The 72089-nt window shown below is 35.2% G+C and overlaps 3 protein-coding genes across 3 annotated transcripts; 2 read left to right on the forward strand and 1 right to left on the reverse strand.

Moving 5' to 3' along the window:
- Window positions 1-24189: 24189 nt before the first annotated feature.
- On the reverse strand, window positions 24190-25369 carry LOC127086232 (bifunctional UDP-glucose 4-epimerase and UDP-xylose 4-epimerase 1-like). Its single transcript, XM_051026948.1, has one exon. The coding sequence runs from the start codon at window positions 25341-25343 to the stop codon at window positions 24291-24293; it is 1053 nt and encodes a 350-aa protein (XP_050882905.1). The 5' UTR covers window positions 25344-25369; the 3' UTR covers window positions 24190-24290.
- Window positions 25370-39936: 14567 nt separating this feature from the next.
- On the forward strand, window positions 39937-40653 carry LOC127081956 (uncharacterized). Its single transcript, XM_051022184.1, has one exon. The coding sequence runs from the start codon at window positions 39937-39939 to the stop codon at window positions 40651-40653; it is 717 nt and encodes a 238-aa protein (XP_050878141.1).
- Window positions 40654-65847: 25194 nt separating this feature from the next.
- Window positions 65848-66558, forward strand: LOC127081957 (uncharacterized). The gene has a single exon (XM_051022185.1). It carries the CDS (start codon window positions 65848-65850, stop codon window positions 66556-66558), a length of 711 nt encoding a protein of 236 aa, XP_050878142.1.
- The last annotated feature ends 5531 nt before the right edge of the window (window positions 66559-72089 follow it).

The following is a 72089-nucleotide window of genomic DNA, read 5'->3' on the forward strand; positions in this document are numbered from 1 at the left end:
TAATAACGATCAATACAGACGAGCATTGAAAAAAGAAACGATCATCACAGACGAGTGTAAATCTCAATACGGATGAGTATTCGAAGAAAGGAACGATTAACACGGACGAGTGTCGGGGGTCAATACGGACGAGTATTGAAACAAATGTGATCAACACGGACGAGTATTGAAAAAGAAAGGGATAACACAGACGAGTGTAAATCTCAATGTGGGCGATTATTCGAGGAAAGGAACGATTTACACGGATGAGTGTCGGGAAAGGATTAACATGTATGGATGTTGGAGATCAATACGGACGAGTATTGAAGAAAGATGAACCCTCTTGGGCGATTCTCGGGGGTCGATACAGACGAGTATTAAAAGGAGAAAGGATCGACACTGACGAGTGTTTGAAAAAGAGAACCAACACAGATGAGTGTTGAAGATCAATACGGACGAGTATCGAAGGAAACAATAACAACACGGAAGAGCGTTGAAGATCAATACAGACGAGTATTAAAAGGACAACACAAACGAGTGTTGAAGAAAGAGGTATCAACATGGACGAGTGTTGAAATGAAATGATCATCACACGAGTATTGACAAGCAACATGGACGAGTACTGAAAAAGAAATGATTAACACAGACGAGTGTAAATCTCAACACGAACGGGTATTGGAAGAAGCAAGGATCAACACGGACGAGTGTCAAGAATGGCGGCTTCCCTGGAGATCAACACGGACAAGTGTCGAGAAGAAAAGGGATCAACCCAGGCAAAAGGCAGTGGACCATTTACGAAAGGTGAGTGGTTGGTTGAATATTCCCAAGGTATTTGCTAAGGAGAGACTTCGAGAAACCTGCGGGGATACCAATCCAAGGTTCTAGGACGATGTTCTCAACTGGGGAGAAGAACGTCTCAGCGGAGGATTCTTCTATGTTGTCGAGAAATACTTTTATGCAGTTATGCATGTGTACTTTACAAGGCGTAATGCCCCATTTTGATGGAATATGCTACACGTTTCACGATGCAATGTTATGTAATGCATGATTGTTTATGCAGAAATGCAATAGTCTAGATGTGTCTGGGTTGAGAGTGATTGGATTTTGTGAGGGGGTTGACTTCCCAACATTCCAGTCTCCATGGATACCACGAAGATGATATCACAAGATCTGGACCTTCCCGAATATCCGGGATGGACTTGAGCCATCAGGCTAACTGCCATCCTCTGTGAGGAATTATCCGAATCAGGGTGAGACCCGCGGGTCGACAAAGGTTCTTCGCGTATCAGGACATCGCGTCTTGAACACAGTGAATATCCTTCGAATCCTTTTACACGGAAAAGCAAATTCCTGTTTTCTTTGAATAATTTATTTTTATTTCCCCATATTTTCAAAGCATTATTTTTTTAACAAATTTTATTCATCTTTGCAAACGAACAGAAAAATGTAAAAGACCGGGCATACCTGAATGACAATGCTTTTATTGATGATGAACCTGCAAAATGGGTGATTTACAACAGGAAGCAATTCCTTAAATAGGTAATTGCAAAAAAATGGAAAATACAATGGCAATGACTTGAGCGTCTATTGATTCCTCATCCTACTATAGCCCATATGTCCTCAGTGGTCCTTTTCCTTCGCATCTGAACACGGTGATTGGGTTGATTCTTCTTTTCCAGAATTCTTATGCTCGGGACGACGGGGTATGAAGGTCTTCCCCAAACTACAGTCACTTGCCTTTAAACAATCCCTAATTTTTGCCTAGGTTACCCTTTCGGGTTTTCAACCTACCGGGATGCCCCTTTTTTTCCTAATTTGCCCCTAGGGATCAACTTAGCGGGTTTATTCATTCTTTCCATTTTATCCCTAATTTTTGCATGGACTTTTCTTTTTGTGGTCCATCGGGATACCCTTTTTTGCCTAACTTGCCCCTAGGGGTCAACTTAGTGGGTTTATTAGGCGAAGTACTTTCTTAATGCGTCTGCATTCATGGGGGATGGGAGATCGTCACCATCCATAGTTGATAAGATTAAGGCTCCTTCGGAGAAGACCTTTCTCACTATGTATGGACCTTTGTAGTTGGGTGTCCATTTTCCACGCGGATTTGGATGGATTGGCAGAATCTTTCATATTACCAAGTCTTCAACCTCAAGATTTCGAGGATGAACTTTTCTATCAAAAGCCCTCTTCAACCGCCTCTAATATAGCTGACTGTGGCATATGGATGCCATGCGCTTCTCATCGATGACTTTAAGTTGATCATATCTTGCTTGTACCCATTCGGCTTCGTCCAACTTGACATCTGTTAATATCCTCAATGAAGGAATCTTTACTTTGATAGGCAGTACTGCATCCATGTCGTACACTAAAGAGAACGAAGTTGCCCCAGTAGTAGTATGTATTGGCGTACGATATCCATGTAAGGAAAATGGAAGCATTTCATGCCAGTCCTTGTATGTCTGCACCATCTTCTGAACGATCTTTTTGATGTTCTTATTGGCTGCCTCGACTGCCTCATTCATCTTCGGGCGACACGACGATGAATTTTGTTGCTCGATCTTTAAATCTTTACACAATTCTTTCATCATCTTGCTATTGAGATTAGACACATTGTCTGTGATGATCTTATTTGGGATTCTGTCATACCCCAAAATTTGCCCGTTAATATTACAAGGCATTTTTCAAGGCACTCCAACTTATTTTTCAAGACATTGATCTCAAGGGAACAAAGACCCAGCACACAGGTGGCCAAATCCAGAAAATGGCTTAAACTGGCTTGCTCGCTAGGCGAGCAAGATCCTTCGCCTAGCGAACCCTTCGCTACACCACTCGCCTAGCGAAGCTGGCGAACACCAGAAATTTTGGGCTTCATTCTGAGCCCATTAGGTCACAAAATTCATTATAAATACCACAACTTCAGTCAGAGCCAAAGGGAGGAAAGAGGAGAAAAAGGGGAACACAAACACCCACAGAGAGCAAACCCTGGAGGCTAACCCAGAGAATTCAGAGCAACCCTAAAGGAAACCCTGAAGGAAACTCATCTGCACAAAGGTTACCTCCGCCCAACTCAATCCGGTACCAACCCTAAGAGTGATCTGCCAATTCAACGTTGCAATTCAATTGCAAACAGGTTTGCACTACCATTACCGCTTTATGCTCTTAATTTACATGTGGCATTATGATTGAATTTATAAAAATATCTTAAGTTTTGCATGTGGATTTAAGTATGCATGGATGTCTTGAATGTTTAACCATGTAATTTCTGTAATGGATGCCATAGGGTTTGGAGCTCGCTGAAATCGTACTGTTCTTAAATTCAAAACCCGCAGCCGTTCGCTAGCACATCGCTAAGCGAACCTGTAGCGAGTGTTCGCTAAGCCCTCGCTAGGTGAGGCAGCAGCGAACGTGACAGTCGCTGACTTTTCTGTTCTGATCTTTGCTCATCTGACATGTTTTATCATAGCCATGCATTGTTTACCTGACCCTATTACTGTTGTGATTCCTTTTGTTTGGTGCAATTCTCGATTGCATCCTGATTTGGTATTCTGACCTGTTTGCTGAATTTTGTAAGGGTTCACATACTCCCGGAAAAGGTAGCTGGCTAGGTATTCCACTTTATTTGTGGGATACCCTTGTGGAGATTCATCCTAATTACTTAATTGATTTTAATGTGGAGATTCATCCTAATTACCTAATTGATTATAATGTGGAGATTCATCCTAATTACCTAATTGATTATAAAATATTGCCTTTGAACATGTGATCTTGGACCTCTCTTTGTTGCCTTACGATTACGGTATTACGGTCATGTCCCGCGAATGTGGGGATACACTTAGCAAAGACCCTTCGATTAAATCATCATGTCCCTATAAGATAAATCATAGTCCCTCGGATGTTGCCTGCGAATATATGATTTTTGTCCCTCGATGACCCGTCGTTGTAGCCTACGGTTAAATGATGATCGTCCCTTCGAATGCTAAGGTATCCTTACAAATGTTGCCTTCAATGACCAATCGATGACCCTACGATGTCCCTTTTACATCCAAAGGATAAAACTACTTACTTCTCAATAGTAAGGACAGTTTTACCCTCATGAGGATAGGAAATGCCCATAAAGACCTTGGGTAGGTATAACTCTTAAATGCTGAATCACGACTCAAAATACTTTTTCACACCTCACACTTTGCAAAACATCTATTAGAAAATCACCACTTGGCATACATTCGTACTAGAATCATTGCCAAGTTATATTTTTCTAAACAGCTTTCAAAATTAAACGAGATAAATACTTTGTATACATTCGTACAAGAATCATTACAAAGTTAAACTCTCTTTTCAAAACATTTTCTAAGCAATTCACAAACACTTTTTCAGACAAGAAAAATAACATAAGTGATCAAGCAATTAAGAGCCCATGGATAACCATGGATACAAAGGGTGCTAACACCTTCCCTTTGTATAATGTACCTCCCGAACCCAAAATCTAATTAAGGTCTTTCCTGTTCTTTTCCACCTTTCCTTATCGGATAAAAGAAAAGTCGGTGGCGACTCTTGCTATCCGCGACATTTGCTTTCCAAAGCAAAAACACACAAAGTCAGTTCACCGTATGACAGATTCCATATCGACATATGATTTCCTTCTTCAGGAAGAGAGCCACCACTTGCTTTGTGAAATTTGCGTACAAGACTTCCTTCACCTATTTAGTGAAGTAGTCGATGGCCACAAGGATGAAGCGATACCCGTTTGAGGAAGTTTGCTCAATGTGCCCGATTACGTCGATGCCTCACATGGCGAACGACCATGACGATGTCAAGACATTGAGCGGAACCGGTGGTACGTGGATCTTGTCTGCGTAAATCGGGTATTTATGGCATGTATGGACGTGACGATGGCAGTCAATCTCCATATTCATCCAATAATAACTAACTCTCAAGATCTTTTTAACCATGGTATGCCCACTAACGTGTGTCCTGAAGCACCCTTCGTGTATTTCCATTATGATGCGGTCTGCTTCGTGTTTATCCACGGATCTGAGCAGGACCGAGTCGTAATTTCTCTTGTACAACACATCTCCTCCTTAGAAGAACATAGCTGAGAGTTTCCGAAGGTACTTCGTATCCGTAATGGATGCATCCTATGGATACTCTTGCTTTTCCATATAATTTTTGATATCGTGGAACCAGAGGTAACCGTCCGATTCTTCTTCAGCCTCCAAATAGTATGTTGGCTCATCCAAGTAGTCAATGTGGAAAGAAGGTGCTTCATTCTTCATTTTACCTTAAACATAGAAGCCAAGGTAGCTAGAGCATCTACCAATTGATTTTCTGCTCGGGGAAAATGATGAAATGTAACCTCATTAAAATATGGGATTAGCTTCGAGACATGTTCTTTGTAAGGGATCAACTTGGATCACGAACTTCCCAATCTCCTCTGGCTTGGCTGATTACCAACGCAGAATCTCCGTAGACCTCCAAGATCTTGATCTTTAAGTCAATAGTCGCTTCCAAACCAAATATGCATGCTTCGTACTCTGCCATATTATTGGTGCAATCGAAATATAATCTTGTAGTGAAAGGGAGATGAAATCTGGTTGGGGAGGTGATGATTGCCCCAATTCCATTTCCTTGAGCATTAGATGCACCATCGAACATGACCATCCATCGCGATCCTGGTTCAGGTCCCCTTTCTGGTTCTAGAACACCCCAACCTCTGACAAACATGATGTCTTCGTCCAGAAAGTCAAAGTGCATAGGTTGATAGTCTTCCACGGGTTGATGAGCCAAGTAGTCAGACAAAGCACCACCTTTGATGGCTTTCTGCGTGACGTATTGGATGTCGTATTCTATTAACGTCATTTTCCATCGAGAAAACCTTCCTGTGAGGGTAGGTTTCTCGAACATATACTTGATGGGGTCCATTTTGGAAATCAAGAGAGTCGTATGCATCATCATATATTGTCTCAAGCGTTTGGTGGCCCAGGCCAATCCATAACATGCTTTCTCGAGTAATGAGTACCTGCTTTCGCAGTCTATAAACTTTTTACTCAGGTAGTATATCGCATGCTCTTTTCTACCTGTCTCATCATGTTGTCCGAGAACACACCCCATAGATCCCTCAAGAACTGTGAGGTACATGATAAGAGGTCTTCCTGGAACAGGTGGCATCAAGATCGGTGGTTCTTGTAAGTATTCTTTTATATTTTCAAATGCATTCTGACATTTATCATTCCACTCGATTGTTTGATCTTTACGGAGTAATTTGAGTATCGGCTCACATGTGACTGTGAGGTGAGATATGAATCTAGCTATGTAGTTTAATCGCCCCAGGAACCCACGAACCTCCTTCTCATTTCTCGGAACTACCATTATCTGTATCATTTTGAATTTGTCGGGATCAACTTCAATGCCTCGTTGGCTTACGATAAAACCTAGTAACTTTCCAGATCTTACCCCAAATGTGCACTTATTGGGATTTAGCCTTAGCCTGAACTTCCTTAACCATGCAAACAATTTCTCGAGATGAACCAAATGCTCTTCCTCGGTTTGGGATTTTGCGATCATGTCATCAACATATACTTCAATCTCTTTATGAATCATATCATGAAAGAGAGTGACCATCGCACGTTGATATGTCGCACCAGCGTTCTTCAAGCCGAACGACATCACCTTATAGCAGAAAGTGCCCCAAGGGGTGATGAACGTGGTTTTCTCCATGTCTTCGGAAGCCATTTTTATTTGATTGTATCCGGAGAACCCATCCGTGAAGGAGAATACCTAGAATTGGGTTGTATTATCTACCAACTGATCAATGTGAGGTAGAGGGAAATCATCTTTAGGGCTTGCCCTATTCAGGTCTCGGTAATTAACACATACGTACTTTACCATCTTTCTTTGGCACAGGTACAATGTTTTCTACCCACTGCGGATAATTTTCCACTGTAAGAAAACCTGGATCCAATTGCTTCTGGACTTCTTCTTTAATTTTGATGGCCATGTCGGGACGAGTCCTTCTCAATTTCTACTTCACCGAAGAGCAATCTTCTTCTTTGAGAGGTAATCGATGCACCACAATATATGTATCTAGTCCTGGCATATCTTGATATGACCAGGCAAATACATCCATATACTCTCGCAAGAGTTCGATCAACTTTCTTTTCACCTCGTCATTCAGGGTTGCGCCTATCTCGACTTCTTTCTTATCCTCCTCTGGCTCGAGCTTCACAATCTCCATTGCCTCTTGGTGCGGTTGGATGACTCTTGATTCCTACTGTAATAACCTGGATAACTCCTCAGGGAGTTCATAATCTTCCTCGTCGTCTTCATCAGCTTGGTAAATTGGATTATCAAAGTCATATTGCACTATAGCAGTTTGATTATCAATGGAACTCAACACGGATCTGCATGATTCATGCTTTATTTTAGGGCGGTGGGATGGAAAAGATGATAAATGAAAAACATTGCCATACACTTTATGGGGGCCCTACAAGTTTATTTTATTTATTTATAAACTTTGTTTGAAAGTATGGGGGCCCTACAAGTTTACTCTATGCCATGGGCAGGGCGTAGAGCTCTCAAAGCAAAATAAGGAAAATTACTCTTCAATGAAGGTGAATTTCGGTATATCCACGGCAGTCCAGTGGTTGAATGTTTGTCCTTCGGCCTCTAGTACACGATGCATGCTTCCTCTGGCAGACCGCTTTCTTCCTCCATCATACAGATTGAATTGTCTCCAAGATGCCACGCACTAGTAAAAGTATCGGGTATCGCGGGAATCGGCCATTTATTTGCATTAGAGGCACTCTGCTTTTGAGTTATTTGGTGAGAACGGAATCCCAACCCAGATATGTCTTTGTTCACTGACAAATCAAGTACTTTGCCTCAGCCTGTGGGGTGTCCAACCTGAATTATAGTTTTTGCGTCTTTCCAGGAAGCCATAGAAAGTTTTGTGCCTGGAGAAGCTTTCACAGGTGGCGTCATTTCCACGTTTACTACTTCGAAGGCTTGGAAAAGAGTCTCATGAATTTATCCTCCAACCTCGACGTACCTGAACGATGCTAAATGACTCACCACTATATCTTCTTCTCCTTCCACCACTACCAGTTTATTGCCAATCATGAACTTCAGTCTCTGGTGGAGGGTTGAGGTTACGACGCCAGCCGAGTGTATCCATGGGCGTCCTAAGAGATAGTTGTAGGAGGGGTAAATGTCCATCACGTAGAATGTGATGAAGAATATGTGAGGCCCTATCTTCATAGGGAGATCAACCTCTCATATCATTATTCTCCTAGATCCATCAAATGCTCTCACGATGAGCGAGCTGGGTTTCATCAACAACCCTTCAATGGTTAGCTTTAAAAGCGAGTTCTTAGGTAGGACATTTAATGAAGACCCGATATCCACCAATACCCTGGATAAGATTGTGTTCATGCATTTAATCGAAATGTGGAGCACTTTGTTATGGTTTCTACCTTCGGGTGGCAATTTGTAATCGTTGAAACCCAGGCAACTGCTCGCAGATATATTGGCCACCACCGCTTCAAACTGATTCACCGAGATATCTTGAGGGACATGTGCGGCCCTTAAGAACTTCATCAAATTTTCTCTGTGTGCTTCTAAACTCATTAAAAGTGCAAGCATAGATATCTTCGACGGTGTTTGATTGAGTTGATCCACCATTTTGTAGTCACTTTTCTTGATAAGACGAAGAAATTCTTCCACTTCATCAGTAGGAGTTGCTTTCTGAGTCGTATTCTGCCCTTAGCCATCATCATTCACCACTTGTTTTCCAGGGTTTCTACTTGCAACTCATTGATTACCATTGTCTGCGGGAGGTACTGGTATGAATACTCTACCACTGCGGGTTATGCCCCCAGCTCCAGTAACATTCACACTAGGCTCTTCAGGCTTGATATGCCCTTCCTTTATCTCTTGCCCATACATATATACTTTCGAGTCGTAGTTCAATGACAATGCCTTTGTGTTATTAAAAGCAAATGGAGAAGGTACCGTAATCACAGGTGGTGTGATCGAGTATGCTATAGCAGGCGCTGGAATTAGATCATAAGGGATCTCAATCGATACTTGTGCTGGTTCATACAAAATTTCGATTAAGGCCACCTCATTAGCATCATACATCTGTTCTATTATCATTACTCCCTAGTCGATCAACTTTTGAACACCAGCTTTCATCTTCTCACAGTCTTGGGGATTCATCAAACAATCTTTGCACTCTACGTCACACCCGAGATGTACTTCATTCATCAATAATTGCTCCTTGACAACAACCAATGGAGTTCTCATTTCCTCTATACAGTGCATCACCTTCTTCTCTTCCTCGATCACACTCACAGAAGGACCGCTGTGTGGCGGCATAGGATTGTTATTGGTGTTAGGGCCATTAGGTGCGAACGAAATGGCTTTGGCATCAATTAGATCCTTCACCTTGTGCTTGAATGATCTACAACTTTCAATCGTGTGGTCGGGTGCTCCCATATGGAATTCATAGTATGCATTGGCTTCGTACCTAGGAGGTAGTATAGTTGGAGGCTTTAACTCCCTCAATTGTACCAGCGACCCTTTAAGCAGGTATGGCAGCATACGAGAGTAAGTGGTTGAGAGAGGATCGAACTTCCTTTTTGGCTTCCTTAGCCTCTGTTGTCCTGGTTGATAATATTATTGTTGTGGAGGATCATATTGTTGTCGATATTGATTTAGTTGTTGGCCCACATTCTGATCGGTGGGTATGGCGAAGGGTGGTTGATAAGGATTAGGCGTCATGGCAGCGACCTGCCGATACGGACCAGGTGCTACAACAGCCACCTGTTGATAGGGTGCCCGATGCTCCCTGCCTCTGCCTCTATTGACCTTCGTGTTGTTGGTCTCCCCCTCTTTCTTCCTAGAAAAACCGACATACGGTTTCTTTGCCTCATTAGACGGACCAACATCATTCTGAATCTTTCCACTCTTTAGACCATTCTCTATTCTTTCACCAGAGATTACCAAATCAGAGAATCCCATGGACGTACTCCCTACCAACTTATCATAATAGGGCCCCTGGAGTGTTCCCATGAAAATATCAATCAATTCCTTCTCCAAGAGTGGGGGTTGAACCCTAGCTGCCAACTCTCTCCAACGCTGGGCATATTCCTTGAAAGATTCATCTAACTTTTATGTTAAGCTCTGAAGCTGGGTCCGATTTGGAGCCATATCTGTATTATACTAGTAATGTTTCAGGAATGCCTCTGCTAGGTCTTTCCAAGTCCAGATGGTCGTACTCTCCAGCTGCATGTACCAATCCAAAGAAGCCCTACTCGGGATGTCTTGGAAGAAGTGCATGTGTAGTTTCTCGTCACTAGAGTATGCAGCCATCTTCCTGCAGTATGCTCGGATGTGCGTTCTAGGATAATTGACCCCTTTATATTTTTCAAAGTTAGACACTTAGAACTTGGCGGGTATCTGAACGCCTGGCACCAGGCATATCTCAGCAGCATCCACTCCAAAAGCGATGGGTCCCTCCATAACTTTCATTTTCTCTTCTATGGGATTGTAGAATGCATCATTATGATCGTCCATTTCAAAGCCGAGAGGAACGACGGGGTTCTGATTGGCCGGACCTCCACCTTCAAGTGGAGGTGCACCTCCTAGCGGACCCACAGGGATCTGAACGGGAGGGTTCCCAAGTGGTGGTACATGATTGGTAGCAGCGGTAGCCCTTTGATTGGCTAGACAGAGTTCCTCATGACTCCTAGAAATAGCTTCTTGGCCTCTGGCCACAACCTGAATGGTCTCCATCAGTTACCACATCTAGGCACACATACCAGACATCTCTTCCCTCAGGGCACTCTGGTTTTATTCGAGCTGGTCCATGAGTGTTTTATGCTTGCTTCGGGTGTTGTACCGGTGTTGAGAAGTCAGCTTGCTATTTCTGGATGCAAAATCGTCGAGTGGTAAGTTCCTTGTTTTTCTTTTGTGTTATGCAGAATGATGCATGCTTTGGTTTTATTATTATTTTTATCTTTTGACAAAGCTCTTAGTTGTCGTGTTATTTATTGCGAAAAACAATTCAGACAGTTAGCATTGCAATAAAAAATAATGACACACACAAGGTGGAATCACAAAACCTCATTCATTCATTCATATTTTTTTCACAACAGGTACAAGAAATTCCAAGAGACAACCCTATTTGTATTGAATAAGAAACAAGCTACAAATTGACTTGAAAGGTAACCCCTTGAGCATTGCAGAGAACTTCGACATCTGTGATCAGCTCGGCCATGGTGTTCTTGCAAAATTTCACAAAGTTGTAAACTTGGTGAGGAGTGTTATCAGGACACATGATCTGGTCGGCCTCCTTCATCCTATCAGGGAAGTCTTGGAGGGCATAGTTGGTCAGAATTGCCATGTTAGCATACTTGTCTCTCCATTCGGTGTATAGCCCTTGCAGGTTTCTGATGATGGCATCCCTTTCGATTATAGCTCCTTCGGTCTTTAGATAAGCATCCTCCCAGTATAGGCAATTGTTCCTCAATTCTTGGTACTCTTTATCGATAATTCCAACTTTCATCCTTCGGATCTTCTCATGAGCTCTTTCCAACTGTAACTTTTCGTGAAGGTAGGCTCAGTGTATTCTTTCTTTTTCAAGCTTCTCGCGGGAAGCATGATCTTGGTATTCTTTGATGGTCTTTCTCAGTTCACTGATCTGAGCTTCATAGTCTTCCTTGGCACTCTTCTTATTCATGTTGGTAAGTTCCAAAGTTCTTTTGAAGTCTCGAACAACACGCCAAGCTCGGTCCAGTTTGTTACTTCGTCCATCAAGTTCTAAATTTGCTCCCAGAAGAGCACCACGAACCCACTCTTTCTTCCCTCGCTCTCTTCCTGCTGGTTTCGTACAAGATTTTTACCTTTTTGCCTTCGTCTTCTAGGTCATCACCCCTTTGCTTCTCTTTGATGAGTTGGAGTCGCAAACGGGTGTTTTCCAGCTCGAGTTCATTTATCTTGCTAGTGAGTTTGTCGACATCCTCTTGTAAGATTGGCTCGGGTTTGGGTACTTGAGGGAGAGATGAGGATTCAAGCTAAAAAGGCATATTGACTACTAAGGCTCTTTCTTTTGCCCACTGCACATACGGTTCTTTGGTGATGACATTCTTCTTGCCAAGTTTTGGACTGCTTCTGACAAACTTGGTCCAGGCTTTTCTCACTTTCCTCACAACAGGGTTAAGTGGGTCAACATTGTTGATGACAAAAGGGACCAAGTCTTCATCTCTAGGAGGACTGTTCATTGCATGTCCAAACTGCCTCATGCACAACACAGGATTGTAGTTGATACACCCATGAGTGCCTACCAAGGGTACATTTGGAAATCCTCCACATATGAGGATGATGTTTTGGGTTTCCTATTCCCTATTGTACCACTGGATAGTACCGGAAGAGAGTGACGCAAATTTCTGGCACCAAGGTAGATCTTTGGATACAAAAGGACCGACTAGTGGCATATGAGTCTTCATCTATATATGCAATAGTGGAGCACAACACAAGAGAGTTCCACCTTTCTTCTTATGGCGAGTGTGGAAAGTTTGATAGAAGTCTTCCAAGAGGAATGGCACTAGGTTGCCAGATAAGAAAATTTCCACAGCGGCACGATCTATGAAGTTGTCGATATTCGGGAGTAGGACGATCCCATGGATCAACAATGCTAGGATTGCAATACAAGATTCCCATTTATTTTCTTTAGAAAATTTCCATGCATGACCTTCCAAAAAATTTCTAGTGAATCCCTTGTCAACCCCTTTCGGAGCCCAACTGGTTGCTAGCTCACCTACGTCAATCCCCAATACGGATGCTAACTTGGGCATAGCGAAGTCTTCTTCGATCTTGGGGAACGAATTATAATCCTTGATGGAGAGATTCAGAATCCTTTCAAACTCTTCCAAAGTGGGAGCCATCTGGAAGTTCGGGAAGGTGAAGCAACGCATCGGAATGTCATAGTATTGAGCCAAGGTAATAAGGGCCACGTAGTCCACACTCTCATTTACCAGGTCCAGAATATTTCCATAGGCTGCATGACACTTGTATTTGATAGGGGCTATCTTGGAACTCAGGGCTTTCAAGCTATCCAATTGGGGTTCTTTGTACCTGAAGGAGAATGTGCTTTTTCTGAGAAGAGGATTCATGATTGCTTTGCAAAAGTCTTCGTAGTTTCCTGCAATAAACACCAGATACTAAGAGCTTTATTTTTATTGTTTATGCGCATGATGCATGAATGTATGAATGAATGGGTGATTCGGTTCATAAGCACAACTTTCACAAGTCAAACATCAAAGTAGACGTAGTATCACAGGCTTAAGATATAGATGGAGGATAACACTGATTGCTTTCCACAATGGGGATCTCATCTTTCGTCGTCTAGGGTTATAGATAGGAACCCCAGAGTCATCGATTCATTAAATGAACCTCTTATGGGTGAGATCTTTGTACCGACCCATGCGAGAAAAGCTTCTCGGGAACCCGTACTACGCAACCAACGGCATTGGGTTCTAGACAAGTGTCTCAAAGTCATGGACTTCCTTGACTGTTTGTCGCTTACGGAAAAAGCTTGCCAGTTGACAACTCCATCGAGAAAATCTACTTTGAGTGAGATCTTCGTACCGACCCTCGCGAGAAAATCTTCTCGGGGACCCGCACTACTTGACCATCAATATTAATTGGTCAAACGTTCAATGTTATACAAAGGTCCTTAGAGTCATTGATCCTAATGAAGACATCGATCGCTTATGCCAAAATCTTTACGATCGTCAACATCTCCAAAAGAATCTACTCTAAGCGAGGTTCTAGTATCGACCCTTACGAGAAAAGCTTCTCGGTGGCCCATACTACTGAACCTCTCATACCTTAAGTTCCACTCTAGACTCGGCTAGAAAGTCTTTCCCATAAGGTTTCTTGCAATCAAAGTGCCATTCATTCGGTATCATAGGATCATGGAACCAAGTAACAGATATTAAAAAACTTAAAGCGAAAGGCAATGAATAAGGAAAATAATGAAAAGGATAAATATCGAGACACGCGGGGAAGCAACCTAGGTTAGGCTTGACTTGCTTAGGGAGGTGTCCCCAACAGAGTCGCCAGTTGTCGCTACGCGAAAAAATACAGAGTCGCCATCGGTTTTTATTTATTCCAAAGGAAAGGGAAATATCGAGAAAACCCCAAAGAATGGTCATCGCAACCACGAACAGATTCGGAAGTCGGTTATGCAAGGGAGGGTATTAGCACCCCTCACATCCATGGTACTCCATGGGAACCATCTAGGATGTTTGTGCTTGAATGGATGTTGTTTATCGAAATGTTTGCTTACCAAAGGTTTGTGGATTGGAGGTAGATTTTAATTTAGTGTGCTCGCCAAGGATTGGGTCCTTGTGCCTACGTATACCCACTTGTTGAAGTGAGGAATCAGAGCCCTGTAGTTCGTGGGTATAAAAGGTTTGTTTGTTTTTTTGTTTTTATTACCTTGAAGAAGGGTTTTCGATGGTGTCGCCCTAAGGCTCACACAAAAGGTTTGATTGTGTTGAGTTGTTTTTAGGTTTCGAGAAATGTGTTATTGATTTTGGATTGCACTAAAGGCTATGGATAAAGGTGAATACCTTATACTACCAAGCCAAACGCCTTGTGTTCGAAGCATTCAGAACGAGTGTAGGAAAGCTCCATTCTCATCCCTTCTTTACCACTTAAGGCTCGTGACGCACAATCCAAATCGTATTTATTGTGTTTTTGAGTTTTATTTGAGAAAAGATCGCTTGACGTTGGATCAAAGGTTTACTTATTGAAAAGAGTGTATGTAAAGGGTAGGAGATAAGATGAGGTTGAGGAGAGAAGGGAGAAGAGATGCAAAAAATGGAACGGATGGGGAATACTTGATGTTGAATCGAGTATTCGCGTTGCAATGGTGTGAGTTTTATGCGAAAAATGACTTGACGTTGAATCAAGCCTTTTTTGTTTCTCTTGGAAATGCTTTGTTTATCATTTTGCATTTTATCTTGGTTATTAGCATGCATGGCGAACTAACTAGAAAGCAATAAATCTAAGCTATTACATGACTATGGGATGGGGGAACATTTAACCCATGATGGGGGGATGGATCCACATAGTACAACATGAAGGCATGAAAGGGAAATACAATTTACAACTCATGTGCCATGGCTAAACCATACAAGTGGCATGTCACTTCGCACACTACAAACTAATGAGTGAAAATAAAAGAACTTGGACGGTGTTGAGGTTTCTTATTCACATGTCGCCACAAAACAACAACGGTTAGTATGCATCAAATAAGAAGGAATTGAAATGATAATTCAAATGAATGGGAGGGTATGGTGATAGCATGGTGCGATATGATAATCATGATGAACAAACGTATATCAAACCAAAAGGAAATGAAACTTCAGTTCAACCACTAACCACAAATAAAACGTCACCAAGTCAAAGTGAGATTACTCATGTACATGGAAATTAGCATGGAAAACCAAGTGAAATTCTAAACATAGCATGGTTGATCACATGAAAAATGAATTCTAAAAAAATTAAGCAATGAGTCTGCATACACATGAGTAAGCCTAATTTCTAACTAGTTACCTAATTCTTAAATGAACGTGAATTAAGCTATTTACCACTACAATTATGTGAATCCTAAGTGTAAAAAAATAGGAATTAAAGACTATTCCATACAAAAACTGCATCACGATTAACACCAAAAACAGAATTAAATATAGACTTGATTAAATCAATTATGAGATTATCACGATTAAGATGAACCATGTTAGGCCAGGGGTATGAAAACAACATTGTAAGTAGGAATGCAGCACAATAACGAAGATGAAAAAAATGCTATCCGCATGCATGTTAACGTTACATGTGGTAATGAATGATATGGGGTGAACACACCTTGGAATAGTCAAACAATCCAAGCATGGAGGCAAAACATAATCACCTCCGGAATTCCGGCACCACCGCGTCGGAGGCGGCCGAGTTGGCCGGATTCAAGAAGAAAATCAATTCTTGCTCCTCTCAAACCTTTATGTCCTAATTACAGCTCAACAATTGGAAATTAATAAATTCACGTCAAGAATCCGAAATTGAACGGAAATGGCGATTAAGGAAAATCGAACCGCCAACCATTGGGGTTTTCGATTCCCCACTACACAAGCTACATGGTGATATCGATAGTTCGACAAGAGTAAAAATTCACCGACCTGCAAGACTGAGGTTTGTCTTTGAGTTTGTTGAAACTCGGAAGTGATGAAGATGAAAAGGAGAAAAACAAAAATATGCTACTTTAATCTTCTCCTTCAACTACAAACTCGTCCTCCTCAAGAATCAATTCTGAAAAAGTTCTGAATCGGATCATTGTTGTCGATGTTGATCCCATGAATGTATGGATGATTGTTGAGTGTGAGAGGTTTAGCTTAATTGATAATAAGCTTCAATGTGAAGCTTTCTCCAATGGTGGTTAGAGCTTTGGTGTAGGGTGAAGAATTGGAGAAGATGAAGTGAGAAAAGTTGAAGGTAATGTTTATAGAAAAAGTGAGGTAATAGTGAAAATGAAGTGAATGGTTGGAGCTTATAAATGATGGTGAAGATGGGAGTTTATAGGGATTAGGATTGAGACCTCTAAGGCTTGGAGTTAGTTAAAAGAGGTTTGGAGTTAGTTGGGATGAACTCAGTGTGTTTAGGTAGTTAACTCACTGGATTGTAGGTTAGTTAATGTGTTCATTTAATGAAATGTGTTCAAGTGACTGGTTATTTTAGGTGGAAATTTGAATCAAGTTAAGCTTTAATGTTGGCTAATGACCTGCTATTGTAGGTTAATAGTGGTTGTGTTGTCTTATGTGATTTTGGCTTTGGTTATGATTGTGCAAGTTGAAGTGTTGGTGGATTTTACTGCACTTGTTTTACTGCAGGTTTGATGTGTTCACAATGCAAAGTACCACATATAGAAGTGTCGTCGGATGCTCACGATCTTCCCGGTGTATATGCATGGGTCTACTCGTCTTGGATTGCAAGCCTCAATGATGGAGGATCATGTTTCATCCCAAAAGTCCTCTTCTCATAACAGTGGTGTAAAATCCTGCAGAACAAGCCATGAGTCGACTCAAACAGGGCATGAGTCGACTCACACAGTGATTTTCCAGGGTTAAGTCGACCGGGGAGTTGATCTATCTGGACCCGCGGCGAAATGATTGAAAGAAGAAATGGAGATGAGTTGATGCAAGTGACGGGTGAGTCGACTCAATCATGAATTTCCAACATTAAGTCGACCTGTAGGTAAACCTGTTCCGACCCGAGGGAACCAGGTCCAAAGAAAGGAGGAGCATGATTCGACGTAAAGGATGAGTGAGTCGACTCACTCAAGTTGCCCATAATTGCGTTGACCGGTGGGTCGACCTGTTTAGACCCAGGGGTTTTGCGCTGAGTCGTGAGTCGACTCATAGGGCTAAAAACCTCCAAAACTGAGTTTTTGGAATGTTACACCTTTTTTCATATTTTTTGTTCTAGGGATAAAAGGAACGTATTTGACCAATTGAATGAAAATGACCTGACTCAATATATGAACACGACCACAATTTAAACCCGAGATTTGCAATTGACGCCTGGAAGCGGGGAACATGACCTTACGAACCAAGCAATGGTGGTATGACCATGATTAAGTGAATGAATGAAGATGGAAGTTATGAGACCAAGGATTTGGATTATGACCAAGAGACTCGAGCATCCAAAGGGACACAAAGGACGGACCAAGTACCGGATGCTAAGTGCGACACATCACCTGAGATTGCCTGAGATTAGGGTTTTGGAGGCCTTAGTGCCTCACAGCAAGTCCAAACCAAGCATCTCCAGTTGTTGTACAGATAAACCAAAGCCCTGTAAGTCCAACACTTGGAACCCAGGTTAATGAATGATACTTATGCATGAGTTATTTAATGTATGCAATTGAACTCTAGTTAGATGGTTAGATGGAGATGTAAAGAAAAAAAAGGGAGGACAAATTTTGGGGTATGACAAGAATATTATGAACAATGAGGACAATGGGAATTTAGATTTAATTATTAAATGATGACGGTGGTAATCAAATTAGATGTTTAATTTGATTGATGGTGATTTTAAATAAAACAAGTATGAATAAGGATGGACAAAAACTTTATTAATATGCTTTTTTTTTGTGTCAGAAGATACAATTTATTCGGGTTGAAATATTTATTCTCTATAACTTTGTGCGACTTAGTTGTTTAGTTGAAATATTTATTTACTATTATTAGTAATATTTGATATGAAGCATAAAAATAACCAATCACTTGTACATAAAGCAGAGTCAAGTTAAATAAAATTTTCCATAAAATGTTTTGATTATTAGTCTGATCTTCAAATGGAATAAGGAGTTAATATTTGTTAGTCTTGCTTACATAGTAGAGTAATTACTGCTACTCTTTTGACATTAGTTATATTCCTCATTTTGAATGTAACTTGTAGAGTAGATATTACTGCATAATGATATTGTCATACCCCAAAATTTGCCTGTTAATTTTTATGATAAATTGATTCATGCATGACATTCATTTCACATTTGCATTCATTCATTAGCATACATTCTCATATAAATTATAAATTTTAATTTATTTGATTATGTGATACAGATATAAAAAATAATAATAATTTTGGTTATCTGTATGATATAAATAAATTTTATATGTATATAAATAAAATAGTTTTAATTTAATGATAAATAAAAATAGATTTGAATTTTAATTGTATAATTAAAATTTTAAATTAATTTTATTTGTTAAAGCTCATTAAATTATAATAACTATTTTTTATAATTTAGTGACTCGTGTTCCATTTATTCATTATTTATAAATAGTATTTATTTAATAATTCACGTTTTTTACTTAATAAAATTTATTTATAAGAGTAACATTTTTTTAAAAAGCCCATAAATTATAAAATAATTTTGGTTGAACCCTAATATTTAGCAAGGTTAAACCCTAATCCACATCATTATAGGGTGAGATCCTAAAATATAGGAAGGAATCCAAATATTTAGCAAGGTTAAACCCTAACCCACACCATTATAAATACTTCATATGGCTGCAGCGAGAAAAAAGAGACGAAAAAAGAGGAGAGATACAGCAGAAGAAGATACACAAGGAAAGACAGAAGCAAGAAGTTTCACGGGCAGGGAAAAGAGAAGCAACCATAAAGCACTCATAGCCTGAATAAGAACAACACACATACAGTGAGCAAGCTAGAAAAATCAAATCCCCGGTAAGTGTTCATTATGAAATTTGCATCCAGCATGATTACCTTGCAATACTCCTTAATTCATGCATGAATAATATTGGTTTAATATATATATATATATATATTGAGATGATGTATTCATGGTTTGGTGGATGTTGATATTGCTTTATTCAAGTATGCGTCTGTTCTTGATATGTCATAGCATATTGGAGAAATTTTGTTTGCATGATTAAAGAATTATATCTGCCATTTAATTATTATCATATGAGTGTTGTTTCTAGCATGATTATGTTTATTTCACATGCTGTTATTACATAATAATGATGCTGATGATATAATGGTGATAATATAAATCATTGGTTGTCTTTAACATGTATGTGTAAGGTTTGTTTTATCATTATCACTTGCAGTAAAGAGAACTAATACATGAGTAAAATCATATAAGCCTCTTGATTTGTGCATGGCTATTTTTTATTGCATGATGATTACATATGATCTTATTTTATGTGTGTAGTTTGATATAAGATGAAGTTACAGGTTTGTTGTATTCACATGAAAGAAACAGCATGAGAAAAAATAAAGTAGCTTGCCGTAAGAGAGAAAGTTGTAACATGTATGGTGGTGTTGTGTCAAAAACGGAAAAATCCATGTAGAATTAATATATATTTTAATGAAGGCCAATAAATAACGAATGGACCAACATGGCTCGTTGGTAGCTCCCCCTCACCGCTATTTTTTAATATATATTTTAATATATATTTTTTTAGCTTTTTCAGTTTTTTTACTATGTTTACTCCCTTTCCACTATAATTAATTCACCACTATTTTTCTATTATTAAAATAAAACTCATTAATTAATTTTCTAATTAATATATTATATTAGTTATTTAAACTAGGATATAATTTAATCTAGTTTATTAATTAAATTTTCATATATCACTTAATTAATTAAAATGGGCTATTTTGAATAATAAAAATCTAATTATATTTTTTTTCTTTTTTCTTTTAAAATTTCTATCAATTTAGTCTAAGTTTTTCCATAAATTCATAAAAAAAAAAGTCTCTATTATTATAGACTAAAAATATTTTTTTATTTCTTTCTTTTTAGTTTAATTAGGTTTTATTATTTTGTATGCCATTTTAATCTTGTACTCGTTAATTAAGATTTAGGTATTTTATATCCCCTTTTAAATTATGTACCCCATCCCGAAGCCATGTAATAGCGTAGTCTTATTTTTCGCACTTTAATTTTGCCATAATGTGAATATAACTGTCTAGATGTATGCTAATAGGATTGCATGGAAAGATAAATAATCGAACTTAGATAAATTAATTCAAGATAATATATCCGAATCCAATCATTTCCACACTTGCACCTCTAGGGTAACCCTCTCTTTGTTGCCTTACGATATTACGGTCATGTCCCGCGAATGTGGGGATACCCTTAGCAAAGACCCTTTCGATTAAATCATCATCATCCCTAAACAGATAAGTCATAGTCCCTTCGATCAAAAGGTCAATGTCCCTACAAGATAAATCATAGTCCCTCGAACGTTGCCTTCGAATATATGACATTGTCCCTCGATGACCCTTCGTTGTAGCCTACAATTAAATGATGATCATTCCTTCGAATGCTAAGGTATCCTTACAAATGTTGCCTTCAATGACCAATCAACGACCCCACAATGTCCCTTTACATCCAAAGGATAAGACTACTTACTTTTCAATAGTAAGGACAATTTTACCCTCCTAAGGATAGGAAATACCTATAAAGACCTCGGTTAGGTATAACTCTTAAATGCTTGCTCACAACTTAAAATACTTTTCACACCTCACACTTTTCAAAACATCTTTTAGAAAATCACCACTTGGTATACATTCGCACCAGAATCATCGCCGAGTTATATTTTTCTAAACATCTTTCAAAATCAAACGAGATAAACACTTTGTATACATTCGTACAAGAATCATTACAAAGTTAAACTTTCCTTTCAAAATATTTTATAAACACACCATATTTCTCAAACACTTTCTCAAACAAGGAAAGCATAAGTGAGTTAAGCAATTAAGAGCCCATGGATAACCATGGATACAAAGGATGCTAACACCTTCCCTTTGTATAATGTACCTCCCGAACTCAAAATCTAATCAAGGTCTTTCCTGTTCTTTTCCGCCTTTCCTTATTGGATAAATGAAAAGTCGGTGGCGACTCTTGCTATCCGCAACATTACTTTTCAAAGCAAAAACACAAAGTCAGTTCACCGTATCACAGAAACTATCTATAATATAACTAAGTACCATGTGTTTCTCAAATAATTAAAATTGACAAGCAAATAAAATAACTGAAATTATGTTGCTACTTCTTTTGATTCACTATTACTAAATTTATATATAAACATCATGTGTTTCTCCGATAATATATGGTTTTGAAATGGATTTGATTTTGGTTCTCTTCCTTTGTGTGGTTACAGGGAGGAAACACTTTCTGATGAAAAAAAAGGAAGAAGAAACATCATGTGCTGCTCGACATTTGAGCCAAGTAAAATGGAAGAAGAAGTTGTATCATTTGTAACAGATCGTCGAGTTGACTCATATCAATATTGTGAATTGGTTCATTATTGGTTTTCTAAAGAAGCACAAGTAAGTCAAATTGAAAAGATATTATATGATATTATAAAAGTATTTGAACTTGACTTCTTCTTTCGACTAACATTATGTTGTACCGATTGTAGAAATTAAGTAAAATTAATAGTCATAATCGTGCTAAATATGAAGATATTTGTTGTATGGTATTCAAGTACAATATTTCTTTTGTATTTGATACTCATACACGTGTATGTGCAGTCAGGGGCGGCCCTGTGGGGGTGCGAGGAGTGTTACCGCACAGGGCCTCCGACTTTTTAGGACCCCGAATTTGATAGATAGGATCAATATAAATATAAGACTAATGAATATATATATATATATATATATATATATATATATATATATATATATATATATATATATATATATATATATATATATATATATATATATATATATTATATATATATATATATATATATATATATATATATATATATATATATATATATATATATATATATATATATATATATATATATATATATATATATATATATATATATATCTAATTCCATTTTAATATATGATTGTAGTGTAGCCTAGTGGTGGCCATATTATTTTGATAGTAATACAACTTGGGTTCAATTCCTTGTTCTTACATTTTATGTATATTTTTACTTTTATAAAAAAATGCCACCACATTGTTTTTAAATTTAATTTAATGTTGCAATTAATTTAATAAATATTTTATTTTATTAATATATTGAAGTATATCCTATCCAGCAACCTATAATCTAAATAAATTATATTTAAATTTATTTAAAATTTAATATCGCAATTAATCTAATTAATTTTTTTTCTTTTATTAATATATTTTATAGATCTATGAAAAATTTTGAGATGTAATTTTGAAAATATTTATATTTTTGTATCATTGTGAATCACTACATTAATAAATTTGAAATAGTAGTTGTGAGACTTTGAAAATTTATAATTTTATATTGTTGATTGTTTATTAAATAAAACACTTCATTATTAATATTGTGGAAATTGTTCAATTTTTTTTTCTTTTATTAAATGGTATGAACTTTTTTTTATAAATCGAAGATGGTAAGAGAAGAAAGACGCGAATAACTAAACTTCGATAAATCAAATTTCTACATAGTATTTTTTATCATCTTTGTCTTTATATATTTAATTTTATTTACAATTAAATAAAATATTTTTTTTTTAATTTGTTGTGTTTTCATCTATTAAATAACTAATTTTAAAATAGAACAGGACCTCCAAATTGATTGGGACGACCCTGGAGACGAGTAATAAGATGTGCATATGGTAAATCACATTCTCAATCTTTCTGAAGCAGCAAATGCTTGCATGACAAGATAGCCATATTGAAGTTCTAGGTCATTAAATTGAACATGATTTAAATTCTTTGGAGGAAGGATATATCATAAACTCTTCTAAAAGTGAGCACTATCAAAACTATTAGAAAACCTTAATACTCTAAAGCTGAGAAGAAGATAAAATGCTAGCTATAAAAATAAAGACTTTTTCATTTCTTTAATACCTTCAAATGTACCAAAGACAATACATATGTAAGACTAATAGGGATAAATAAATTAAAATACTCAAACATCTAAATTAATAGCAACACCATTAACCCATGAAAACAATTTACTACCCCTTTCTTTTCGATTACAATATAAAACATGAACAGACTCAGAAGCAAAATCATTAAGTTCTTGAAAAGTTAAAATTAGAGAGTCTAAAGTTTTCGCTCAACAAACTTTCGTCTGTTCCGTTGCTGGAAACAAAGATGAGAAGATGACAAATGTTAGTGTCTTTTTTCTCTTTCCTTTTACTTTTTTTTTCTTTCTGAATTCTCAAACTTTTCTATGAAGAAAAGCTATTATTACTTGCACTGTTGCTTTGTTTTAGCCTTGCCTCATTTCAATTTTATGTTACTATTGTCTTTGCTACATTCCTTTCAACCATCAAAATCATAACTTTATTTTATGATATCTTGTTGACTCATTTGTTTGTAAACCCTATGAAGTTTCAATATTCATAGTCATTTAAACAGTTTGTGTTTATTAGGAAATTGAATGTTGGTTTTTAAATCGCGGAATTTGATATATCGCTGTGAATCACATTCAAAGACTACTGTTAAGGTTTCAATTATGGTTACATTGCAGAGACGTTAGAAACCTTTGATGTCGCGGCTTAGATTGTAGTTTAACAACATTTTGTAAAACCCTATTACGTTTCAGAATTTTGAGCCATTTAAGCAATTTAGTTTTATTAGTTATTGAATGTTGGTTTCAATTAGCGGTTAAAATTAGTGTTTGACATATACATGCTTCAAGTACTCTTTAACAATGGGAGGCCTATTTGTATACAAAATATCGGTAGATGAGTAGTGTATTTGTCTAGCTGATTTAAGGCTTCCCTGAGTAACCCCACGGGTTGTTCTTTGCCCAATTCCACTGATCCCTGCACATCTCCTCCACACCATATTTGACCTTCCAACCGAGTTCTCTCTCTGCTTTCTCTGTAGATGCATAAACCTCTATAGCATCTCCTGGCCTTCTTGGACACAATTTCAATGTGATTTTCTTACCAGAAGCTTTATTAAATGCATCTACCATTTCAAGCACAGATATACCACGACCGGTTCCCAAATTGTAAGCCGTACAACCTATGTCTTCCATTGCGAAAAGCTTTCTCAGGGCGGCAATGTGACCATTTGCCAAGTCCATCACGTGGATATAGTCCCGTACCGCAGAGCCATCCCTTGTAGGATAATCATGACCGTATACATTGAGCTCGGGTAATCTTCCAACCGCTACTTGATGTATATAAGGCATGAGGTTATTTGGGATGCCTCTAGGATCTTCACCCAGTTTACCACTTTCATGTGCCCCAACTGGATTAAAGTATCTCAGTAAAATGATTCTCCATTCCCGCTCAGCTTTCGAAATATCTCGTGCAATGTCTTCAAGAAAAAGCTTTGTCCGTCCATAAGGGTTCGTTGCTTGTAACTCAAAATCCTCCACACATGGCATCTTTTTAGGTTGCCCATAAACAGTGGCAGACGATGAGAAAACCATGTTTTTGCAATTGTGCGTAGCCATTACTTCATAGAGATTGATGGTGCCAACAAGATTATTATCAAAATAACGACGAGGATTTGCAACACTTTCACCAACTGCTTTTAACCCGGCAAAATGAATCACAGCATCGAATTTAGTTTTTGAGAAAAGCTTCTCCAAATCATCTTTATTCCTGAGATCTCCCAGTGTGAATTCAAGATTCTGTGAAAGGTTTGGACCAACAATTTCACGAACACGGTCCACTGCTTCCATAGCAGAATTATCAAAATTATCAATGATGGAAACATGAAACCCATCTTTGAGGAGCTGAACCACGGTGTGAGCGCCAATGAAACCGGCCCCGCCGGTTACAAGTATCTTTTGTGATGTAGATGCCATATCTTGGAATCAGAGAGAGTCTTGGGTTTTTGATGTTTTGAAAAAGCTGATAGATTTTGAATTTTATATTCGGTAATAAAATATTATTAATTGCTATTTTTGGGTAATGGACAGAAAGTTGGGATCTGGAATGATTTTGTTAGTTTTTAATTTTGTTTCTCTCTGTAATCCATTTTTGATTTGTTAAATTTGGCGCGCAGCTAATTCAAGATAAGATTTGTAATTCTGTTTTGTATGTTAGGTCTATTTTTAGCTTCTAGATTGGATTGCCAAGTAAGCTTCTTTTCAAGAGCACTTCACCACTAAGTTATTTTTTTTAATAGAATTAGGAAAACCTCTAATTCTAAGATGGTATCAGATACTATTGATTGGCCCATAGACCACCCACCGTTTATATCTACGTATTAATCTCAATAGTGCTGGCGTGAGGGGTGTATTGAGAAAATCTCAAATTCTACGTTGGTACGAGGAAGACAAAGAATCAGATCGTAAGCATTCATTGTCGTAAATAATTTTTTGATTGTCATTTCAAAATTTAACTCTAGTTAAACATGAGTATTTATATTAGTTCAACAACCGTCAAGATTAAAACTAAATCATTTACTTATGAGTATTACACTCGTCTGATTGAAGTTTCTATTGGAATTATTGCAGCTGAATTGATATCTGACGACGATAGACCGGTAAGTCAACTTTATTGCCCGTCACATGTAATTTTAATTTGCAGAGTTTAACAAACCTCCAACTCCAAGTACTTAAAATCTTATACAATGCAATTTGTTCTTTTGCGGTTTGCTGGCGAAGATGATGAAAGCAATGTTGATGAAGGAATGTTATGTAAGTGAATCAGCTGCATCTCTACTTTAGTTACAGTGATTCTTTCAATTGCTTACCAAAATGATATTATTGGTAGTATTGATGTCAGTGTAGAACATATACTTTATTAGCAAGGCCGTCTTTGGAATCTAAAAACAGTCTTTATCTTATTTGATTACTTGGCACTAATTCTAGTAAGGTTTCTTTGATTTGAATGCTGGTTGCATCACAATCTAACCTCTTTTATTGAAAAATATGTTTTCTGAAATTATACAATACAATCTTGACATCCATTATTGTTTATTTATATATTGTCAATGTAGAGTGTTTACATTCTTAGTTAATCATAATAATTGTTGATCATTCAAGATGTTTGATATTTATCATAATTATCTTAAAAGTTATGTTGATGAATGGTTGTAACCAATTTAACAGTTAAACATCTTTTTGCAATTGAAAATTGTTTCATAATTTGTCATTCCAATAACAAATAATTTGGTCTTGCACATGAAAATTGAAAATAAAAATCCATCCTCTTTTATGTTTTCCCTAGCTTTCTTGCACTATCACTAAAAATGGGTATGAATAAAAAACGTTTTTTTAAAATTAATTTGATATATATATATATATATATATATATATATATATATATATATATATATATATATATATATATATGTGATTGTTTGACATGTTTTTCAAACGAAAAAAATTAAGAAGCTAGATTTATTTTTGAATTTAAGTGCTTATTTATGACAATTTATTTTAGTGGAGACTTGTGAAGTTATAATTAATTCAAAAATAATAATAAAAAAGAGAAGAGAAACACAAATGATATATATTGTGGGTTGTTTTCTCCATCTGAATGGTATATCTAGTCTTTTTTTTAGAGGATTTTTTTGTTATGTATCAAGATTTTTAATTACAAACCTCACACCAAGATTATTCGCAATGAACACTTAATACTCATACTCTTTACAATGAACACTTAATATTCAAATAAGAAAGTACACCACTTTTTTATTTTATATCATCTTTCACCAAACACTGGTGAATTAAGAATCACACAAATTCTTAAAAAATGAAGAATAATCTTTTATAGACCGAAGAATCTCAAACCTAACATGAAAATATAATCCTTATCAATATTATTTTTCAGAACAATATCACTTTAAAGCTCGGGACTTTCGAGTTTCAGAATGTTTGATAAAAAATTTAATAGTTGAAAATTTGAATAACCACTTATAAATGTGTAAATTTCTTATGTAAAAGTTAAAAGTTTTTAGAAATTAAACAAGAATTTATAGACTTTAAGAAGACACCATGAATCATTATTATACTTTGAAGAGCTATGATGAACCACTGCAGAACTTGAATAATGCATTAAAAGACATTGGTTCGTGAAAAAATAAGTTGTTAGGCTGATGTAATCGATTACATGCTTTTAATGTGAGAAAAACAAATACATATCCAACATCATGTAATCGATTAAACATATATGGTAATCGATTACCATTGTGTTTTTACCTCTTTTATGTTGAAAACAAGTTACACCAACATGTAATTGATTATGTATGATAATCTATTACCATAATTGTTTTTATCTTCTCTTTTTGTATGTTGGAAACAAGTTATTTTTTGATTTTATAAGTTTTTATAAGTCTTGAAATGATATTTGAACTTAAAAGGTAATCTATCAAATGTAAAGACAAATACTTTAAAGACTTTTGACTTTAACTAATGAGTTTGTCATTTTGTGCTTTTGATATTTAAGGTCCTTTCATTTTTCTTATTTGTTGATATGGTTGTATTTATAAAAATTCAACCAAGATTATAAGAGACACCTTCTTCACAATCTCCATTTTTTTGATGATGAAAAACTACATCGTTTGATAGTTTTTGTTTAGCATTTGATACTGATGACTTCTCGATAAGTGTACCGATAATTTTGCAATAGTAAAAAGATCGAATCCACAAGGACTACCTTCAAGCAAGACAATATGTGTGCAATATATAGAAAACTAGTAAGAAGGCGTTTTTGAGTTTCAGTGCGAAAAGTAAATAAACGATTAAACAATATCATAAAAGAGGTTAGGTTGTGTTCTATAATCCCCTATTTCTCTATTGTTGATGTTTGATGTCATGTATGAATGATCTTATCACCATAACACCACAACAAATTAACAAAACCGTTATAGTAGATCCCTCACGAAATAACTCAATAACTACTACTCAGAGCTTTCTATCTCTAGTCCACCAGCATAAGCATGGTTGGACGATGTAAAAAACGTTAATTTCCTATGCCTCTACTTGGGGTCTCCTATTTCTATTCAACCAACATAAGTACAACAATTTCCTTGGGTTTAACACATAGACTAATGATCATTATTCCCTATATGCCCAAAATCGGATTAAAAGAGTATCTCACATAAAAAGCATTACGAACAAGAAGCAATTGAATGACATTATAGATAAAAAGGTTCATACAATGGTTAAATCAACATAGAATCCAATAATATAGAAATATGTGTGAGTGCGACTTCCGTTAGATATGTTTTGTATGATGTCAAAATTACGATACTTTAGAATTAATGTATATTGGACGGTATCCTCAGATTCTTTATGTGCATCATAGCATTATGAAGCATATAAGTATTTGGAAACAACTTAGAAAAGGTCTTGCACGTGAAAATTGAAAATAAAAATCCATCCTCCTTTATGTTTTCCCTAACTTTCTTGCACTATCATTAAAAATGGGTACGAATAAAAAAGTTTTTTTTAATTAATTTGATAACATATATATATATATATAATTGTTTGACATGGTTTTTAAAAAAAAAAATATAAGAAGCTAGATTTTTTTTATTTAAGTGCTTATTTAGGACAATTTACTTTAGTGGAGGCTGGTTTGTGAAGTTATAATTAATCCAAAAATAATAATAAGTAAAATGTGGAATATAAAATGTAAGGGAGAAGAGAAACACAAACGATATATATTCTGGTTTGCTTTCTTCAACTGAATGGTATATCTAGTCTCTTTTTTTTATTAGAGAAAATTTCACTATGTATGAAGATTTTTAATTACAAGCCTCATATCAAGACTCTGAACAATGAACACTTAATATCCTGCTCTTCATAATGAAAACTTAATACCCAAGCAAGAAAGTACACCATCTTCTATTTTATATCACCTTTCACCGAACACTGATGAATTAAGAATCACATTAATTCTTAAGAGATGAAGAATAATCTTTTATAGGTTGAAAAATTCCAAACCTAACATGAAAATATAATCCTTAATAATATTACTTTTCAGAATAATATCACTTTAAGACTCAAAACTTTCGGGTTTGAGAGTGTTTGATAAAATTTTCAATACTTGAAAATTTGAATAGCCACTTATAAATGTGTACATTAAACAAGGATATATATTCTCATTTGCTTTCTCCAACTAAATGGTACATCTAGTCCCTTTTTTTATTAGAGATTTCTCACTATGTATCAAGATTTTTAATTACAATCTTCACATCAAGACTCTTCACAATGAACACGTAATACTCAAACAAAAAAACACGACCACTTTTTATTTTACATCATCTTTCACGACACACTTTGATGAATTAAGAATCACACGAATTCTTAAGAGATGAAGAATAATCTTTTATAGACCGAAGAATCCAAAACCTAACATTAAAATATAATCCTTATCAATATTACTTTTCAGAACAATATCATTTTAAGGCTCAAAACTTTCAGATTTCAGAATGTTTGATAAACTTTTCAATACTTGAAAATTTGAATAACCACTTATAAATGTGTAAATTTCTTATGTAAAAGTTAATTTTTTAAAGAAATTAAACAAGGATTTATAGACTTTAAGAAGACACCATGAATCATTATAACGCTTTGAAGAGGCATCATAAACCACTGCACAACTTGAACAATGCATAAAAAGACACTGGTTCGTGAAAAAAAAAAGGTTGTCAGGTTGATGTAATCGATTACATGCTTTTAATGTGAGAAAAAAAATACATATCCAACATCATGTAATCGATTAAATATAGATGGTAATCGATTACCGTTGTGTTTTTTTACCTCTTTTACGTTGAAAACAAGTTGCACCGACATGTAATTGATTACATATATATGGTAATCAATTACCATAATATTTTTTATCTTCTCTTTTTGTATGTTGGAAATAAGTTGTTTTTTGATTTTGCAAGTTTTTATAAGCCTTGAAGTGATATTTCAACTTAAAAGGTAATCTATCAAATGTAAAGACAAATACTTTAAAGATTTTTGACTTTAACTAATGAGTTTTTCATTTTGTGCTTTTGATATTTAAGGTCTTTACCTTTTTCTTCTTTGTTGATGTCGTTATATTTATAAAAATTCAACTAAGATTATAGGAGAGATCTTCTTCACAATCTCCCCCTTTTTTATGATGACAAACTACATCATTTGATAGTTTTTATTTAACATTTGATACTTCCCCTTATCTTGTTTAGCATTTGATATCTCCCCCTTTATTTTGCAATTAAAGCTTTAGTGTCCTGAAATAAGATAAATAAATAAAAAACATGCATATCTTTTCTGCCCCTTTTAACATTATAAAAAAAACAATAATAATTCATGTGGCATCCAACAAACATAGCATAAAGACATAGAGAAAACACACATGATAGTTAATGAAACAATCATAGGACAACCATCAAATAATTCAGATAGACCATGCAAATAACGACGAAAACCACAAACATAAACAAGTCATAAAGCATGCAACTAAGACATAAGCGCTAAACGAGCAACTAAAATCATCATCATCCTCCTGAAATGCGTCTAGTTCATTTAGTCTTTGTGAGATACCATCCATATCCTGACGAAGTCCATCAAATTGTTGAGTTATAAACCTTCAAATGCTAAGTAACTCATCCATAATCATTTAGTTTGTAGGCCCACCTTCAAACGCAAAAGTAGATGCTGAGGAAGAAAATAGAGAAGAATCATATATAGACGATTTAGTTCACTCTTATGTTTGAGGTAGTAATCAACATGATCCCTTATTATATCCATTTTGTTAATAACATCGACTTCAACTCGACGATCACGAGTGTCCATCTCTATCTTTAGTCCGCCACTCGTATCGACATTATAGTACTTAAAGAGACGACTCAGGGGCGGCCCTGTGGGGGTGCGAGGAGTACTACCGCACAGGGCCTCCGACTTTTTAGGGCCCCAAATTTGATAGATTGGGTCAATATAAATATAAGACTAACGAATATATACATCTAATTTCATTTTAATATATGATTGTAGTGTAGCCTAGCGGTGGCCATATTATTTTGGTAGTAATACAACCTGGGTTCAATTCCTTGTTCTTACATTTTATGTATATTTTTACTTTTATAAAAAAATGTCACCACATTGTTTTTAAATTTAATTTAATGTTGCAATTAATTTAATAAATATTTTCTTTTATTAATATATTGAAGTATATCATATCCAGCAGCTTATAGTCTAAATAAATTATATTTAAATTTATTTAAAATTTAATATCACAATTAACCTAATTAATTTTTTTTCTTTTATTAATATATTTTATAGATCTATGAAAAATTTTGAGATGTAATTTTGAAAATATTTATATTTTTGTATCATTGTGAATCGCTACATTAATAAATTTGAAATAGTAGTTGTGAGACTTTGAAAAGTTATAATTTTACATTGTTGATTGTTTATTAAATAAAACACTTCATTATTAATATTGTGGAAATTGTTCAATTTTTTTTTCTTTTATTAAATGGTATGAACTTTTTTTTTATAAATCGAAGAAGGTAAGAGAAGAAAGACGTGAATAACTAAACTTCGATAAATCAAATTTCTACATAGTATTTTTTATCATCTTTGTCTCTATATATTTAATTTTGTTTACAATTAAATAAAATATATTTTTTTTAATTTGTTGTGTTTTCATCTATTAAATATCTAATTTTAAAATAGAACAGGGCCTCCAAATTGATTGGGACGGTCCTGTGTGCAATCTAGGTAGTGATGAGTGATCAAAATGTTATCATACAACGATACAAATATAAAATTTGACATATACTATGCATGGATGCAAACTGCTACGTGTCATGCTCATAATTGGCCAACATGCTTATGATTGGTCATGATTTCTAATTTATCGTCTTTGCCATAAGGTCTACTAGCCTTTTATAAATATGATTGAGTATGCCCTTCATTTCTCTTACAGAAAAACAAAAAATTATTGCCAAAACATTGTGAATCGCTACATTAATAAATTTGAAATAGTAGTTGTGAGCTTTTTATCAGTCAGTCATACAAGGCATGGCTTTGTATAGTCTCAATATTTATGAATTATTAATCAATCTTCTTAACAAACTTGATTCTTGCATTAAAATATTTGTGTGGAAAGAAAGCATAGACAATAAAAAGTTGATTACTAGATCTTGGAAAGTTATTTGCTCATTTTTGTCTGATGGAGATCTTGGGCTAAGAGATATTAAGAGAATAAAAAAATTGTTGTTTATATCTTTATTGGAAGTTGTTAACTACCAATAATCAATGACTTTATTAGTTTATTATTAGATACTTCATGAACAAAAAACCAATCATGCATCATATTTGTTCTTCAATAAAGTCTGACATTTAGGATTCATTTTCCTTTATGGAGGAACATAATAAATGGTTGGTAATGAGAAAAACGTTCATTTATGGAATGGCAATAAGATGAGTAAAAATTAAAATATCAACACATACCATTGCCATTGGATATTCAATTTATGCAAATTTTTAATGTCAATTCAATCATCCAAGACATCAATTGGAACATGCCTCGTGGCTTATCCATTTTGACTCGTCAAATTTTTGAAAACATTTTGAAGATTAACTTGTCATTTGATAATATTATTGTTGTTGAACTTGTTTGGACGGGATCTGCAAATGGCGCTTTATCTTTTAAAGATGTCTACAACTTTATTATGAGGAATCACCTTGAGCGTTCTTGGACAAAATTTATTTGACATCCCAACATACTTCTTGCTTTGTTATTGGTGAATTGGAAGCTAATGCATAATGTCATTACAACATATGGCAACCTAATTGGAAGAGGAATACGTGTGGTTTTGATGTGCTCTCTTTGCAATTATGATGTAGAAATTGCATAACACTTATTTCTTAGATGTAGGAACACCTTACTTTTCGGGAAATTGATAGGGCGGTTGTTTGAAATGATGTAGAAACTGCATACCACCATTCAAACTAAATTCATGGAATCATATTTTCTATCGAATATGCCAATAGGAGGAATTAGAGAAATCTTTGACTTGAAATTGGCTCAATGTTGCTCATTCATGCATTTCCTAACATGAATATTATCCCTTGATATCTTTTAGTTAAATGGAAGAATAATTTACAAATTGTACATTTCGTTAGATTCAAAATATATCACATTTTTAGAGAGAAAAATGCATATGCAGATAGATTTGACAATGTCAATTTTTTGATTGATTATGATAGTTTGTGATATTCACTTCCTATTTGTGTTTTTGAAAAAAAATTGAATTACAGGTTAGACATGTCAACTATCGTTTTTGCTAGTTTTTAGTGGGTTAGCTTTTGTGTCCCTCGTTCTTTTTATTCTTTATTTTTTATTTAATAATTTTCCTTTATTAAAAAAGTTATATAATTTTGTAACAAAACGAGTACTCTTGTATCTAACTTGTTTTTTCAAATTAAACAACTTAATATTATTAACATCTTTTTAAATTATTATATTTCATACAATTATGACAATGACTAAAAAATTAAGATAAATTTTACAAAGTTGCAATATTTTTTAATTTTATTTATTATTTTAATTAATTTGTATGGAAAATTATAGGATCTAGTTATCTTAGAAATAGAAAATATTTTTATTCTATTTAACTTTTTCTTCCTATAGCATTAGATAATAAATGAGTATTTATTATTCATACAATCACTCATTTCATTTTCAACGTTTCCAATACAACTAGCCCACCCATGTGAATTCTTAATTTTTGGACTAGTAATACCTAACTTGCATTATTATTCAATCATGGAGCAAAACCCTTGTCAATTGTACGAGAAAAATGAGAAAGAAATGAGTGAAAACATTGAAATGAGAGAGAAGAAAACACTTATGCAAATTCATATAAGAAAATTCAATGATAGTTATGCTCATTGGTCGAATGCCACTTTTCAATAAATTGTTTGAAAAAGAAAAAAGTACAACATAGTGGAATCCAATGTTGAATCACCTTTTTTTAAAGCATGCAATAAATGTTAGTAATGAAATCAGATCTAAAAATTTATGATTTTCATGTGGCCTATACTTGTTCTTTGATAGACTAATAGTTTTTTTATATATCTATGATAGTCATTAGGTGTTTTGAGTGTTGGTGTTTTTATTCTATAATACTTTTTTTTGTAATTTCACAATAACTTTTTTTATATATCTCATGTTTAAAGGGTTGTCTATTAATATATTTTTGCTTTTACTTATTACATTACTAACTCATTCTTCCCTTTATATATCCCACTCACCTTCTTCACAACAATACTCATTCCCATTCTCTTTCCCTATATTCTTGCCACCCAATTTCACCAACTTTTCTTTTTCTTTTTCTTTTCCTCATTCTCATTTATCTTTTTCATTGAAATCAATCAGATTTACATGACACCAGAAATAAGTTTTGTTTTGTTGGAGACACATAACACTACTACCTGGTTTTGTTCACATGACTTCCTCCCCTACTTACCTACACTCATTTAATCTTCCTCTCACACACTTATTGATAATACTAATGTTATCTCTATTTTAGTAATAAACTTTAGTGTCAATTCATATAAAAGATGTCAAAATATTTTACTAGAGACAAATTTTAGATCATCTCAACTATAGATATTAGAGCGACAATTCATTTGATCAAAATATTAGATTGATATAAAGTTTTTGATTGATGAAATGTATTGTAACTTTTAAGTGTAGAGTTGAAGTGGTCTAAAGTTTGTTTGTAGTAAAATGTTTTCACATTTTTTGTATAAATTGAAATTTAGAGTTTTTTTTAGAATAGAGATAATCTTGGTATTTTCAATGAGTGTGTAGGGGTGAGATTAATGGAGTGTGTGTAAAAAATGAGAGAAAGTCATGTAAACAAAATGAGGTGGTAGTGTTTCATGTAAACATATTTGAACCCTGTTGATGCTATCCTATTTGATGTGCAAGGTTGTTGGTGGATCTCAAGATGATTGCTTTGGCTTATGAAGCATAGAGAGAATGGATTGATTGGGTTTAAACTGTTTCTCTTTTTTTGTTTATCAATTAGTTGCTTATTAAATTGTATTTATATAGTGGTAGATTAACATAATGCAGATTTGTTGATCGTCGAATTATTAAAGAAAAAAGTTTTGTATAGATCTCTTAACTTAATTTAAAATTTAAAACCATTACTTTAATTTTTGTGTGTTCAAGTTTTATGTATTAAAATATGTTATCATAGAAAAGAACAATATATCGCTTCGAAATTTATGGTTTATTTAACAGTTCTATGAAGTTGGTCATTAACATCGTTTATCCACAGTTAGAATGAATCTTTTTGAACTCGTGTCATACAAATAAAGTTACTTAATCATATAAATGTATTGTTGATATTTATAAACGTATTTTGGTGTAATTGTTGATTTTGTTTATAGATTGATTGTAGAACTATTAAAGAAAAAAATCGTAGAACTATTAAAGGAAAAAAATTATATAAATTTCTTAACTTTATTTAAAGTTTAAATCCATTACTTTAGTTTTTTTGTATGTTCAATTTAGTCATTAATATTAAAAAATGTTTACATAGAAAAGAACTATAACTTTAAAATTTATGCTTTATTTAACAGCTCTACGATGTTGGTCATTGAAATCGTCTACCACTATTACAATGGTTCTTTTTGAACTCATGCCATACAAATAAAACTACTTAATCATTTAAAAATAATTATTACCAACTTTTTTTATATTATGAAAAATTAAATTAAGTTTACCGTTGTAAACAAATAATTTGTTAATTATATAATTTGAAAACTATTCTCAAAATCTAAAGTCCATTCCTTAACATGAGTAAAGAGAGACTCTTCAAAAGAGAAGATACATTTAAAATGTGCAAGCAAAATATGAGAAAATACTCAATATTTATAATCATTGTTTTGTTTCAATTGAAATATAAATAAAATTATTAAATAAATGGATTGTGAACTTTCATTAATAAGTAGACCTATCCAAAAAGTTTTTATGCTGTTGTAGTTCCAAATAGGGCAAAGAGAAATGACGTTCAATATCATCATGCTCCATACTTTATGTCCATGTGGTCCAAAAAGTTTCATACAAGAAAAAAAAGTTAGCACTTATAACTACTCTTATCGAAGCCAATATAATGTATTTTAAGTAATATAGAGCATGCATAAATTTTGGTAAATAAATATTTTAATCCTAGTATTTTATTTCAAGTCAAAACACAATGAGAGAAATGTAAAATTTGAAGAATTGCAGTAACTATCTTGATTCTTACAAGATATGTAAAATTTTGTGCATTCACATGATTCTAAAGATTAAAATATTTATTATTTTAATTTAAAAACAAACTAGTTTACAACAACTGAGTTACAATGATTAATTTATTATTAATTATTTAAAAAATAATAATATTGTTGTTTTAAGTTTACAGATTATTTGATGATTATATCATTTATCGGTAGACAATGTAATGTGATATATTTATATTTATACATAGATTATCTATAAACATTTTGATAAACATGTGATACTACTATTTTTATAATTAGGTCATCGAATGATGGGTTAAATAGTTTTTTTTAGTCTCGGTGAGTTATGGAATTTTTGATTTTGATCCCTATAATTTTTTTTTGTCTAAGTCTCTATATCTCGTTTTTGTGTTTGTTTTAGTCCATAAAAATAAAATTCACACGAACCAAAAGCAACACAAAAAATGAGATATAGAGACTCAGACAAAAAAATTACAGGAATCAAAAACAAAAACTCGTTAACTTTCTGAGACAACCAAACTATTTTAGTCATGAATTATTTTCCCTAGATAACAAAATTATATGATGACATATAGCAACAAGAAATAAATTTATATCAAAAACCTATTTACAAATTTATTTATTTATAAATTTATATAAAATGTTTAAATAGTTTAATAATGTAGAGAATTAAAAAGGGGATGTATAGAATTTTCGCACATTACATATTTGTTAACATATATAAATCTATTTTTCTATTTGAAGTCTTTCTATTTTATTTATGGATTTAATTGAAATATACTGACAGTGTAAAAGGATTTTACACCGTCAGTTAATCCTAGACGTTGAATATTAAAATAAATTTGATTTTTATTTTAAAAATCTATAAAATAATTCAAACGGGTGATGATGATGAATCGACATTGTAAATCTTTTTATACTGACAGTGAATAGTAATTAATCTTTTTATTTATTTTCAATCGTCCTAATTTATAAAGTTTTTTCTAACATTATGAATAGCAAGCATGCATTCAACTCATATGTCAAAATTATTTTCTACATTTATGCAAGAAGCCCATGTGCTTTCTGAATTTTTGTGGAGATACACCACAATGATTCCAAACTTGCATTATAAATTAATCAATTTCACGTGAGAATGAGTAAATAAAAGAGAAAGAAACATTTAAACATTAAGAGAGAGAGAGAAATTATCCAAATTGATATAAGAAAAAGTAATGATATATTGAATGTTTTTATTCTCTCACTATAAACATTCATGCCCACTATTTATATACGAGAAGCCAATAAAACCATACACAAGCAAAAGCCCTTCTTCCTTTGTTATTAATCCATAACTATTTTCTCTCTACCTTATTTTTTTTCAAGAAACTATGATTCTGCATTTACTCAAGGTAACAAATTTATTTATTTCCTATCTATTTTTTTATATGTAATTTTCTAAATTAATTTATAGTATATTTATTTGATGAAAAAAAGACATGGAGGCTTAAAGATAGGTTATACCTAGACCTATCATTCCAACTATATAAATCTAATATCCAAAAAGAAATGAATAATTGAACACACAGATTGTGAACTTTCATTTATAAATACACCTAATCAAATTTTTTTTATGCTTTTATAGTTCAAATAAGGCAAAAAGAAATGACAGATAAATATCATGTCTCACACTTTATGTTTATGTGGCCCATCTTTGAAAGGTCCAAAAATTTCATAAAAGAAAAGTTATCATGACTTCACTTTTATTGAAGCCTATATGATATTTAAAAAAATATATAAAAAACGTATGGTATTTTTTTTTAGGATATAATGGTGTTATTTAAACTCCCAAAAATTAACATTGTATTCCAACATCATTACAAACACGCCATTTATAAACTGATATTTTAAGAAAAGTTCAAAATAATAAAACAATAAAGTAATAAAAAGTCACACGGTAAATAAAATCGTATATTCACACCGATAGGAAGATTTTCTAAAAAAATAATAAAATTAGAATTTCTATATTAGAAAGTGGAAGATTATAAAATTATTTAACAAAATTAAAATAATATTTTTTATATTCATTGATTCTCAAATCTCTCATCGGAAATACATATAAAATATTGATACTAGAGAGTAAAATAAAATATTTGAGTGTTAAAAAGCTCAAATAAATAATAGTTATAATAAAAGAATTTAATTGATATATACTGAGAGTGTAAAAGGACTTTACACCGTAAGTTAATCCTATTCGTTGGATATTGAAATAAGTTTGACTTTTATTTTAAAAACCTATAAAATAATACAAACGGGTGATGATAATGAATCGACAGTGTAAATCTTTTTACACTGATAATGCATAGTAATTAATCTCATAATAAAATACCAACTAAAATAAATTTTCATTCCAAATTCTCAACAAACTCTCATTATAGTCTAAAATCGATTATCGGATTAACAAGATGGTTTGAAGAATTTTAGCCTTTTTCACCTTTCACAACACTTACTATCTACATCTAAAATAATATAAACTAGAATATGACCAATGGCATTGCGCGGATGTAATTTTTAAAAAATAATTAAAGTTATATTTAGAGTTTATAAATATATTAATTTTGTGAATGATAAGTTTATAAGATTATGGTAATTATGGTAATGTTAGCATGTTTAACAATTTTAAGGAAGTTCACTTCATAGGTAAATATTTTACAAATATCAAATAACTATTAGGTTTAGAGAGAATATGGTGAAATGTTAAACTTGATGTGTGCCTAATCGTTTAATTTGATTTTACGGTTTAGTTCATTTTGGATAATGTTTTTAAAAAACTCTTGTAGTATTAGGAGTGTCTAGATATTTTTTAGGATTGTAATATTTTCTAGAATACTCTTTGAATGTCAAGAGTTGATAACTTTCTAGAATTAGTGTGTCTAAAATTCTTCTTAGAGTACTATAAATAGAGATCTAATCGTACACTTTTGTATCAAGCAAAAATACAAAATTCTCTCTTCCATAAATAATTCTCCTATCTATCAAGTTTCTATCAAGCCTCTAATATTCCCGCACATTTTCCCTAAACACAAAAGGCTTTATTTCTAACAATGTAGCATCAGAGCTTCAAGGTCCTCAAAAAATGGCGAATGGAGGTTTCCCTTTCTAAATGTCGATGCTCACAAAGAACAACTATAAAAATTGAAGTATCAAGATGAAGACGCTACTAGAAGCTCAAGATATGTGGGATATTGTTGAGAAAGGCTTCAAGGAGCAAGATGAAGCCTTGTTAAGCCAAGGTGTAAAGGAGATATTGAAGGAGTCAAGAAAGAGAGACAAGAAAGCTATCTTCCTCATTTATCAATCGGTGGATGAAGATACATTTGAGAAGATCTCCAACGCAAAGACCTCCACAGAAGCATGGGACAAACTTCAAACTTGCAACAAAGGAGTGGAACAGGTGAAAAACATTCGTCTTCAAACTCTTAGAGGTGACTTTAAACATTTATTTATGGAAGAGCCTGAGTCAATTTCTGATTATTTTTCTCGATTATTAACTTTAGTCAATCAACTTAAAAGAAATGGTGAAGATGTTGATGAGGTGAAAGTCATGGAGAAAATGCTTTGCACTTTAAATCGAAGGTTTGGCTTCATTGTTACCAACATTGAAGAAAACAGGGATTTAAAGACCATGATTATTGAGCAACTCATGGGTTCCTTACAAGCATACGAAGAAAGACAAAAGAGAAAAATTAAACAAAAAGAGACTATGGAGAAACTACTTCAATTCAACATAAAGGAAGCAAACTATGTGAATTACAAGAGCCAAAGAGGACGAGGTCGTGGCCAAGATCGTGGGCATGGACGAGGACATAGAGGAGAAGGAAGAGGCGGTTACGAAAACTACTCTAACAATGGAGAAAGAAGTTAGAATCCACAAGAAACAAGAGGTCGTGGAAGAGGAAAGTCATGGTCGAGGTGTGACAAATCACAAATCAAGTGCTCCAATTGCAACAAGACCAGTCACTATACATCTGAGTGTAGATTCTCGAAGAAGGTTGCGGAGAAAGATAACTTTATAGAAGAAAAGAAACTTTGCTGCTCGCGTGCCAAAACTAGGTTGAAGAGAAAACAAACAAGTGGTACCTTGACACCGGTGCAAGAAACCACATGCGTGGCGATCGAAGCATGTTCGTAGAGATCAATGAAGCGACAATTGGCAATGTCTCATTTGGAGATAACTCAAAGATACTAGTGAAAGGCAAAGGTAAAATTTTTATACGTTTGAAGAATGAGAGTCATCAATTCATATCCAATGTCTACTATGTTCCTAACATGAAGAATAATATTTTGAGCTTGGGACAATTATGAGAGAAAGGTTATGACATCCACTTGAAAGAACATAGTCTTTTCTTAAGAGATTGTGGACATAACTTGATTGATAAGGTGCCGATGTCAAAGAATAGAATATTCCTCTTGAAGATTCAAAATGATGTTGCAAAGTGTCTTAAGACTTACTATACCGACTCTTCGTGGCTATGGCATCTACGATTCAGACATCTCAACTTCGACTGAATAAACCACCCAGACTAGAATAAACCACGCAAACCAACTCTGTGAAGGATGTCTAGTTGGGAAGCGATTCCGGAAAATATTTCCAAAGGAATCAACGTCAAGAGCGACAAAAACGCTAGAGCTCATACACACCGATGTCTCTGGACCAATCAATCCAAACTCTTTTGGTCAGAGTAAATACTTTCTCCTCTTTATTGATGATTATTCTAGAAAAACATGGTTTTTTTTCTTGAAGGAGAAGTCATAAGTGTTTGAAAACTTTAAGAAATTAAAAGCCTTATGGAGAAAGAAAGTGGTATTTCCATTAAGGCCATGAGATCTGAACAGGGAGGAGACTTCATTTTAAATGAGTTTCACAAATATTGTGAAGACCATGGAATCTTCCGCCCACTAATAATGCCAAGATCACCACAACATAAGGCTAAGAAGTCACGCATCCTCTATTCCTTTGGATAATACTTATCTATTATTCTATATTTTGGATGATAGACAGGTAGATGTTGTTAGGGTCATTGCTAATGAGATTAAGATGATCTCTGAAAGCGGTCATAAATTCAGAAGCAAGACTCTAGCACTTTGGCTTTCTCAGGACTGATCACGGGGTTGCGCCAAAGAGCTCGTACTCCTCTTCCATTCGTGGTCCATGAGACCATTGATGATGTTTTTGATGACAGGTACATAAAAAGGTATTATATAACAAAGGTAGTCATCTTTTTTAGTACTCAAACACCTGTTTCTCAATAATAACCTTTTGATGAGAGAGTTTCTTGTGCTTATACTTAGATATGCTTGAGGCTAATCTGAGAGCTTTTATGTTTATGCATGATTCCATGCATCAGTTGCAGTTGCAGATTAGGGAACCTCATGTTGATCATGGTCTTCCTTCTCGAGATTCTTTTCAGCAACATGCTAATTGGCCTGAGGACAGGCCATTTTATCCGGAGAGGGCAGTGGAAGAAGATGAGGAAAGCGAAGAAAGTGAAGAAGAGGAGAATTTAAGTTATGAGGATTGATGGATGGCCTTTTTGGCCTTTTAAATGTTATTTCAGTTTTCAGTTTTTATCTTTGGATTTGTTTCAGACTTATGTTATTTTTGTCTAACTTAAGTTTTTAGATTGTTGTTGAACTTATTTTGTGTTAATTTATCTTGGTCCATCCTTTCATAGAATGTGGAATTTTAGAATTTTGGTGCGACGCTTCATGTCGCCAAAATATTTTGAATGAATGTGATTTATTTAATTAAGTTGTTTAGTTTAAATTAAAGTTATTTTAATTTTTTGAAAATACCCTTTTGGAGTTTGTTCCAAAGAATTGTCTTGTTTCACTTGAAGAAGTAAATAGTGATAATTTTAAGTTTAGATGTGTCAACTTGCAAATGTGTGGTAATGATAATAGCTTGAAAAGAATGGTACAAAAGTAAGCTACGCGTTTAATGCTTTCTAAATATAGCATGAATATGAAACTTGTAATATGTACAAATAACATGCCATACATTCTTTTGCATTACATGTTTTTGATTGAATCACTTTAGATCAAAGCCTAAAAGTGAGAAACTTCCATTGTTTACCATATGCACATGAGGCCAACAATCTATTGTTTTAATTAGGTTGGTTTATGTTTAATCTTCAATTTATGTTGAAGTTATGAAAACATGAAAATGATCAAGGAAATTATTTATTTTGAGCACAACCACTTGACCAAAATTAACCTGACTTATGAGTAAGCAAAAATTCGTTAACCCCTTTGAGCCAAAATGTAAGGATCCATATCGGTGTTGAACTATTAAAGTTGTACAAAAATATTAGTTCATCATTAATTTTTTTTTGTATGGATTCTGAATAATTTTTTTTGAACCATCAACCTTCTATTGAGGAGCATTGTTACAATGATTGGTTGTATTTAAGTTGAGGAGAAGAAAGAAAAAGGGTTGGTTGCTAAGAATTTGAAAAGGAAAGAGAAATTTGAATATTTTTTTGAAAAAGAATGAGAAATGTGATAAGAATTGAAAAAGAAGTGAAAGAGTTTGAAAGTAAAAGTGGCAAATAATTTATGATAGCAATTATGATCAAGGGTGTATCATTTAACCAAAGAGAAGTTATAAATAAAGTTGTAAATTGTAAAGAATTTGAAAAGTGAATGATTTTATAGAGTTTGACAACTTCGTTTCAAAGACCTTTAGATATGATATTTCCTTGTTAGTCAAACTGTAAGACCCCAATTTTGACCCTAAGATCCCTCATGGCATCATAACATTGCATTTGCATTGCTTCAAGGACCATAAGCATCTTGGCTCCTTACCTTTGGGTGGGGTCTCTTGTGAGTGGTTTGAGATCACCAAGCATACTTGAATTGTATATTATTGCCTTTCTCATTTTTATTTACTAACCAAAAACACAAAAACATGTCACTAACATCTTTTGTTTGTAGCTTGAGCAGTCATAAGGTCTAAAGCTTCTAGGAGATCCTATGTGCATTGATTTGGCCAAGAGAAGATGAAAGCAAGCATGGTAATGGTTCCCTAAGATCTCATCCATCAAATATGCCTCCCAAGTACCTCAAATCATCATTTTGATCAAAGTAAATCAAAGGGTTTGAGGCTTGTTTCCCAAGGAAACCCTAATTCATCTGTTCATCAACTGTGCCTTGCTCATGAAGCAACCTCAACCCATGGTCAAATACAATCAAGGTAAGTTCTTTAATTTATCATTTCATGCATATTTGAACTTATTTTAGTATCCTCAATCATCAATTCATCAAGACATGAGGTTTGGACTTGAGAAGTTGATCAGTCAATTCATCTGACTATTTTGAAATACACTGAGACCTAACTTTTTATGTATTTGTCAAATGGAGATGACCCCAAGATAAAAAATGTTCTTAAGGACTATATGAACAACTTTCATGTTCATCACAAATTGATTTGAAGCTTGTAAGGTCATCATCCATTCCAAGACATTATAGGTCATTTTGACTAAAACCCTAATTTTGGGTCAACTTCCCAAGGACATAACTCCTTCATTTTTTATGATTTTGAAGTGAGACCAAATGAATTGGAAAGAGTAAGATGTCTAATTAAAATGTTATGTTTATAAAAATTTCAAAATCTCAAAAGAAATACATGTGATAATGCAAAACATTATAGGTCACTTTGGACCAAATGCATTGAAATGTGAAAAAGTCCAACTTCAAGTGCCCATAACTTCTTCATCAAAAATCCAAATGATGTAAAATTTAGGTCCAAATTGAGTGCCTTGAAAAGATCTACAACTTTGACGTTGACGATTTTGTCAGTTGGAGCTTTCATCACTGAGACAGAAGGGCTTGAACTTTGGCCAATTTTGAAAATTTCACTTATGCATGTTTTGCACCCTAGAGTTCAAGTTCAATTTTCATTAATTTCCAAGGCCCAAATGGAGTTTTGATCAACATAACATTTGTTCCTTATGCAATAAGCTTTCCAACCATTACTCATAAGGTTGCATTTCAAGTATGGACATGGCACTTTCGAAGACTTAAATGTAATAGTGCATTTTTGGAAAATCATTTCAATTGCCATGCATGAGCTAATACAGTCCAATTTGCACGTCTATTTTGCTTTCATCATGCACTAGCTTCGAATTCCAAGTGGAATTGGGCCCTCCATGCGCCTGTACAGGCCCATGCATGGAGGCCCTTTCCATTCATGCAAGCTTTGGTTCATGCATTCAGCATTGCTTCTCCTATAAATAACATGCCTTGGTTTCATAATTTCTCAACCTTAAGGCGCCCCAATTACTGCTGAACTGAAATCCTAGCCATCACTAAAGGAACTAGTCCATTTTCTCCAAATTTTTCAGATCTGAATTTTGATTTCATTGATCAATCTTTAGATCTCAAAGTTCCTAAACCTTCTCTCCTTGATCCATAGTTTCTACTGTAAGCAAAAGCATCCAAGGATTGTGGCTCAAAGCCTTGCAATTCAAAGGTTTACTTCAACTGTTAATTGCTTCGAATCAGCTTGTATATTGTTCTATTTTTATTGTTGTTGTGTGATCTGAAGTCCTCTGCATAAAGGCAACATTGCTATGCTTTTAATTTTCGAAAATCATGAAGTTCATATGAACACCACAAAATTTCTACTTCTGATTTCTCTCAATATAGAGATCTAGAATGGAATTGAGTGGTACAGGGGTGATGTACATCACCCCAGCTTTCGGTTGATGCCTAGATCGTGCCATTTGGTTACCATTTTAGTTTCTGCAAATTTTGACTTGGCCGGAAGTTGGCCAGAGAAGAAGGTGGCACTGGCTACCGTCTGGTCTCCAGATTCAATCAGGAGCGTCCATCTCTATTTCCAGATTGAATCTCATTCATTCAATGTTATGACTTCTTTAATGACTCAGTGTGACGCGTTTGACTCGCGTGTATGGTGAGCGTGTGCTTCTTGGCCGCGTGATGATCCACGTCAATTAATGAGAGATCATCCAATGGCTCACGCTTTTTCTATTTTTCTATTTTCTGATTTTATTTTCCTTTTATTATTTTAATTCCATTTCACTTCAAAAATTCATATCTCTCTCATTATTGGTCCAAAAATTATGGGACCAATTTCATTCTTCTCCTTTTAATTTCTACTTTCTAGAAATGATTTTTAATATTTTTTATTTTATCATTTGGTATTTTTTAGTAATTTTCTCTTTTCTGGTTATTTTTAATTCATTTAAAATAGTTTTTGATATTCAAAAAATACAAAAATATTTTTCTAACCTCTTTGAATAATGATAGATCTATGAAAAATATTCTCATCAATTTATTAATTGATTTGAGATTTATTTGAGATTTTAGTTCAATTAGGTTATTTTTATGCATTTTTAATTGATTTAAAATAGTTTCTGACTTTTAAAAATGCTGAAATTTTTTGTCGAACTTTGTTTGACCTTGTTGAACTTGGGATAAGTCACTTGGACTTTTCAAAGTTGATTTGAAGTGAGTTTGAAGTTTGATCTTTCTTTATTATTTTAATTCAAGTTTTATTTTAATATTAAAAAAATGCCAAAAATATTTTATTTGTTTCTTGACTTCTAATTCTCATTTTGATTCTGTTTTCTATTGTTTGACCTTGATCTTCTCTATCTTTAGTCAATGCTTGTTGATTAATACATACCATTTCCATTAATGCACTTTAATTCTTCATCTTCTTCTTCTTCTTCTTCTTTTTCTTTTTTTGATCAATGAGTTAAAGATTGGTGGTTAGCATTGATACATGGAGGTCTAATCTTTCTTGATTCAAATCTAATTCATCTTGGTCATGGATCAAGTGAATGGCTTTGCATTAAGGATAGATTGCTTCCTAAATCATGCAAAGAACCTAAATCAATACAAGATCATTTCTCATCTTCTTTTTGGCATGGTAAGTTGTTGGAGTTTGATTCACTAATCAAGACCTCTAACTTGTGTTGTTGCCTACATTATTATTGACCGGCCTCAGATAGTTGTGACTTCTACATAAGTCCAATTACGATTGCTTAACATAGCGCTAAATTTGCCTTATGGCACACTAACTATTAACACTAACCATTAACCATTAACATTTACTTCTTGCTCTTTACATTTATGCAATTTACTATTCTTGTACATATTATTCATTTGCTTTTTCCTTTGCTCATTTGAGCACATGTTTATGTTAATGCAATTTGCCTTTTGCTCACTTGAGCACATAATTGTGTATATATTATTGTGCTTGTGTTTTGTTTTGATTGTTGTGGACCAAATGCAAAGAAATGGACAAATGGACTTAGTTTCTAGGACATTCCCTATGCAAAAATTGGAGTAAAAGGACCTTAATGTTGAAGATGGATTAGAAGGACCAAACCCCTAAACTCACTCTTGTCCATTCTTGGTTTGCTTCATAAAACTCTTTGATGTGTGTGTTTTTGTGCTAGGGGATCCTATGTGAGCTCAAAGTGAAGAACCATTGCCATGTTCATCCCAAAGTGAAAAATACAAGAGACATTGGGGATCTTCTAAGAGCTTGTTTGATTATGTTGATTGCTTGAGCTTACAATTATTTTGCTTGCATATTCCAAAGGATGGGAGCTACTTGGATCATCAATATGATCCCAAGAGAGGAACTCCATTTGTGGTCTTGTTTCTTATCCCTCATCTCTTGTATGATTAGGACTTTAGCCATTCTTCTTCTTTCCTCCACTCTAACCCAAGCCAAAACTTTTGTGCAAACATTTAATACTTCTTTTCAAACATTAGAAACCTAAGCCTTATGCTTTTGATTTTCCAACTTCTTTTCATAACACTTATTTTGAATTGAATCTTTAAGTCAACTTTGACCATACTTTGTAAATACTTTTCATTGGTAAATATAACTCATCCAAATACTTTTGTGGTTTCAATGGCCACTTTCTTAATCAAAAGTTTTCATAATCTTTAGCTATTAGGTTTGAGTTATCCTTGAGGTAGATGTAATAATCACCTATATCCTTAGTGATGGACAATGAGTCTTCCATGCTTATTATAGGGTTAACCTCTCACTAGCATGTTAAAGCTATCCTCACATGGTGGATTTGTGATTTTTGGATTGAGTTTTCTCCTTTGGATAACAAAAGACCTTAAGGCTTTTGGGACCAATCAATTCACCAACTCATTTTGAGATTTTTACCCCGAACTACGAGGTTTTGATCCTAATCTTTTTTAAGATGGTACGTAGGCAATGGGTTTATCCATCCAAACACAAAATGTAAATAACTTGTATATTCTCTTCTCATCTCTTCAATCATGTTTACACAAACAAATTTTCACAAAAATACCAACCTTACAACAAGTGTGAAAAGGGCTCCCTAGGAGTACCTAGGATGTTTTGGGTGCTTAAAACCTTCCCATTGCATAACCAACCCCCTTACCCCGATCTTTGACAATTTTACTAGTTTTTGATTCGATAAAACTTTTAGGTTTTTGTTCGCTTTCTAACCATTCCTTTGGATAAATAGAAGTGTGGTGGCGACTCGACTTGTATGGTTTATCTTAGATTTAGTCAATATCTCTAATGGTAACGAATACCCTGCTACACAAACCTCATTATAACCCTGAAAAGACCTTTGTGATTTGTGCTTTTATGATTTCAATGTGCTTTGCTTGGATGAATGCATAAGTTGATCAAGATGCTAGAAATATTTTTGGGTGTGAGTCAAGTCCCTCAATTTTGATGTTTGCCCATTGATAAAGGTGTTTGTTAGGTGTGATTCATGATTGAGCATGTGTTGTCTTAGAATTTTTGACATGAGATTTGTGCTTAGAATTTATTTCATGATCATGGTGGTAAACATCACTTTGCTTATGTCCTTGAAAATTTTGAACCATGCATTTGTCTTATTTTCTCAAAGCTTGTTTGTCATACCCCAAAATTTGCCCATTAATATTTCAAGACATTTTTCAGGGCACTCCGACTCATTTTTATGACACTGATCTTAAAGGAACGAAGGCCCAGCTCACGAATGACCCAAACTGGCCTGTTCGCTACACGCTCGCCTAGTGATAACATGAAATTATATTTTAGGACTTAGTTCAATTGAATTTTATCATTATTTATTTCAGTTCACTTTATATTATTAGATATTACGCGGTATTTTCTTCCTATTTGTCTCAGGTGGCTTATTTGGAAGCACAAGTAAAAATGGAGGAAAAGAGGTGCAAAAAGGAGAGAAAACGAACCAAATAGCAAAGCCCAGCCCAAAGCGCAAGACACAAATGCTGTGCCTGTGACGGACGTCACAGAGGGCGTGACGAGCGTCACGCAAAACAGCCTTGTGACGAGCGTCACACATGGTGTGACGAACGTCACACCATCCCCCTACTTTTTGGGCGCAAGTAACGCCTCAGAGACTTGAAGAGACGTTGAGGAGTGTTGGGCCCTATATCCACGGCATGCAATTAGCCACGTTGAAGACCTTTTGGCAGCAGGCAGTTACTTAATGACACCAATATAAATAGCCACTTTGAAAACCTAAAGAGGCCTGGAAGCTTTTCCACATTTTTTTCCTTTGCCGTTTTCACTTTTGCATATTTTCTTTTCCAGCAGCTTAGGCATTGTTTTTCCTACGAGTTCTACACTATTTCCCTTGCAATTTCCTATTTCCTTTTAGCATTTAGTTAATTCTTTTCGCACCATAGTTTCTACAACGGAAACTATTGTGTACCTTTTTACCGGATCTAACCTTACGTTAGGGTCTAGTTTATTTCCTTCGTTTTAATTTGTCGTTTATTTGAAGAATCCAAGAACAAATCCTACCGGCTTGTGGTGGAGTGTTCAGGACTACTGTTTAACTTATTCCGAGTAACCCTAAAGGAAATCCTGAAGGAAAAGCCGGCGGCACCGCTCAATTCGATCCGATCGGCCAATTCAAGGTTGCAATTCAATTGCAAACAGGTTTGCGTTACTATCGCCGCTTTATGTTCCGAATTCACATGTGATACCATAATTGAATGCATAAATATATTTGAGGTTTTGCATGTGGACTTAAGTATGCCCGGATACCTTGAATTGTTGTAATGAATGCCGTTGTTTTTTCGCTCTGTTTTGATTTTTGCCCATCTGACCTGTTTTATCATAACCATGCTCTGTTTACCTGATACTATTACTGCTTTGGTGCAACTCTTGATTGCATCCTGATTTGGTATGCTAACCCGTTTGCTGAATTTTGCAAAGGTTCATATGTCCCAGAAAAAGATCGCCGTTAGGTCTTCCACTTTATTTGTGGGATACCCTTGTGGAGGCTCACCCTAAATTGCTTAATAAATTTTAATGTGTTAATTTTAATAATTAATTTTAATGTGTTAATTTTAATAATTAATTTTAATGTATTAATTTTAATGTATTATTTTTAATGTATTAATTTTAATGTGGAGATTCATCCTAATTACCTAATCGATTGTAAAATACGGCCTCTAAATATGTGATCTTGGACCTCTTTTTATTACCTTACGATATTACGGTATTACGGTCATGTCCCGCGAATGTGGGGATACCCTTAGCAAAGACCCTTCGATTAAATCATCATGTCCCTTTAAAATAAATCATAGTCCCTCGGATGTTGCCTTCGAATATATGATTTTGTCCCTCGATGACCCTTCGGTGTAGCCTACGGTTAAATGATGATCGTCCCTTCGAATGCTAAGGTATCCTTACAACTGTTGCCTTCAATGACCTATCGATGACCCTACGATGACCCTTAAACATCCAAAGGGTAAAATTACTTACTTCTCAATAGTAAGGACAGTTTTACCCTCATAAGGATAGGAAACGTTCATAACGACTTTAGGAAGGTATAACTCTCAATTACTGGATCATAACCTAAAATATTTTCAACACCTCACACCTTTCAAAACCTCTTTTGGAAAATCACCACTTGGTATACATTCATACTAGAATCATTACCGAGTTATATTTTTCTAAACCGTTTTCAAAATCAAACGAGATAAATACTTTGTATACATTCATACGAGAATCATTACAAAGTTAACTCTCTTTTCGAAACATTTTTTAGCAATTCACGAACACTTTTTTCAGACAAAAATATAAGTGATCCAGCAATTAAGAGCCCATGGATAACCATGGATACAAAGGGTGCTAATACCTTCCCTTTGTATAATGTACCTCCCGAACCCAAAATCTATTGAGGTCTTTCCTGTTCTTTTCCACCTTTCCTTATTGGATAAAAGAAAAGTCGGTGGCGACTCTTGCTATCCGCGACATTGCGATAAAAAGCAAAATACCCCAAGTCAGTTCACCGTATGACAGAACTGGCGACTCTGCTGGGGAAACTTTAAAAAGAGAGGTTACCTTAAAAACAAGATCACTTATTCCAAATTGTCTGATTTACTTTTAAGGGATTGCTTGGGTATTTTTGAGTGAAAGATCCTACACCCGGATCTAGTGTACCTTAGGTAAGTAGCAATAGATCATCGCGACTATCCGGCGTATACTGGAATGGTTAAAATGATGGCTACGGTTAATGTGACACTTTGGTTGTCCTGATGTTCCTCATGTTTACTTGAGGAAAAATTTGGCATTCGCGTGGTGTCATCAAAGCATTAACCAGACCTTTAGAACCCTAATTGACTCATCCTAGCCATTAGAAAGTAGTGAGATAACTGACTTCGGTTCCGACTGGGGTTGGTTGAGACTCGATACTACACTCTTTGAGATTGGACTTTAGGGAAGCTTCGGTCAACCACTTGGTGTTGCACTGAAGTGGACTTGAAGGAAGGTCAATGATTGGAGATCCTTTTAGAACCCGGTTACTATTCTAGGACAGGTTGAACCAACTAAACTTCAGTGGGGAGGGTACTTACCTATGGAACTCATGCAAGCCTTAAAACCTAGAAATGATGGTTGTGTGACTTGCTTGTGCTTGTTATTTATTTAACCTCATAACATCATAACATCATAACATCATGACATCATAACATTGTACTAACCATTTCAAGGACTTAGGGATTTAACTTTGCTCTGTTTTGTATGAAAAAAAAAACAAAAAAAAAACAAAAAAAAAACAAAAAAAAAAACAAAAAAAAAGTTTCCCTTTTCGGTAGTTTATGCAAAGTTAAATTCCAAAAGGCCTTGAAAACATTTCATGCATTGCATAGCATAACATAGCATAACAGGTACTCTAAAGGGATCAGTGTTCTCACGGTTTTCCTCCACACAGAAAAATGGACCTCGAACAAACTGTCAAGGATCTCCATGCTCAGAATGCTCAACTCCAGGAGATGATCTTGAACTTATCCAGGGGGCAGGAGGAACTGAAAGCTCTCTTGCTCGAGAAAAAGAAAGACAAGAAAGCTGTGAGTTACATTAACCCGGGAAGAAGGCTTAAAGGACAGGCTGCGGGAATCAAAATCAGAATTCCGAAGGATCAAGAAGAGGAAACAGAGACAGATTCAGAAGATGAGAATGCTGATCCTTTCAACCCTGAGGATGACGATGAAGATTACGAGAATGAACAGTACTCTCCAAAAGATGGCAAGTACAAGTTGCTGGAAGAACGTATGCTAGTTATGGAGGGTCAGAAGGCGCCCGGTCTGGATTTCGAAAGTTTGGGTCTGGTCTCCGATGTGACCATTCCTCGCAAATTCAAAATCCCCACTTTCACTAAGTACGATGGTGCGTCTTGTCCTCAGATGCATCTGAGAGCTTATGTGAGAAAGATTCAGCCGCATACCACTGACAAGAAGCTATGGATCCATTTCTTCCAAGAGAGTCTGTCTGGCACACAATTGGAGTGGTATTATCAGCTCGAGAGCTCTGACATCCACACATGGACTGATTTAGCAACTGCTTTCTATAAACAGTACCAGTATAATTCTGAACTAGCGCCTACTCGGCTACAGTTGCAGAATATGACTATGGGATCTAAAGAAAGCTTTAAAAAATATGCTCAAAAGTGGAGAGATTTGGCTGGCAGAGTCAAACCCCCTATGACTGACAGAGAATTGGTGGACATGTTCATGGGCACACTGACCGGCCCATTCTACAGCCATCTACTGGGAAGTTCTTCATCAGGTTTCACTGAACTTATATTAACAGGTGAACGTGTTGAAAGCGGCATCCGAAGTGGAAAGATACAGGCGGCTGCCTCTGCAAGTACTAAAAGGTCCTATCAGGGGAGGAATGAATCAAATGCTGTGTACGGTCAAAAGGGTCGTAACAAGAAAAACCGTGACCACGACATTGGAGCAGTTACGATTGCAGCACCACCATCTCAAAATTTCCAGCCCAAACAAGACCGGCCAAGAAGGCAGTTCACCAGGATCAATATGACCTTGGCACAGGCACTGCAGGGAATGCTAAAGGCAAATTTGATCACCCTCAGAGATCCTCCTACGAATCCCAACACTACTTCTTCTCGTTATAACCCCAATGCCAGGTGTGCATATCACTCCGATAGCCCCGGGCATGATACAAACGATTGCTGGTCATTGAAGAATAAGATTCAGGATATGATCGAAGCTGGAGAAATTGAGTTTGAGCCTCCGGAGACTCCTAATGTCATCACTGCTCCTATGCCTAACCATGACAAGACTGTTAATGCTATGGATGACGATTCTCACATTTCCAATGTGGCGGACTTAACATCTCCTCTCCCGATCATAAAGAGGAATTTATTGCAAGCTGGTTTATTTCCAGGTTGTGCTGAAGATTGCAATCTCTGCATACTCCGGCCCGAGGACTGTTTGAAATTGAAGAATGGTATTCAACGGCTGATGGACGATCGTACAGTTCTCTTCGAAAGGATTCCTAAGGCGGAAAACCCTATTGAAGAAATATCTGTGATTGCTAGGTCCAAAGTTCCAGTGAAGATTACCGCTACTAGGGCGCCTGTGAAGATTACTGCTGAGCCCAGGATTGCTCCCCTCATCATCACTGCACCTGGCCCGATCCCGTATTCCTCAAGCAAAGCTATTCCGTGGAATTATGGCGGTGATGTTTACGTCCATGGTGTGAAGCAAGTGGATAATGCTGCTAATACTAGTGGCATTGTTGGGACTAGTAAAATTACTCGAAGCGGAAGGATCTTCTCTCCAGAAATCTCACCTCCTGTCCTTGAAACTCGAGGAAAGGAACCAGTCAATCCTTCTCAGTCAGAGACACCGGTTGAAGTTACTACTGAGGATGGTGCCAAACAAGAAATGGAAGAAGTGCTGAAAATCATTCGCAAGAGCGATTTTGACGTGGTAGAACAACTGGGGCATACTCCGTCTAAAATTTCAATGCTATCCTTATTGTTATCTTCCGAATCTCATGCCAATGCATTGGTAAAATTCCTAAGGACCGCTCATGTACCTCAGGAGACATCCGCCGATCAGTTTGAAAACTATGTTGCCAACCTGACTGTTGACAATGGCCTAGGCTTTTCTGATACTGACCTGACACCAGCAGGAAAGAATCACAATAAAGCCCTGCATATCTCCATTGAGTGTAGGGGAATCACTTTGTCTCATGTGTTGATCGATAATGGCTCTTCCCTGAATGTGCTGCCGACAGCTGTGCTGGATAAGCTGGATTGTAAAAGCATTGAACTGAAACCTAGTGACATTGTGGTGCGTGCTTACGATGGTGCGAAGAGTGTTGTCCATGGCGAAGTAGTCCTTCCTATCAAGATAGGACCGCAAGTCTTCAACACTACCTTCCATGTAATGAACATTCGTCCTGCCTATTCCTGCTTATTGGGACGCCCTTGGATTCATGGGGCAGGTGCTGTAGCTTCATCTCTCCATCAAAAGTTGAGATATCCCACAGAGGATAAAATTGTCACCGTGTGTGGAGAAGAAGAGTACATTGTCAGTAGTGTGCATACCTTCAGATACGTCGAGATGGATGGTGAATTCACTGAGACTCCTTGTCAGTCGTTTGAAGTAGTTCCTCCGACCAATCCTGTCCTTAAGCCAACTTCCGGTGTGCCCAAGGTTATTCGGACTCCTCCTGCTATGATTTCCCTGAGGGACGCTCAAGCCGTGGTTGAAGATGGTGGTCGTACTGGCTGGGGTCAATTGATCGACGTACCGTACAAGTCTGACAAATTTGGCCTGGGGTTCAGCTCTGCCAAGAGTCAAATTAATGCTGTAGAAGACGCTGACAGCGATTGCGACCTGGATAGCTGGATTTTCCCAACAATTGGCGACAGACTCAATAATTGGAAGGCTGAAGACACTATCCCGATTTCCTTTAGTCAGGAGTAATTGTTATTTTCTATTTTGGTGTTGCAAATTTTTGTTTTTACAATTGAACTTCTCCAAGCGTTGTGTCTATACCCGCGGCACAATAGCTAATTTGTTAAGGGTTTTGTCATCCTCATAAGCATATTCATATTCAATAAATCAATGGACTTTTTGCATTCAAATATTGCGCTCTTTATCTTTTCTGTCATCTTCCAAACGAGCTATGTTTTCTTACACACACTCACGTAACGAATTGCAGATCCATACCCACTCTGGATCCTGTTGACAATAGTTCTACTACTGTTCATTATGACTTTGAAAATCCGATCTACCAAGCCGAGGATGGAAGTGAGGAAGATTGTGAAGTACCTGGAGAACTTGCCAGACTCTTACTACAGGAAAAGAGGACTATACAGCCGCATGAAGAGTCAATCGAAATTGTAAACCTGGGTACTGAAGTGGACAAGAGAGAAGTCAAAATAGGAGCAGGCTTGGAAAACAGTGTCAAAGAAAGATTGATTCAGATGTTACATGACTATGTAGAGATCTTTGCCTGGTCTTATGAAGACATGCCCGGATTGGATACTGATATAGTAGTGCATCGACTGCCAACGAGGGAAGAATGTCGTCCTGTTAAGCAAAAGGTTCGTCGCATGCGTCCTGAAATGTCTGAGAAAATCAAAGCCGAGGTGATAAAACAATTTGATGCAGGTTTTCTGGCTGTTACTTCTTATCCTCAATGGGTTGCTAATGTGGTACCAGTGCCAAAGAAGGATGGTAAGGTGCGAATGTGTGTAGATTACCGAGACCTGAATAAAGCGAGTCCCAAGGATGACTTTCCACTTCCGCACATTGATGTTCTGGTAGATAACACCGCTCAACACAAGGTATTCTCATTCATGGATGGATTCTCAGGTTACAACCAAATTAAGATGGCGCCTGAAGACATGGAGAAAACTACGTTTGTGACGCAATGGGGCACGTTCTGTTATAAAGTAATGCCATTTGGTTTGAAGAATGCAGGGGCAACGTACCAGCGTGCTATGGTGGTTTTGTTCCATGATATGATCCATCATGAAATAGAAGTGTATGTGGATGACATGATAGCCAGATCTCATACTGAGGAGGAACATCTCGATCATTTATACAAACTGTTCGAGAGGTTGAAGAAATACAAGTTGAGATTGAACCCGAACAAATGCACCTTTGGAGTAAGATCCGGTAAACTCTTGGGTTTTATTGTCAGTGGTAAAGGAATTGAGGTCGACCCGGCCAAGGTGAGAGCTATTCAAGAAATGCCAGTTCCCCGTACGGATAAAGAAGTCAGAGGTTTCTTGGGACGGTTGAACTACATTGCCCGATTTATCTCCCATTTGACCGCCACTTGCAAAACCATTTTCAAATTACTGAGGAAAAATCAAGAGATGATATGGAATGAGGAATGTCAAGAAGCTTTTGACAAAATCAAGAAATATCTTCAAGAACCTCCGATCCTGATGCCACCGGTTGAAGGAAGACCTCTAATCATGTATTTGACCGTGTTAGAAAATTCAATGGGGTGTGTGTTGGGGCAACATGACGAGTCTGGTCGAAAAGAGCATGCCATATACTACCTTAGCAAAAAGTTTACCGACTGTGAAACAAGATACTCACTGCTCGAGAGAACTTGCTGTGCTTTGGCCTGGGCTGCTCGCCGACTAAGACAATACATGTTGAATCATACCACTTTATTGATTTCTAAGATGGATCCTATCAAATACATATTTGAGAAACCCGCTCTCTCCGGAAGAATAGCAAGATGGCAGATGATTCTAACAGAGTACGATATCCAGTATACTACCCAGAAAGCAATCAAAGGAAGCGTGCTAGCTGATCATTTGGCTCATCAAGCGGTGGACGATTACCAATCTATGAATTTTGAGTTTCCAGATGAGGATGTCATGCTTGTCACTGATTATGAAAAACCTAGACCGGATGAAGGACCCGAATGGGGATCCCGATGGACTATGGTTTTTGATGGATCTTCTAATGCATTGGGCAATGGTGTTGGTGTGGTAATCATCTCTCCCGAGGGTTACCATACGCCTTTCACTGCTAGACTATGTTTTCATTGTACCAATAATATGGCTGAGTATGAAGCATGTATTTTGGGACTCAAGGCTGCTATAGACCGGCGGGTCAAGTTTTTGAGTGTGTACGGAGACTCAACATTAGTAATCAGTCAGATCAAAGGAGAATGGGACACTAAGCATCCGAATCTCATCCCTTACCGAGAACGGGTGATGACATTAATCCCATACTTTGAAGAGATAACATTCGAACATATCCCACGAGAAGAGAATCAGTTGGCAGACGCATTAGCTACCATGTCATCTATGTTCAGAGTCAGATGGGACAATGAAGCTCCCAGGATCACCATTGAGCGACTAGATGAACCGGCATACTGTTATGAACTTAACACCGAGGGAGTACGGGAAAAACCTTGGTTCCACGAAGTAAAAAGATATTTAGAAACCCAGGAGTACCCTGAGAGGGCATCTATCAATGATAGAAAATTCCTGAGGAAGTTCTCGGCTAAATTCTTTTTGAGTAATGGAGTATTATACAAACGTAATCATGACTCAACTTTGCTTCGCTGTGTGGATAGAAAGGAAGCAGAAGAGATTATGGAAGATATGCACAACGGTATTTTCGGGACTCATTCTAGTGGACATACGATGGCCAAGAAGATTCTGAGATCAGGGTATTATTGGTCTACCATGGAAGCTGATTGCCACCATCACTCCAGAACCTGTCACAAGTGCCAGATATATGCGGATAAAGTACATGCACCTCCTGCTCCATTGAACGTGTTGACCGCACCTTGGCCCTTTGCAATGTGGGGCATTGATATGATTGGGGAGATTAAACCTACTGCTTCTAATGGACATCGCTTCATCCTTGTCGCTATTGATTACTTTACTAAGTGGGTAGAGGCCGCCTCATTTGCTTCTGTCACCAAGAATGTGGTGGCACGATTCATCAGGAATAATCTCATTTGTCGGTATGGCATCCCTGAAAGAATTATCACTGACAATGGTACTAATTTGAACAACAAGATGATTACTGAACTCTGCACGCAGTTCAACGTAAAACACCATAACTCTTCTCCGTACCGACCAAAGATGAATGGCGCTGTAGAAGCTGCTAATAAGAATATCAAGAAGATCATACAAAAGATGACGGTGACGTACAAAGACTGGCATGAGATGTTACCGTTTGCTCTTCACGGTTATCGCACTTCAGTACGCACTTCGATAGGAGCAACTCCTTTCTCTTTAGTCTACGGAATGGAAGCCGTTTTACCAGTGGAAGTTCAGATTCCCTCTCTAAGAATCATGAAAGAGGCGGGCTTAGATGAAGATGAATGGATTCAGACTCGACTCGACCAGATAAACTTGATCGATGAGAAGAGACTTGCGGCTGTGTGTCATGGACAGATATATCAGAAGCGCATGACCCAGGCATTTAACAAAAGAGTCAAGAGACAGGTGTATCAAATCGGCGACTTGGTGATAAAGCGCATCACGCTACCACAAGGTGATCCCAGAGGCAAATGGACTCCCACATACGAAGGGCCATTTGTAGTTAAGAAAGTATTCTCTGGTGGAGCCATGATACTTGCTACGATGGATGGCGAAGACTTCCCGCATCCCGTGAACGCAGACATAGTCAAAAAATACTACGCATAAAAGAGACCCGCTAGGTCGACATACCTAGGCAAAAGTAAGGGCATCCCGGCGAACCAAAAGGGTTCGGGCAAAAATTAGGGATAAACATAAAAAATGTACACCCGGCAAGTCGAAAACCTGAAAAGGCGGCTTGGGCAAAAAGGGGTATCCTGGTGGATTGAAAACCTGAAAAGGCGGTCCAGGCAAAAATTAGGGATTAAAGCGTATGACTATGCCCCGTTCTCTGTCTGCTTCAACCAAGTTCAAGGGACTGAACAAGCCAATCACTTCTATCCGACAGCAGGAGATGAGATGCTTGAAGACATAATGACAGTGGTGGAATTAGAATCGATAGGACTTTTTCTGCATAGCTTTCTCTTTGCTTGCCTGACAATTTCCTCTTACTAGGATTTCTGTCTCCTTATACTCAAATTGCCTATTTATAGGCCCTCTTTCAAAATCAATACAATTTCATTTCCAAAAAGATGCTTTTGTTTTACTTTCTCTGTTTTGTTTGCGTAAACGTCCATTGATTTAACTTGAATTGATATATGCATTTGAATATGATCAATGTTTACAAAAAAAAATGCATGCCTAAAATGGCAATAGCAATTACGAAAAGACTTTAGGATCGAGGAGAAGGTCTAATCACGCTTTCCAATGGATCCGTTGCTAATTCTATTCCCCAACAAGAACCAGCTATTTCCCAGCAGAGGTCGGCATCATCAGACATATTGGGCATCTCTTCTATCCCCAGCCAGGCTCTGTCGAATGCTTTTGCCATCGGATAAAAGTCAAATACCCCTAGCTAAGGAAGGGTCACCAATATGAATATCTCCGACCAGAAGACTGAGATTTATTTTCCCAGTAGAGTCCCCTGGAAGAACGTTTCAGACACATAGTGCATTCATTACATCATTTCACATCACATACCTACATACAATTTTCGTTCCGCATCATATACATTACATCATTTCATAACATATACATGTATACAATGCTCTCATTTATTCCAAATGCATAATTCACTCATTACATCATTTCGCATGCATACAACACTTGCATCTCATGCATCATGACATGGCATGAAGCTAACTTTATTTTTCAGGTTAATTATCCTCCTGACACAATCAAAACAAAGGTCCATTCAGACGGGCATCTTTATCTATTACATTCAAGATTTAACTATATCCCTCAGATACTGCCTAGCGTACGGTATATTCCGAGGTGCAGTCTAGCGTACGACTACTTTCTTCTTCAGATACATCTTTCAGATATACTCCGTGTCAACATTCATTCTGACATCTCCCTAACGGTGGCATCTATAAGTACCTCCCAGACATTTATTGCAAATACAACATATACAAATACTATCAGATATAGCCTAGCGTACGGTTCATTCTGATTCAGCTCGACATATGACTCTTTCAACTCAGATACGATCTAGCGTACGATCCATTCTGATCTTCAACCACTCAAATACAGTCTAATGTACGACCAAGTTAGACCTCCCAGTCATCAAATACAGTCTAATGTACGACCAAGTTAGACCTTCCAGTCATCAAATACAGTCTAATGTACGACCAAGTTAGACCTTCCAGTCATCAAATACAGTCTAATGTACGACCAAGTTAGACCTTCCAGTCATCAAATACAGTCTAATGTACGACCAAGTTAGACCTTCAAGCCCTCAGATTCTGCTCAGTGACAGTCTAATGTACGACCAAGTTAGACCTTCAAGTCCTCAGATTCGGCTCAAATACAGTCTAATGTACGACCAAGTTAGACCTTCAAATGCGGCTCAAATGCAGTCTAATATACGACCAAGTTAGACCTTCAAATGCGGCTCAAATGCAGTCTAATATACGACCAAGTTAGACCTTCATTCCGCTCAGATACAGTCTAATGTATGACCAAGTTAGACCTTCATCTCCTCAAATGCTACCTAGCGTACGGTACATTCTGAAGTGTAGTCTAGCGTATGACTACCCCCCTTCATCATCAGGTACAGCCTAACGGACGGCTCAGTCTACAACTCAGATACGATCTAGCATACGATCCATTCTGATCCTTCACCCCCAGTAACGATACAGCCTAACGGACGGCTCGTTCTGTAACTCAGATACGATCTAGCGTACGATCCATTCTGATCCTTTATCCCCAGCAGTGTATGACTCATTCGGATTCTTATCTCATCCTGATTCGGTGCAGCATACGACTCCTCCAACAAATCTGATACGGTCTAGCATACGACCCATTTGGACGTTCTTTCCTCAGATAACACCTAGCATACGGTACATTCTGAGGTGTAGTCTAGCGTACGACTACTTTTCGTCAGATACAGCCTGACAGACGGCCCATTCTGCAGCTCAGATACGATCTAGCGTATGATCCATTCTGACCTGTTATCTCCAGCGGCGTATGACCCATTCTAACTCCCCAGGGAGGTCGACGGCCTAATGAATGACCCACTATACGGTCTAGCGTATGACCCAGTGACACCCATGACTTCAGATATCTTCTAACGTACGATGCACTCTAAAGCTCTCATCATCAAACTTCCTAGATGGCATCTTTAAGCCCATCTCCATCAAGACTGACTAATTGACAAGTGCAAATTTTTGGGGCGTTCTAAGTGTTCAATAATCTTCCACCTCCAGACCACGAATGGCGTACATACCATTCTGACTCTCTCGGTTCAAGAATATTGAACAGGGGCAGCTGTCATACCCCAAAATTTGCCCATTAATATTTCAAGACATTTTTCAGGGCACTCCGACTCATTTTTATGACACTGATCTTAAAGGAACGAAGGCCCAGCTCACGAATGACCCAAACTGGCCTGTTCGCTACACGCTCGCCTAGTGATAACATGAAATTATATTTTAGGACTTAGTTCAATTGAATTTTATCATTATTTATTTCAGTTCACTTTATATTATTAGATATTACGCGGTATTTTCTTCCTATTTGTCTCAGGTGGCTTATTTGGAAGCACAAGTAAAAATGGAGGAAAAGAGGTGCAAAAAGGAGAGAAAACGAACCAAATAGCAAAGCCCAGCCCAAAGCGCAAGACACAAATGCTGTGCCTGTGACGGACGTCACAGAGGGCGTGACGAGCGTCACGCAAAACAGCCTTGTGACGAGCGTCACACATGGTGTGACGAACGTCACACCATCCCCCTACTTTTTGGGCGCAAGTAACGCCTCAGAGACTTGAAGAGACGTTGAGGAGTGTTGGGCCCTATATCCACGGCATGCAATTAGCCACGTTGAAGACCTTTTGGCAGCAGGCAGTTACTTAATGACACCAATATAAATAGCCACTTTGAAAACCTAAAGAGGCCCGGAAGCTTTTCCACATTTTTTTCCTTTGTCGTTTTCACTTTTGCATATTTTCTTTTCCAGCAGCTTATGCATTGTTTTTCCTACGAGTTCTACACTATTTCCCTTGCAATTTCCTATTTCCTTTTAGCATTTAGTTAATTCTTTTCGCACCATAGTTTCTACAACGGAAACTATTGTGTACCTTTTTACCGGATCTAACCTTACGTTAGGGTCTAGTTTATTTCCTTCGTTTTAATTTGTCGTTTATTTGAAGAATCCAAGAACAAATCCTACCGGCTTGTGGTGGAGTGTTCAGGACTACTGTTTAACTTATTCCGAGTAATCCTAAAGGAAATCCTGAAGGAAAAGCCGGCGGCATCGCTCAATTCGATCCGATCGGCCAATTCAAGGTTGCAATTCAATTGCAAACAGGTTTGCGTTACTATCGCCGCTTTATGTTCCGAATTCACATGTGATACCATAATTGAATGCATAAATATATTTGAGGTTTTGCATGTGGACTTAAGTATGCCCGGATACCTTGAATTGTTGTAATGAATGCCGTTGTTTTTTCGCTCTGTTTTGATTTTTGCCCATCTGACCTGTTTTATCATAACCATGCTCTGTTTACCTGATACTATTACTGCTTTGGTGCAACTCTTGATTGCATCCTGATTTGGTATGCTAACCCGTTTGCTGAATTTTGCAAAGGTTCATATGTCCCAGAAAAAGATCGCCGTTAGGTCTTCCACTTTATTTGTGGGATACCCTTGTGGAGGCTCACCCTAAATTGCTTAATAAATTTTAATGTGTTAATTTTAATAATTAATTTTAATGTGTTAATTTTAATAATTAATTTTAATGTATTAATTTTAATGTATTATTTTTAATGTATTAATTTTAATGTATTATTTTTAATGTATTAATTTTAATGTGGAGATTCATCCTAATTACCTAATCGATTGTAAAATACGGCCTCTAAATATGTGATCTTGGACCTCTCTTTATTGCCTTACGATATTACGGTATTACGGTCATGTCCCGCGAATGTGGGGATACCCTTAGCAAAGACCCTTCGATTAAATCATCATGTCCCTTTAAAATAAATCATAGTCCCTCGGATGTTGCCTTCGAATATATGATTTTGTCCCTCGATGACCCTTCGGTGTAGCCTACGGTTAAATGATGATCGTCCCTTCGAATGCTAAGGTATCCTTACAACTGTTGCCTTCAATGACCTATCGATGACCCTACGATGACCCTTAAACATCCAAAGGGTAAAATTACTTACTTCTCAATAGTAAGGACAGTTTTACCCTTAAATATAGAGAATCTGGATTTGTAATTGCTAAGGCTAGTGCTGAAAAGATTGAGAATTAAATGGATATTGAATGTGTGTTTATTCAAAAACGTCAAATTCGTAGAAAACAACACTATGATGAAATTCTTCTTAACCAGCACAACTAAATCTTGAGTCTGCTTAAGAGTCTTTTTGAAATCACTATTTCTTATATATTGTAGATCAAACAATTGGCTCACCTGATAGAAGATTTGAGCAGTATAGCACATATGAAAATATTTTTGGATTCTTGTTTAATATTGAAAGGCTTAGATCATTATCTGATAGGCTTGAAAGCATGTTGTAAACATTTTGAAACTTGTTTAAAACATGACGATTTTTTTGATCTTGATGGTGAAATTTTGTTTAAAGAATTGAAAGTTATTAGAGAAGTTTTAACAGTTGAATCAAAATCAAGTTATATGATATTGAGTTCTTTAAAGACTTTTAATTATTTTCCTAATGCGTGCATAACTTATAGAATAATATTGAGTATTCCTATCAGTGTTGCATCTGTTGAAATAAGTTTTTCTAAATTAAAATTATTAAAATTTTATTTGAGATCTACTATGTAACAAGACAAATTAAATAGTCTTGCGTTGATTTTAATTGAAAATATTTTTTTTGAAGAACCTTGATTATGAACAAATTATTAATGATTTTGCAACAAAAAATGCTAAGAGGGTGATATTTAAATAATTTAAAGGTTTGGTCAATTTTGTTATAGGAAAAAAGATCAAATCAAGAAGAAGAAGAAGAATAAGTCTCTTTATAATGGTTTATGTTTTTATGTAGTATAAACATTGATTCAAAGATTCATACTTGTATTTTTTTTGCACAATGTTAAATGAAAATGTGTTTTCTATCCAATTATTTCTTTTATCCTTATGTATTTATTATAAAAAAAAAAATTATAGGGATACCACTCTTTTGATTCGCCCAAAACACCCAAATTCAAAGGAGCGACTTTGACATTAACCAATAGCAGATCAAAATTTTGTCTTATTTTTGGGATTAGATAGTGATAGTGGTTCCTCTCTTAGGAATCTCTCTTTTGTTAATGGTGGTGCTTGAGGAGTGAGATCTAGCCTTATTCTGTTTTTAGTTGTTTGGGTTTCTCTTATTTTGTCCCTTCAGATTTTTGGGTTATTTTGTTGTATCTTTATGTCCGTTTGTTTCATTGTGTTCATTTTAGTATTTATAGTACTTGCTAATCTCATTTTTGTAATGTATTGGTATTTTCATTCCCTGATTTATTAATATGTAGCTTTGTCATTAAAAATAATTAATAATATAAATGGAAATTGCGTTTTCAACGATTCAGGAATTCGAAAAAATTTCACAGTTTTTGAAGTTTGAGATAGTTTTTGAAAGAAATAAAAGTATAATTCTGTAAAAAAAACTCATACTATAATAATTTTGAGGTTTGAGATAGCGATAAATTAAAAATAATTTTCTTAAAAAATATAATAATATAATAATTAATAATAACTTAAAATATAAATTTAATTCTAATGACGAGTAGACAAAACAATTTAAAGTGGCTATGGGTACCAGACATTTTCTTTGTAGTGAAAGACTCTTTAATTTGTCATACAAGTCATGATCATTTTCTTTTTTCAAGATCAATATTCAATAGAAGAAATTTTTTACATCATTCATAAAGCAAGCGTAAGCATATCGTTTCTGTTATTATAATTGATTCAATGGTATACCATAATTAATCTCATACAATAAGATTAATTATGACCTTTCTTCACAACACTTACTATCTACATCTAAAATAATATAAACTAGAATATGACCAATGGCATTGCGCGGATGTAATTTTTTAAAAATAATTAAAGTTATATTTAGAGTTTATAAATATATTAATTTTGTGAATGATAAGTTTATAAGATTAATAAGGGAGATAAGAACATTTGATAATTATGGTAATGTTAGCATGTTTAACAATTTTAAGGAAGTTCACTTCATAGGTAAATATTTTACAAATATCAAATAACTATTAGGTTTATACTTGATGTGTGCCTAATCTTTTAATTTGATTTTAGGGTTTAGTTCATTTTGGATAATGTTTTTAGAAAACTCTTGTAATATTAGGAGTATCTAGATATTTCTTAGGGTTGTAATATTTTCTAGAATACTTTTTGAATTTCAAGAGTTGATAATTTTCTAGAATTAGTGTGTCTAGAATTCTTCTTAGAGTACTATAAATAGAGATGTAATCGTACACTTTTGTATCAAGCAAAAATACACAATTCTCTCTTCCGTAAATAATTCTCCTATCTATCAAGTTTCTATTCAAGTCTCTAATATTCCCGCACATTTTCCCTAAACACAAAAAGGCTTTATTTATAACAATGTAGCATCAGAGCTTCAAGGTCCTCAAAAAATGGCGAATGGAGGTTTCCCTTTCCAAATGTCGATGCTCACAAAGAACAACTATGAAAATTGAAGTATCAAGATGAAGGAACTACTAGAAGCTCAAGATATGTGGGATATCGTTGAGAAAGGCTTCAAGGAGCAAGATGAAGCCTTATTAAGCCAAAGTGTAAAGGAGACATTGAAGGAGTCAAGAAAGAGAGACAAGAAAGCTCTCTTCCTCATTTATCAATCGGTCGATGAAGATACATTTGAGAAGATCTCCAACGCAAAGACGTCCACAAGAGCATGGGACAAACTTCAAACTTGCAACAAAGGAGTGGAACAGGTGAAAAACATTCGTCTTCAAACTCTTAGAGGTGACTTTAAACATTTATTTATGCAAGAGTCTGAGTCAATTTCTGATTATTTTTCTCGAGTATTAACTTTAGTCAATCAACTTAAAAGAAATGGTGAAGATGTTGATGAGGTGAAAGTCATGGAGAAAATGCTTCGCACTTTAACTCCAAGGTTTGACTTCATTGTTACCAACATTGAAGAAAACAGGGATTTAAAGACCATGGCTATTGAGCAACTCATGGGTTCCTTACAAGCATACGAAGAAAAACAAAAGAGAAAAATTAAACAAAAAGAGACTATGGAGCAACTACTTCAATTCAACGTAAAGGGAACAAACTATGCGAATTACAAGAGCCAAAGAGGACGAGGTCGTGGCCAAGATCGTGGGCATGGACGAGGACATGGAGGAGAAGGAAAGGGCGGTACAAAAACTACTCTAACAATGGAGAAATAAGTTAGAATCCATAAGAAACAAGAGGTCATGGAAGAGGAAAGTCATGGTCGAGGTGTGACAAATCACAAATCAAGCGCTTCAATTGCAACAAGACCAGTTATTATACATCTGAGTGTAGATTCTCGAAGAAGGTTGCGGAGAAAGATAAATTTATAGACGAAAAGAAACCTTGCTGCTTGCGTGCCAAAACAAGGTTGAAGAGAAAACAAACAAGTGGTACCTTGACACCGGTGCAAGAAACCACATGCGTGGCGATCGAAGCATGTTCGTAGAGATCAATGAAGCGACAACTGACAATGTCTCATTTGGAGATGACTCAAAGATACTAGTGAAAGGCAAAGGTAAAGTTCTTATACGCTTGAAGAATGAGAGTCAGCAATTCATATCCAATGTCTACTATGTTCCTAACATGAAGAATAATATTTTGAGCTTGGGACGATTATGAGAGAAAGGTTATGACATCCACTTGAAAGAACATAGTCTTTTCTTAAGAGATTGTGGACATAACTTGATTGATAAGATGCCAATGTCAAAGAATAGAATATTCCTCTTGAACATACAAAATGATGTTGCAAAGTGTCTCAAGACTTACTATACCGACTCTTCGTGGCTATGGCATCTACGATTCAGACATCTCAACTTCGACAGAATAAACCACCCAGACTAGAATAAACCACCCAAACCAACTCTGTGAAAGATGTCTACTTGGGAAGCAATTCCGGAAATTATTTCCAAAGGAATCAACGTCAAGAGCGACAAAACTGCTAGAGCTCATACACACCGATGTCTCTGGACCAATCAATCCAAACTCTTTTGGTCAGAGTAAATACTTTCTCCTATTTATTGATGATTATTCTAGAAAAACGTGGGTTTTTTTTCTTGAAGGAGAAGTCATAAGTGTTTGAAAACTTTAAGAAATTAAAAGCCTTGTGAAGAAAGAAAGTGGTATTTCCATTAAGGCCATGAGATCTGAACGGGGAGGAGACTTCATTTTAAATGAGTTCCACAAATATTGTGAAGACCATGGAATCTTCTGCCCATTAAGAATGCCAAGATCACCACAACATAAGGCTAAGAAGTCACACATCCTCTATTCCTTTGGATAATGCTTATCTATTATTCTATATTTTGGATGATAGTCATGTAGATATTGTTAGGGTCATTGCTAATGAGATTAAGATGATCGCTGAAAGCGGTCATAAATTCAGAAGCAAGACTCTAGCACTTTGGCTTTCTCGGGGCTGATCACGGGGTTGTGCCAAAGAGCTCGTACTCCTCTTCCATTCGTGGTTCATGAGACCATTGATGATGTTTTTGATGACATGTACATAAAGAGGTATTATATAAAAAAGGTAGTCAACTTTTTTAGTACTCAAACACCTCTTTCTCAATAATAACCTTTTGGTGAGAGAGTTTCTTGTGCTTATACTTAGATATGCTTGAGGCTAATCTGAGAGCTTTTATGTTTATGCATGATTCCATGCATCAGTTGCAGTTGTAGATTAGGGAACCTCATGTTGATCATGGTCTTCCTTCTCGAGATTCTTTTCAGCAACATGCTAATTGGCCCGAGGACAGGCCATTTTATCCGGAGAGGGCAGTGGAAGAAGATGAGGAAAGCGAAGAAAGTGAAGAAGAGGAGGATTTAAGTGATGAGGATTGATGGATGGCCTTTTTGGCCTTTTAAATGTTATTTCAGTTTTCAGTTTTTATCTTTGGATTTGTTTCAGACTTATGTTATTTTTGTCTAACTTAAGTTTTTAGATTGTTGTTAAACTTATTTTGTGTTAATTTATCTTGGTCCATCCTTTCATAGAATGTGGAATTTTAGAATTTTGGTGCGATGCTTCATGTCGCCAAAATATTTTGAATGAATGTGGTTTATTTAATTAAGTTGTTTAGTTTAAATTAAAGTTATTTTAATTTTTAGAAAATACCCTTTTGGATTTTGTTCCAAAGAATTGTCTTGTTTCACTTGAAGAAGCAAAAAGTGATAATTTTAAGTTTAGTTGTGTCAACTTGCAAATGTGTGGTAATGATAATAGCTTGAAAAGAATGGTGCAAAAGTAAGCTATGTGTTTAATGCTTTCTAAATATAGCATGAATATGAAACTTGTAATATGTACAAATAACATGCCATACATTCTTTTGCATTACATGTTTTTGACTGAATCACTTTAGATCAAAGCCTAAAAGTGAGAAACTTCCATTGTTTACCATATGCACATGAGACCAACAATCTATTATTTTAACTAGGTTGGTTTATGTTTAATCTTCAATTTATGTTGAAGTTATGAAAACATGAAAATGATCAAGGAAATTATTTATTTTGAGCACAACCACTTAAGACAATTTGATACTTTTTGTCTTCTATCCGCGCTAAGTGCGGTTTGATGGGGATTAACACGGTTTATGTTTTTGTTTTTGTGTAAAAGTCCCTTCACTTCATCTTTTTAGGGTTAGACACCAACTTTGGGAACCAAATACACCAAAAATTCAGAGAAACTCAGAAATTGGAGAATCGGAGTTGGATACGCATCAATACTCGGGAAATCAGTGTTGATGCTCATTCATCAATTCTATTTTCTTGTGAATCATGTTACCATGATGATGTTTAGCTAAATCCTCTATGTCCGGATTAGATGTAATTAACCATACTCGTATATATTCTTAAAGATACTTCTGGTAGGCATTTCTCATTATCTTGTTTTATCCATTATTGTTCTAATGGAGAAGAGCAAGATAGAAATTGACTTATTTATTCAAAAGAATTGGATATAGTTTTTTTTTTGCTGTAAGTTATTTGGTATAAGTTGAAAATTCTAGGTCTAGATATTAATAATGTGAGAGAACAAGGATATGATAATGGATCAAACATGAAAGGTAAATATCAAGGTGTACAAAGAAAATTATTAGATGTTAACCCTAGAGCATTATACACACCATGTGGTTGTCATAGCCTTCACTTGACACTTTGTGATATTGCAAATTCTTGTACTAAAGCTAAAGATTTTTTTGGAGTGTTACAACATATTTATACTGTATACGCAATTAAATCTCAAACTTCAAATGTAAGAGAAGCACTACTTCAACACTATGATGAAATGTGTGTTTATTCAAAAATGTTAAATTCGTAGAAAACAACACTATGATGAAATTCTTCTTAACCCGCACAACTGAATCTTGAGTCTGCTTAAGAGTCTTTTCGAAATCACTATTTCTTATATATTGTAGATCAAACAATTGACTCACCTGATAGAAGATTTGAGCAGTATAGCACATATGAAAATATTTTTGGATTCTTGTTTAATATTGAAAGGCTTAGATCATTATCTGATAGAGACTTGAAAACATGTTGTAAACATTTTGAAACTTGTTTAAAACATGACGATTTTCTTGATCTTGATAGTGAAATTTTGTTTGAAGAATTGAAAGTTATTAGAGAACTTTTAACAGTTGAATCAAAATTAAGTTATATGATATTGAGTTCTTTAAAGACTTTTAATTATTTTCCTAATGCGTGGATAACTTATTGAATAATATTGACTATTCCTATTAGTGTTGCATCTGTTGAAAGATGTTTTTTCTAAATAAAAATTATTAAAATTTTATTTGAGATCTACTATGTCACAGGACAAATTAAATAGTCTTGCGTTGATTTTAATTGAAAATATTTTTTTTAAGAACCTTGATTATGAACAAATTATTAATGATTTTGCAATAAAAAATGCTAAGAGGGTGATATTTAAATAATTTAAAGGTTTGGTCAATTTTATTATAGGAAAAAAGATCAAATCAAGAAGAAAAAGAATAAGTCTCTTTATAATGGTTTATGTTTTGATGTAGTATAAACATTGATTCAAAGATCCATACTTGTATTCTTTTTGCATAATGTTAAATGAAAATGTATTTTTTATCCAATTATTTTTTTTATCCTTATGTATTTATTATTAAAAAAAATTATAGGAATACTACTCTGACATTCACGAACGACGGATCAAAGTTTGTCTTGTTTTTGGGATTAGATAGTGATAGTGGTTCCTCTCTTAGGACTCTCTATTTTGTTAATGGTGGTGCTTGAGGAGTGAGATCTAGCCTTATTCTGTTTTTAGTTGTTTGGGTTTCTCTTATTTTGTCCCTTCAGATTTTTGGGTTATTTTGTTGTATCTTTATGTCCGTTTGTTTCATTGTGTTCATTTTAGTATTTATAGTACTTGCTAATCTCATTTTTGTAATGTATTGGTATTTTCATTCCCTGATTTATTAATATGTAGCTTTGTCATTAAAAAAAATTAATAATATAAATGAAAATTGCGTTTTCAACAATCCAGGAATTCGAAAAAATTTCACAGTTTTTGAAGTTTGAGATAACTTTTGAAAGAAACAAAAGTATAATTCTGTAAAAAAAAACTCATACTATAATAATTTTGAGGTTTGAGATAGCGATAAATTAAAAATAATTTTCTGAAAAAATATAATAATATAATAATTAATAATAACTTAAAATATAAATTTAATTCTAATGACGAGTAGACAAAACAATTTAAAGTGGCTATGGGTACCAGACATTTTCTTTGTAGTGAAAGACTGTTTAATTTGTCATACAAGTCATGATCATTTTCTTTTTTCAAGATCAATATTCAATAGAAGAAATTTTTTACATCATTCATAAAGTAAGACATAGGTAATTATAATTGGTTCAATGGTATACCATAATTCTCCAATATTTGTTAAAAGATTTTAATTTATCATTCCCATAAACTAATAACAATATTTTCATCATTCTTCTTGGTTAAATTTAATGCATAATCTATTGCGACAAGAATCAAGCAAGTAAGTGTCTGAGAACGCATTGCAATTGAAACCATTGGGGACACACCTTATTTTAACGTGTTTATTTTAAATATTTATTGATGAATGCCATAATGATAATAGTATTCGTACATAAACTTGTACAGAGGCATAGATCTAGATTACAATAAATTTGTTTGGCAACAACATTGATGGCCATGACAACTGCCAGTCAAACCTCGTCGTTGACAATTCTGTAAACAAGTTTCATTAGATAATGGACATTCCGCTGTGAAATAACAATTGGGATCACCACTCATAATTTCTTCGTATCTTCTTGCACCACCTACAGCCACTGATATATTGAAAATGATTAAACTCATATTTATTCATCTACCTAATCTTTATAATTATTGTATATCACTTTTAAAATGGATTTGCTAAATCATTCGAAAAAAGTTATATATATATATATATATATATATATATATATATATATATATATATATATATATATATATATATATATATATATATATATATATATATATATATATATATATATATATATATATATATATATATATATATATATATATATATATATATATATATATATATATATATATATATATATATATATATATATATATATATATATATATATATATATATATATATATATATATATATATATATATATATATATATATATATATATATATATATATATATATATA

The sequence above is a fragment of the Lathyrus oleraceus genome, chromosome 5 (genome assembly GCF_024323335.1).
Source record: "Lathyrus oleraceus cultivar Zhongwan6 chromosome 5, CAAS_Psat_ZW6_1.0, whole genome shotgun sequence".
NCBI classification, from domain to species: domain Eukaryota; kingdom Viridiplantae; phylum Streptophyta; class Magnoliopsida; order Fabales; family Fabaceae; genus Lathyrus; species Lathyrus oleraceus.

Bases quoted from the DNA above. Each gene is read 5' to 3' on its own strand.
- LOC127081957 (XM_051022185.1), top strand. From the start codon at position 65,848: ATGAAGGAACTACTAGAAGCTCAAGATATGTGGGATATCGTTGAGAAA.
- LOC127081956 (XM_051022184.1), top strand. From the start codon at position 39,937: ATGAAGACGCTACTAGAAGCTCAAGATATGTGGGATATTGTTGAGAAA.
- LOC127086232 (XM_051026948.1), bottom strand. From the start codon at position 25,343: ATGGCATCTACATCACAAAAGATACTTGTAACCGGCGGGGCCGGTTTC.